This window comes from Gymnoscopelus braueri (genome assembly GCF_963280865.1).
Source record: "Gymnoscopelus braueri genome assembly, chromosome: 13".
NCBI lineage: Eukaryota > Metazoa > Chordata > Actinopteri > Myctophiformes > Myctophidae > Gymnoscopelus > Gymnoscopelus braueri.
This window is the reverse complement of record NC_137615.1, coordinates 12,297,238-12,369,326: the sequence shown is the minus strand read 5'-3', so window position 1 is coordinate 12,369,326 and position 72,089 is coordinate 12,297,238. Positions and strand designations below refer to the sequence as shown.

The window sequence follows — 72,089 nt, the reverse complement described above, 5'->3', positions numbered from 1 at the left end:
TAATAATAATCCTACACTTTGCAGATATAAATTATTACATGAACCTTGAGACATATTTTATAGGCTATAAAAAAAAGTAGCCGATGTACAAGCTTACAATAGGAGCTTAGATGTGCTATTTTCAAATATTATATTACTTTTATGTTTGAAACTTTAAGTAGGCCTATATTTTACAATGAGTGACACCCGGAGGAGCGGGGGAGGGGGGCTCGCGGATAGCCTCGGGAGCTGGGGGGGTGGTGGTTGGATGGACACACGGCCGACGCGGTCCGTGCGTACACACACACACACACACACACACACACACACACACACACACACACACACACACACACACACACACACACACACACACACACACACACACACACACACACACACACACACACACACACACACACACACACACAGGGGGGTCCTCAGAGTTACTACAGCGGTCTGCCAAATCTTTGTGTGATATGATTGTTTTTTACTTTATAACCACTTGAACATTAGCATCCCTTTTGTGAGGAGAAGTTTAGCCTAAAGTAGCCGATCTAAAAGCTCACAACTTAGATCGGCTATTTTACATAGATAGATAGATAGATAGATAGATAGATAGATAGATAGATTCGGGGGTTTTAATACAATGTATTATTCATTTAATTATTGTGTGTGTGTGTGTGTGTGTGTGTGTGTGTGTGTGTGTGTGTGTGTGTGTGTGTGTGTGTGTGTGTGTGTGTGTGTTACGGCCGCTGCGCGGACTTTTGACAGACAGACAGACATTAATGAAGGATTAATGCACGCAGGTGCTTCGATGTTGGTTGGGGTAATTAATAGCAACTATAGCAACATGTCACCCCGACCCTATACAAGACACTTCACCAAGTTCATTCATTCAGGAAATGTTAGTATATTAATATTTATAGAATACATATTTGTATTGACATTATAATAAAATAAATATAGGCGTGTGGATTCGTCTATATTCTCATCAGGACTCAGGGACCAAATAATAATAAATAATACATAATACATAATAAATATTACATATTGAATAATAATAATAATAATAATAATAATAATAATATATTAATATTCGATGAGCTTGTAGATCTGCTGTAATAATAATAATAATAATAATAATAATAATAATAATAATAATAAAATATTAATATTTGATGAGGTTGTAGATCTGCTGTAATAATAATAATAATAATAATAATAATAATAAAATATTAATATTCGATGAGCTTGTAGATCTGCTGTAGAGCAGCTGTAGAGCTTGTCAATCTGAGCATCACAGCTGCATATTACGCACGATTTTACGCATGAGTTTATATGCAGAGACTTGAAAAATCACTTTCGGAGTGGGGGGGTGAAATATCCATTTCGGGTCGGACTAGCGATGTGTCGGACCCCCGGTGGGTCGGACCCCAGGTGCGTCGAAGTGGGGGTGCGTCGATGTGGAGGTGTTTCGAAGTGGAAGGGTGTTCCCCCGTTAGAGCACACTCACTCACACCAAAAATAGCCGATCTACAAGGTCACTCGCAGCGAGGCGTTGTGAGCTTGTAGATAGGCTATTTTTGGCAAGGAGCTTGACAGATATAGACAGACAGACAGACAGACAGACAGACAGACAGACAGACCCAGGCCGTTGGAGCACACTCACTTTGATTTCGTTTTGATATAATTTCAACGGGGCATCATTCGAGAAGGCTTTCTGTCCGTCAGACATTCACTGTTTGTCATTATAATAATAATATGAATAATAATAACCATCTTATTTACTATATGCGCGGAGTGTGAGCTTGGAGATCGGCTATTTTTGGCAAAGAGTTATCGGTGTAGAGGGGGGGGGGAGAGCAGACCACGTGCGTAATTACGCACGGAAAACTCCGGCTTGATATCGTTTTACATTATAATAAATTATAAAAAAAATATATAATCATTTCATGACTGATAGACCGGAAAATATAAACTTGACAGATCATATAAACATAAAAATTATAAGAATTCAAGTAAAATTGAGAAAGATCTGGCCGAATGAAATCTCAACTGCTCCTCTGTCTCAATGCGCAAAATATGCCACGGTCATGGCGGAGGAGTGGCTGTCAGTGGCGGACCGCCACTGAGAGTGGCGGACCGCCACTGAGAGTGGCGGGTCGGGGCGGAAAGTGGCGGTCAGTGGCGGAAAGTGACGGTTCGTGGCGGCAGGCTTGGCGTTCGTGGCGGGAGGCGGCGCTCGTGGCGGGAGGCGGCACTCGTGGCGGGAGGCGGCGCTTGTGGCGGGCGGCGGTCAGTGGCGGTTGTGGCTGTCAGTGGCGCTCAGTGACGGGTTGTGGCGGGTCCGTGGCGGTCAGTGGCTGTCAGTGGCAGGTTCCGCCGTGACGGTGGCGTCTCCGCCGCGGCGGGTGCGGCGGAGAACTGACGGTCTGTGGCGGAGAGGCAGAGGCTCGGCGCTTGTGGCTGAGGCTCGGCGCTCGTGCCAGACGCGCGGCGGTCGTGCCAGATGCGCGGCGGAGGCGTGGCGGCCGCCAACGCCGTTTTGGGATCTCGCTGTCTCTCTATTTTTGCCCCGAAAGAGAATTGGTGTAGAAAGATGTAACTCTGGTCCGTTTGTACTCTAAGAACAGAGGGTGAAAGTGGTTAATCAGCGCTCTGGCGGCGTGTCAACCAGCCCATTACGGTGCAGATAGATGATAGATGTTTATGGACAGACGTGCAAAGCAGACGATGACAGCCCCGCCGCGCTTACAATGATGGATAAGGCGCCGCTGGGATTTGAACCTGGGATCTTGTGCTCATGAGTGTGGAGTGAGGACTATAGCAGCGATGCTGTGGTTGGACCGGCACTGCTGGCTGACTGGATGGTGCCTTGGGCTCTTTTCATGTCTCTGTCTCTCTCTCTCTCTCTCTCTCTCTCTCTCCCCCTTCCATCTGTTTCTGTCCCCCCTCTGCTCTCTCTCGCTCTCTCTCTTTCTCTCTTTCTCTCTCTCTCTCTCTCTCTCTGCTTCCCAAGCCGTTCTCCACTCTCTCACCCCCATCTCTTACCCCCCCCCTCTCTCTCTCTCTCTCTCTCTCTCTCTCTCTCTCTCTCTCTCTCTCTCTCTCTCTCTCTCTCTCTCTCTCTTTTTGATTGATTGAATATTTTATTAGGCAAAAGAAATGTAAAACAGCACAGTTACATTTAACATACTTTGTCTAACAGGTCCGTTCATAAAAGTCCTTGCGGACTCTCTCTCTCTCTCTTTCTCTCTCTCTCCATATGGGTTAGTGCTCCTCCTGACCACACCTTACTTTTTAACCACTTAAATGCTTAACTATATGGTTAAGCGGAGTCCCTCAGGGCTTTATACTAGTGTGTGTGTTCTGTTATTGTGGGGGAAAGCTTTGGCTGAAAATAGCATTCTCACTCCCTAGACGGCAAACTATGAGACTTCTGGGGACGGACGTCCCCACGTCCCCAGAAGTCACACGTTTGCCTGGAAGGGGGGGGGCTAAAGAGGCACATGTTGACTAGGGGGGGATATGGGTTACGATTCTGTTAACTCGACATTAACTCGAACGCCGCTGAGTCGGCTGAAGCGGACATTTCGCAACGCTCGGCACGGAGACTCGCTCGCCTGACGGCTCGCTCAGCTGGCTTCTCGTGACTCAAGTCCACTTTAGACGGAGCGCCTCTAGTTTTAACTGTTTTTTAAAATTGTATTAAAACCCATTAAGACCTGAGGCGATTCTTTAAAAAAATCTAAATCCTAACAGTTTTTTGAAAAAAAATCTAAAAAAAAAAAATTCAAGATTTTTCAAAAATAGCAGATCTACAAGCTCGTAGCGCGGCACTCGGTGCCGCGCTATGAGCTTGTATATCTGCTATTTTTGAATAGCCAAAGACATCTAAAGTGACACAGATGCGTTCCAGGTATCAATGGGTTAAGCTTGTAGATTTTTTTTCTCTCGAAAGAATGTGAAGAATTCTGAATTTTTTAAAAAACATTTTAAAAATGCCAATCTTCTCTTTATGCGGGTCCTTGGCACAAAATATTTTCAGATGGGGGTCTGTGGCCAAATACATATTAAGATACATTTCTTGTTAAAATATAAGTGTTAAATAGCTCTATTGTGATAGTACTCATTGCTATAGAGCAGTGGTTCTCAACCTTTTTACACCAAGTACCACCTGAGAAAATATCTGTCTCTCCAAGTACCACCATAATAACTGATGTTATAATACAGGTGTGTAGACCTACTGTACCCCATCCTATTCAGATGTGCACAGTTAACACAGGAGGCTAATTTATTCCTAATAAGGATGTCTTTTTCACAGCTGTGTAGCCTATGGTAGCAAGGCAACTGACTCTTAAACTCTTTCAGTTGTCACACAATGCCACAGACAGACAGACAGACAATGCCACAGACAGACAGACAGACAGACAGACAGACAGACAGACAGACAGACAGACAGACAGACAGACAGACAGACAGACAGACAATGCCACAGACAGACAGAGAGACAGACAGACAGACAGAGGCATGCCGCTTTAACGATATGTGTTTTAATTAGCCGCAGGTGATAGAGGTTTTAATCATGGACTGATTTAGTTTGTCTCGTTAAGAAATCAAGTGTTTTGTCTTTCAGGCAGCACTGTGTTTGATTGTTAGATTGTTATCTCTGTTATTATCTTGAAACACACTGGGTCTGACAGACATAACTAGTCCCTGTTTACTCACATGTCTGTGTGACAGAGTCAGACAACTTTCCCAAACTGAATAAATAACCACACAGAGAAACAAGATTTAACTGGCCGCTCAATCTCATTGTAACTAGAATATTCGGTAGAAATTCATAATGTTTTAAAGACAGATTTAGCTACAGTACTACGTCTGTGAACTTCCTGTGCAAACTGCAGGATGCAGGATAAACAAGTGAAATTGGAAGTGATGATGACACAAATGAATGAGCAGACAAAATTGGAACTGAAACGCTATAAAAAATGAAGCTGATAAATGGGTACTCTCTGCTGATTGGCTGAAATGTGTCGCATCACGACTCCTTGTGAGCTTGTAGATCTGCTCTTTTCAAATAAGTATAGTACTTTTGCTTCGGTATACTCTGTATATTTTGAATGCTAAAGTAAAGTCTTGAATACAGCACGTTTGCTTGTAACACAGCATTTCTGTTCTGTTCTGATACTTTTACTTAAGTACAACACCTTGAATACTTCTAACGCCTCTGTTCCGTCCCCCTCTCCCCCCTCCCCAAAAGAGCGACACGTTTGCTCTTTTCTCTTTTGTTATGCTTCCCATCGCTCTCATGTTTTGTGTGTGTGTGTGTGTGTGTGTGTGTGTGTGTGTGTGTGTGTGTGTGTGTGTGTGTGTGTGTGTGTGTGTGTGTGTGTGTGTGTGTGTGTGTGTGTGTGTGTGTGTGGCTCTCTCTCTCCCTCTCTCTCTCTGTGTTCCTGACAGAGGTACACAGGTCTGTGAAAGGTTACCTTTCCCTCAGAGTCAGCGTCACCAGAGGGGACACCGCACGCACACACACACACACACGAGCAAATCCACACATAACATTACATGAAAGACAAAGACATTTGCATGCACACACACACACACACACACACACACACACACACACACACACACACACACACACACACACACACTCAAACACTCATCCTCTCACACAGCCCACCAGAGACATTTTAGCATGTCCTTTACGCACCACCATACATCTCATAATGTAAAGGGGACGCTGTAGGTCCCATGCAGGCAGCAGGACACCAAGTGTCCCTCCTGTTGTCCTCTGGCTGTAAACATGGCTATGGTCATATGGTCACATGGTCAAAGCTACACAATGTATGAGTGTTATGTATCGTTGCTGTCGGAGGGAAACCTTGTATGTCCAAAAATCTTTCCTTTTTTTAATTATTAAAACAGAAACATTGACAAGCTCACAACGCCTCACATCGCTATTTTCACTGCTTTTGTTTTTATTGAAGATATGAGGTTTCTGCCTGACAGCGACGATAATGTGTTTTATATCTGACTCTGTTATGCTTGAACAGAGACTTTGTCATTGGTTCTCAAAGTGGGGTCCGGGGACCCCCAGGGGTCCTTGAGGGAGTTCCAGGGGGTCCCCAGCTAAATGATGGATAGATAGGAACCAGATGGACCCTTATGGGTCTGTAACTCTGAGAGTGTACAAATGGAACCAAATGGACCCTAACGGGTCCATTTGGTTCCATTTATACACTGTCAGAGTAACATTGATTTTACAATATAAATTGGGGTCCCAGAGATAGAAATGTCATTAAGTGGGGGTCCGTAGCCTAATGCATGTCAAACTGGGGGTCCTTGAAATTAAAATGGTTGAGAATCACTGCTAGAGCTGTAAAAATCATCTTTTATGGGGGGTCCCTGCATGAGGCATATCTTTTCAAATGGGGGTCTGCGTGATATTATGTGTCAATTTGGGGGTCCTCGACATGAACAAGTTTGAGAGCCACTGCTTTACGTTATATGGCACCGCCGATCCCACTGATATGCCCATATATGGAGATCTCGTTATCTCTCAGTCCGTATGCCCATATTTGTAGATCTCTGATGTCATCAGTATATGCCCTTATATGGCCATTCCCCCTTTTGTGCCCATATATGGAGCTGACTGATTTGTTTGCGCCTGATGCCATGACGACACACTGGGGTTAGACAGCACACTCCATATTTGGGCGTATAGCTGCATTGGGAACTCCTTATAGAGCGTCGCAGTTCCCGCCCACTTCCTGTTTTTTTTGGTGCCGGAAGAAAAAACTCAATGCATTTTTCCATTGACATTTCCAAAAATATTTATATCTATTAATTTAAGCCTCGAATCAAGCCATCATGACATGAATCATGACCATAAAACGTTTGATTCTGTGATATTTTTTTTTTGAAAACGGCAAAACAAAGGGTATTTATTAAATATAGTATATCATATAATTAAATATAAAATTTTAAAAAATCACAGAAAAAAACGTTTTATGGTCATGATTCATGTCATGTCATGATGGCTTGATTCGAGGCTTAAATTAATAGATATAAATATTTTTGGAAATGTCAATGGAAAAATGCATTGAGTTTTTTCTTCCGGCACCAAAAAAAACAGGAAGTGGGCGGGAACTGCGACGCTCTATATGGTTATGGCTGAGTCATGATGACACGGGTGTGACAACGTAGTGACGTGAGCGTAAAGTCAGAGGTCCGCCTGCTGGCCGGCCCGTCAATCATTACTCTGTATCTTTACTTTAATATGTATTTGTCCGCAGGATTTCTTTTTTAGAAAATAGCAGATCTACAAGCTCACAAGGCATCGCGATGCGACGCATTGTGAGCTTGTAGATTTTGGCCTTGTTTTCACGGACCTGGTAGCTTATTTCTCTGGCAAAATCTGGCAACGCTGGTCGGTATATATACCCGCCTCGGTTCAGCCCACCACCTCCACCACCATGTCCTTAAACATCCTCCCACATCATCCTAACACACAGTGACATTACAGTGTACGTATGTACGGCACATTTGTTATGCATTGAAAGTTTGCTATGCAAATAGCAATCACTTCCTCACCTTACACTGTGTGTGTGTGTGTGTTTGTGGAGAAAGCTGCAGCCTCGGGGCCTCTGGCAGTGTCAATATCCTCACTGTCGGGTGGAAGGAAACCTTGTATGTCCACAGAAAACCTTCCTTTTTTGTTATTATTATATTAAAATATTTATTTAAATCCATTTTAACCCATTAAGACCGGGAACGCATCTGTGTCGTTTTTTTAAATTTCTGTGCTTGCTATGAGCTTGTAGATCTGCAATTTTTTTGAAAAATCTTTAAAATGTGTGCAAATCTTTGAATATATTGGCCGCGGACCCGCATCTCAAAATATTTTGTTCCAGGGACCCCCAGAAGCAAAGGTTTGAGTTAAAAACGGTCGCTTTAAAAAAATATATATATATATACATATTCAAAGATTTGCACAAATGTTCACGATTTTTCAAAAATAGCCCAAAGAAATCTAAAAATGCCACAGATGCGTTCCCGGTCTTAATGGGTTAAAGTACCAGTAATGAAAATAGATGCGACGCGTGTGTGAGCTTGTAGATCGGCTATATTCGCTATACTTTTGTGCGACGCTCTTGTATGATAACGTAGGCCGTTAATTCACACAAAATAAAATAAAACGTAAAAAGTTAAAACATGGGAGATACACGTTTTTTGCGCCCCGACAGCAGACGGTATCATGCATGCTAGACAACACCTTATTCTAGGTCAAGGAAAAGAAAATATGCATCAGCATGATTTATGCCCCTGGCTGTTCCGTCGGGTTCAGGCACTGCATGCGGAACACACTGGAGATTTGGCAGGTTAGATTTAACCCGTTTAAACCGGGAACGCATCTGTCATTTTTAAGATGTCTTTGGGGCTATTCAAAAAAATTGCAGATATACAAGCTCATAGCGCGTCACTGAGTGCCGCGCTATGAGCTTGTATATCTGCTATTTTTTGGGGGGAAATCGTGGGTCTTTGAATATATGTATATATATTTTGTTACTCAAATCTTAGCTTCTCGGGATTCTAAAAATGTATTCTTAAATCCTAACTAATGTTGCTATAATATCAGTGGTTTCTCAAAAAAAATATGTATTTGGCCGTGGACCCCCCCCATCTCAAAATATTGTTCCAGGGACCCCCCAAGAAGTTGTTACAGAGTTAAACATGTTCGCTTAAAAAAATACATATATTCAAAGATTTTCACGAATTTTCATTTTTTTCAAAAATAGCCGATCTACAAGCTCATAGCGCGCGGCACCGAGTGCCGCGCGCTATGAGCTTGTAGATCGGCTATTTTTGAATAGCCCAAAGAAATCTTAAAATGACACACAGTATGCGTTCCCGGTCTTATTGGGTTAAGAGTTAGTGGCAGGTCGGTCTGAAACTCTCTTGGGCTATGTGCGGGGCGGGGAGTAGAACCCTCACACCTGGGTACAATGTTAGTACAGTACCTATTGCTCCAACCCCACTGAACTTATACAGGGGGGGGGGGGCAAAAAAAAAAAGAACGGCGGTGTATTTTCAAGGATATTAAAGGAGTCAAGTTGACAGAAAGTGTATAGCATTGTCTGGCGAGGCAGGCAGCCTGTTATATAAGTCCTTGAATGGTTGTTCAAGCTGCATACTGTAGCAGCTGGTCGAGAAACGGTGCTGACACGGTGACAAACCCCGTATACCGCACGAACTGCAGTCGTGTTCCTTTTTTAGGAAGGGTTGGGAGAACAAAGGGGCCGTCCCCATGTCTCTCTCTCTCTCTCTCTCTCTCTCTCTCTCTCTCTCTCTCTCTCTCTCTCTCTCTCTCTCTGAACCGGAGCTAAAACCACCCTCCCAACAAAGCATGCCACACAAACTCGCTTAAGCCTTGACTAATGGTTATTAAAAGAGAAAAACGTAAAAGCCACGTTCATACTTTCTACTTGCTGTGTGTGTGTTTGTGAAGACCTGGGTCACTTTTAGATTTGAGCTAAAAAGCATTATTTTACACTTTGGCTATTCAAAAATATCAGATATACAAGCTCATAGCGTGGCACAGAGTGCCGCGCTACGAGCTTGTAGATCTGATATTTTTGAAAAATCGTGAAAATTTGTAAAAATTGAATATTTATATTATTTTAAAGCGAAAATGTTTAACTCAAATCTTCGCTTCTGGGGGTCCCTGGAACAAAACATTTTGAGATGATGGTCGGCGGCCAAATACATATCATTTTGGGGGTCCTTGACATGAAAAGCTTTGAGAACCACTGATTATGGTTTTTCAGAAAACTGTTAGGATTTAGAAGACATTTGTAAGAATCGGCCTCAGGTCTTAATGGGTTAAGATGACAGCAAAGTCCTGAGAAAATCCTGAGTCTTCATTGAACTCTTGGGAGTGTACAAATGGAACCAAATGGACCTGCAGATTATTGCACCATTTTGCAAATACTGCTGATAAGCACTGATTTACCAGTGACACTTTTTGATGGTTAATTAACGTTAATTAGACACTTGTTTGTCTGCCTACCGAGCTTTATACAGACCCGGGTTGACAATCTAGCTGTCAGCTGCATCAAATTAAATCTCTAACCGGTGTTTATATCCCACTATTTAGACTTGCTCTTGAGTTAAAACATTTTTTTTGGTGAAGTTGCCTGAAATAGATAGATAGACAGACAGACAGACATAATAGAACTTTTTTGAATATTCAGTGTCCAGAGGCAGCACGGCAGTTAACTCTTTGACTGCAGTCGACGCGTTATCGAGTCAATTGCTAGTTTGTCCAGTTGGCCGTCGACGCATTAGACGCGCGTTTAGCTTTTTCATAGTTTAATCTGTGATTGCGCTGCTCTGTTTATTTTTCTCCATCAGATTCTCTTTCTGTTCACTTCACACTCACCCGGATCCGGATTCATGACGCAGATTCCGTTTCCGGTTCTCTAGAACCTTGAACGTGTCATTTTAGGCCAGAATAGGGAAAAACGGAGAGCTCCAACTCCACTCTCTCTAGTCTGGATGACGAACAGCCATCGTCGTCGTGTATTCCAACTATCCATTCCGTGTATTCCAACGATCTGAAACGTCACATCCGGTTATGACGCTTGGACTGTTTGAGCCTGTTTGGGGGGGGTCGAGCGAGTGATCAAGGTGTCGATCTGCTGCTCTCTGCTGGTTGATCTGTCGTGTGTGTTTAAAACCGCAGCCAGAGAAACGATTTGAATGAAAAATTACAAAATAACAACAAACAAAAAAACACGAAAATCGCTGGCACTGGGGGAGTACTTTATGAAAATACTCTGGCAGTCAAAGAGTTCATCTGGGGGTTCTTCCAATGAAAATGTTTAAACAACATTAGGAAACAAGCCCAAATAAGCAACTACACTTTTAGAAACAAGCCCAAAAAAGGAAAACGCAACCCACAACTACCAATATTTGCAAGCAACTTAACGGAAAAACAAGCCCAAAGTCGCTTATACTAAGCGGACATGGCAACACTGAGTACCAACCGCCACCATCTCCACGCACCATCACAGGACACTGTGCAGGAATTGATGAATGACTCTCCTGAGAAATTGCTTTAACATGAGCTAATGTATTCTGTAAAAATCACAAAAGGCTCACTTGTGAACCTGCTTATCGCTTTGTTGTTATTATTGGCAGGCGCTTGGCATTCGGCGCACGCCAGCCACTCTACTCATCACACACACACACACACACACACACACACACACACACACACACACACACACACACACACACACACACACACACACACACACACACATGCGCGAGCATGCACGCACACACACAGGTAATATTTTACTATATTTTTTTCATATTTACATATTGTTTTTCGCTTTGGCAAGGACAGTATAAAACGTTAAAGGTTATATCACACCCACTTTGGTTTTGATCAGAATACAGATCAAACACACGCATATACGCATATATATACGGACGGTTGCCAGTCCCTGCAGTGACAATGCCGTAATTGTCACTGCCGTAATGCCATTCAATGGTTCTTCAAACCATTGAATATATATATATAATCTACAAAATCCAACTACATGGACCTGCAGGGGTTTATACAAAAATCAACAAAATGCAACTAAATGGACCCATGCACGTTTGTAAAAATGGAAACTGGCTTCCATCCTTGCACTTTCTATGTTGATTGAACTACTATTTAACCCATTAAGACCGGAAACGCATCCGTGTCATTTTTTGATTTATCTGGCTATTAAAAAATAGCAGATAATACAAGCTCATAGCGCGGCAGGCCATGAGCTTGTAGATCTGCTATTTTTGAAAAATCATGAACATTTTGGCAAAAGCGAACATTTGTAACTCAAATATTTGCTTCTGGGTATTCCACAAAAGTCTTCTAAATCCTAAGGGCGCGCTCCCACCAAGAGTTGGCTGGCCGCTGTTAAACGCAGGTTGTGCGCGGCCACAGTTTTTTGCAGCCAGCGGATTCGAAAAAAACGGGAGTGTCGCGCCTGTCACTCACTTTCACGACCCTCCCCGTAGCCCGCATCGCCTGCTGCCTTGAGCCTTGAGCACCATGGTGTTTCCTGAGTGTTGAGATGGTCCGCCTTCGACTCACCCGATTGGACAGAGTGGGAAAATCAGCGCCTGCCTCCAGCAGTTTTATGCTTAGTCGCGGAGAGCAGATAAACGCAAGGTCTGCGCGACAAGCGGAAAAATCTGCTCTTGCGTGAATCCACGCATTTACATTGACAATGCATTGGCAGATTCTGCAAACAGCGGCCAGCCAACTCTTGGTGGGAGCGCGCCCTAACAGTTTTTTTTTGGAAAAAACTTATGTTGCTATAATCAGTGGTTCGCAAACTTTTTCATGTCAAGGACCCCCAAAATTAAAGTGTCAGACAAAAGTATTTGTCCGCGGACCCCTATCTCAAAATATTTTTGTTTCAGGGACCCCCCCAGAAGCAAAGATTTGAGTTACAAATGTTCACTTTAAAAAAAATATATATATATATTCAAATAAATTAAAAAAATTGCAGATCTACAAGCTCATAGCGCGGCACTCGGTGCCGTGCTATGAGCTTGTAGATCTGCTATTTTTGAATAGCCAAAGAAATCTAAAAATGACACGGATGCGTTCCCGGTCTGAATGGGTTAACTACCATTTGGTTCCGTTTGGTAAACTCTGAGTTCCTGTAGATTTAAACACAGAGGATGTTATCTCTGTGCTTTCAAGTTGTGCAACACGCCTGCAAGGGAGGGTTAGATATATTTGTGTTTACACATGTCTGTGTGCAACTTTGAGCGTGTTACTGTGATGTCTGCATCTGTGTTTGTGTGTGTGTGTGTGTGTGTGTGTGTGTGTGTGTGTGTGTGTGTGTGTGTGTGTGTGTGTGTGTGTGTGTGTGGCGGGGGTCTACCTGCTGTGTGTGTGAGTGCACAAACATGGCCGCCTGGTGGGCAACTGAAACGAAGCCAGCGTCGCTCTTTCTTTTTTGTCTCCGCACGTTTTATCTAGCCAGCTACATGTACACAGCTACTAGCTCCTGGAGGCTTCTCTCACACACACACACACACACACACACACACACACACACACACACACACACACACACACACACACACACACACACACACACACACACACACACGCACACACACGGCGTGAGTGAAAGAGAGAAGATAGAGAGAGAGAGATAGAGGAGAAATGAAAAGAGAGAGAAAGTCTTTCATCTTTGCACTTCTCTATAGCCTTCAGCTAATTTATGTATTTGTTTGTGTGTGTGTTCGCGCGCACGCGTGTGTGTGTGTGTGTGTGGGGTCCACCCCCCTCTTCAGGCTTGTGCCATCTGTGCTGACAGTGTCAGGCTGGGGACACGCGTGCATGTACGCACGCACGTACATGCATCTAGACACACACACACACACACACACACACACACACACACACACCTGCACGCCCCCTTCCAAGCAGTGACATCACTTTACCATATTTTTCTCCTGCTGTTTACATATAGTCTACTGTACATCCTCTCTGTGTGTGTGTGTGTGTGTGTGTGTGTGTGTGTGTGTGTGTGTGTGTGTGTGTGTGTGTGTGTGTGTGTGTGTGTGTGTGTGTGTGTGTGTGTGTGTGTGTGTGTGTGTGTGTGTGTGTCAGTGCACATAATGTCCTTTGCGTATAATATGAGAACCGTTTGTCCGACAGATCGACCTCAAACTCAGAGGATTCCCCCCCCCCTCCACCGTGCAGGAGTTTGGTGCCTATAGCTGGTATGATGTGGGTCTAATAGGTGGCTGTCCAGAACCAGCCGATCCCACTCATATGCCCATATTAGGGTTTCTGCAATAGGCAATTCGGGCCGACCACCTTGACCGACAGGATTATTATTTTTCCGGCCAAAGAATAAATTAATCGGCCGGATTATAATTAACCTCACCTGTATGTTTGCAGATACATGCACCCACATGATCATTACACCTGGTTACATTAGGCGCTGTGCTTCTTAACACTTTACCACAGATGCAATCTATTCCTGCTTTTATAGTTACCTAAATAACATCTACTCCATCATGCAGAGTGTCGCCTGCCAAACAAAGAACTGAAAGTCAGGAGGGCGTGCGTGAACTGCAGTATAAACAAACTAATATATGCCGTACAGCATTGCTTCTCAAAGTGGGGTCCGGGGACCCCCAGGGGTACTTGAGGCGGTTCCAGGGGGTCCCCAGCTAAATGATGGATAGGAACCAAATGGACCCTTATAGGTCCATTTGGTTCCATTTGTGCACTCTCAGAGTTAAATTAACATTGATTTTACAATATAAATTGGGGTCTCAGAGACATAAATGCCATTAAATGGGGGTCCGTAGCCTATAATGCAGGTCAAACTGGGGGTCCTTGAAATTAAAATGGTTGAGAATCACTGCTAGAGAGCCGTAAAAAATCTTCTCTTATGGGGGTCCCTGGCTTATCTTTTCAAATGGGGTCCGCGGGCTAATAAGTGTCAATTTGGGGGTCCTTGGCACGAGAAAGTTTGAGAAGCACTGCCGTACAGTACGGGTATATGCTGATGCCATCGGGTATACAACGGGTGTTGCATAACCGGGTAGAACATGCGTTCCCATCTTGCATCATTCCCGACTTGATTGGGTTCCGAGTAGGCCGGTGTCCAAAGGCAGTGTCTCACCTATAGAACCATTAAACAGAGGACTGCGTGCTTTTTGTTGGGAATCAATCAGTGTACAAAAGTGTTAGTGTAGCGTTTAGATCTGTCACCTTCCCTTAACTAGCTTTATACACACACTCCATTTGTTACATCCTGATCCCCTGAAGGTAGAGACAGCAGTACATAGACCCTATGTGTGTGTCTCTGTCTCTGTCTCTGTGTCTCTGTCTCTCTGTCTCTCTGTCTCTCTCTCTCTGTCTCTCTGTCTCTCTGTCTCTCTCTCTCTGTGTCTCTCTCTGTCTCTCTCTCTCTCTCTCTCTCTCTCTCTCTCTCTCTCTCTCTTTCTCTCTCTCTGCTTCCCCTTCTCACGCCCTTGTACATTTTCAATTTTTCTGTTTGCCACTTTACCCCCCCCCCCTCTCTCTCTCTCTCTCTCTCTCTCTCTCTCTCTCTCTCTCTCTCTCTCTCTCTCTCTCTCTCTCTCTCTCTCTCTCTCTCTCTCTCCTCTATCTTTATTGTCAGTGGGCTGGCGAGGCAGAGGACTGTTCCTGATAAACTCTGCTGGCTGTTGTTCCTTGGTGCTGCGATTAGAGGAGAGAGAGAGAGGGGGGGGGGGGGGGCGGACGGACGGGGGACAGAGACAGACAGACACAGAGAGAGAGGGGGGGGGGGGCGGACGGGGGGGGGGACAGAGACAGACAGAGAGAGATAGAGACAGAGAGGGAGATGAGAAAGAGTTAAGTAGAGAGAACTGTTCCAGGCGAGCTAGTTGAAGAGTGAGTTGGACACGAACGGAGAAATGAGAGAGAGAGAGAGAGAGAGGGAGAGGGGGGGGAGAGGGAGAGGGGGACGGACGGACGACAGTCCTCCATGACTACAAAGTGATTCATTGTGCCACCAGAGGTCAGGCAGGTCAATGCGTTTCTCATTCAGTCCTTTTACACATTTTCTTCCAAATAATAAAAACTACAAAAAACCCCACTATACTCCATGTGAAAATAAATAATGAAAAGCAAAACGCTCAGACAGAATGGGAACACTCTGTTTAGCACTAATTACACCGTGCGTTCCCACCAGAGCTGGACTGGAAAGGGAACAACCCACCCCTCACTAAACTAACTGATTGAAATAAAGTTCACTGCCATGTGGGACGGAATCAAGATGTTAATCCACTAAGACCAGGAACGCATCTGTGTCATTTTAGATTCTAACCACTTTAACCATTATCTTATACTTTGGCTATTCAAAAATAGCAGATATTCAAGCACCGAGTGCCGTGCTATGAGCTTGTAGATCTCCTTTTTTATTTGTATTTTTGGGTGGTGAAACCGCCCCTATATGTGAGGATTGGACATCGACCCCCATTGCACCCCCCCAACCCTGCGCTGTGATTGGCCACCAGTGTACCCCCCTAACCCTGCACCATTGATTGGCCAATCACAGTATATTCAGGACTGTGATTGGCTAGTGAAACATGACACATGTGCATAGCCCTATAAATAGGACTATGCACTTAAAAAAAACACATTTATGGGGTTTTTTAAGTTAGGGGTGTACAATGATGGTTGGACCACAATATTATTATTATTATTATTATTATTTTATTTTTTATCCCGCGATTTTTGTAACCCATTTTTTTCACCCGGTGCCAATTTCCTAAGTGATCCTGGGCGCTACACCAGCCCTACACCAGCACTACACCAGTCCCCCACAGTAGGGAGGCCAGGGCCGAGCTCATGCTTCCTTCAATGCATGAGAGCCAACTGACCTTCTTGTCACCTGACAGGGGGGAGTTTCCCTGGTTGGACGTAGCGCGTGGAAGGAACACGTTATTCCAACCAGTTCCCTTCCCCTCCATCAGGCGCCCCGGCTGTCATGGGGGAGGCGGTATAGCGACCAGGATTACTACATGTTTTTGTGAGGGTATTAACTACCCTAGGAGACACGGGGAGAACATGCAAACTCCACACAGAGTAGGCCCTTTCGCCAACCCCACCTAGGGTATGGGCGCTGATGACGCGGAGGAGAAGACACGCCCCCAGCGCCCCCAGCGCCCACAGCGTCCCCGGCGGGAATCGAACCCAGGACCTTCTAGCTGTGAGGCGACAGCGCTGCCGACTGCGCCACCGTGCCTCTCAATATTACTTTTCTTTAAGTGAACTTCCATCACTGTGATGACCACTGTGACCACACCGCCCACTGAACACTGGGTGTGATTTTTTTTTTACTTTTTTTGATCCCACGATTTTGTAACCCCATTTTTTACACCCAGTGCCAATTGTCTATGTAATCCTGGGCGCTACACTCCCTCTGCCAACCTAGGGAGGCCAGGGCCGAGCTCATGCCTCCTTCAACTGACCTTCTTGTCACCTGACAGGGGAGAGTTTCCCTGGTTGGACGTAGCGCGTGGAAGGAACACGTTATTCCAACCAGTTCCTTTCCCCTCCATCAGGCGCCCCGGCTGGCCAGGGGGAGGCATTATAGTGACCAGGATTACTGCATGTTTTTGTGAGGGTACCTACCCTAGGGCATGGGTTCCCAAAATGTTCAGCCTGCGACCCCAAAATAAGGCGGCCATTGACTCGCGACCCCACCTAAACCTGGAGGTAATTTATGCACATAAACTTGCACATTCGGTGCGCATTTGAAATGTATTAAAATGGTAAAATGTACTATTTGTAATAATTTTAGGTTGTATTTCATCCATTCTGTTGAAAAAAAAAAAAAAAAAAAAAAAAACCCTGCCCTAGGGAACACGGGGAGAACATGCAAACTCCACACAGAAAGGCCCTTTCGCCAACCCCTCCTTGGGTATGGGCACTGATGACGTGGAGGAGAGAACACGCCCCCAGCGCCCACAGCGTCCCCTGCGGGAATCGAACCCAGGACCAGTATATATATATATTTTTTTAAAGTGAATATTTGTCCCTCAAATCTTTGCTTCTGGGGATTCTACAAAATGTCTTCTAAATCCTAACAGTAAAGAATAATAAAAAAACAAACGTATGTTGCTATAATCAGTGGTTCTCAAACTGTTTCATGTCAAGGGCCCCCAAGATGATATGTATAATATAACATTAATATAAACCAAATAAATGTAAAGCATTTTTTTATAGGCCTAGTATTTTTTTAACCCATTAAGACCTGGAACTGTGTCATTTTTAGATTTGAGCTAAAAAGCATTATTTAACACTTTGGGCTATTCAAAAATAGCAGATCTACAAGCTCATAGCGCGGCACCGAGTGCCGCGCTATGAGCTTGTAGATCTGCTATTTTTGAAAAATCGTGAAAATGTGTTCAAATCTTTGAATATATATATTTTAAAGCGATTTTTTTTAACTCAAATCGTTGCTTCTGGGGGTCCCTATTTTGATGGGGGTCCGTGGCCAAATACATATAATGTTGGGGGTCCTTGACATGAAAAATATTGAGCACCACTGATATAGAAACATAAGTTTTTCAGAATACTGTTGAGATTTAGGAGACATGTAGAATCAGCTTCAGGTCTCAATAAATAAACATCTGAAAATGCACACGGCCCACCCGTCTGACCACTTAACTTAAATGGCCAGATGGGTGGTGAACGCTTTCCAGATTTTCAAGCGGGCCCTGAAAAGGTTAGGAGCCTCTTGTGTAGAGAATGTAAAAAACTTGACAGCTAATTCAGGTTCCAGAGTTTATCACAAAACCAAGAGGAGTGCCTGCTATCGTCCTAAATGCCAAATGCTCTCCCCTGAAACTAAATATTTTGTCCTTGACATGAACAAAGTTTGAGAACCACTGATATTATAGCAACATACGTTTAAAAAAAAATCGCTTGAAAAAACATTATTCAAAGATGTGAACAAAATGTTCACGATAAAAAAAAAGAATTGCAGGTCTACAAGCTCTACAGAGTGCTGCGCTACAAGCTTGTATATCTGCTATTTTTGGATAAGCCAAAGTGTAAATGTTTATGGCTAAAATATCTAAAATTACACAGTACGTGTTCCCGGATTGAATAGGTAAATTTAACTCTTTCCCTGCCCGAGTATATGCAAGGGATAATGCATGGGGAGGTTGTCATTATTGAAATTTAAAGCCCGACACGGCTACTTAATAAATAAATTAATAAATTTACCCAAAAGTAACAACAAAACGAAGTATTTCCTTGCTTACGGCAATGAAAGTATTCCATAAGTATTGGGCTGGGCGGACAAGTTCGCCTCGGAAAACAAATGACAAAATGAAAAAAAAAAATCGCCCCAAAACACACTCGCCCCCCATTCTATATACTGCCGATTTGCCTGTAATACCGCCGGATTTGCCCCGGGGCGACTGTGTTTTGGGGCGAGCGTTTTGAGCCACGATAAACAAGGAAGTGCGGTGGATCAAATAGAATCACTTTTCGGTTATTGCATCGTCTATTTCTCACTTCAAATGTTTTCAAACACATTCTTGAGAGCAACGCTTAGTTGTAAATGACATTGGTTGTTTGTTTACATGGCTGTCATGTTGGATAAAGCATAAAACCAAGCAGCGCAGGTTGATATGAGCAGGTGTTCTGAGTCTCTGATTACACAGTTTCCTCGTCGGTCTCACCGGTCATTATCATCGGTCATTATCCAGAAATAATGACCGATGACTGACCAATCAGAATCGAGCATTCAACCAGGCCGTGTAATAAACATTAATAAACTCACCCACTGCCAGAGATGTTGCTGTTTTATAACCTTTTCAACTGGTCACAGAATGTTATGATCCATAATGATCCATCGTGTGTGGACACAAACAAGATCTGTGTCCGATCCCGAGAGGGAAAAAAAATCACCCGTGATGTAACTTTCCTTGCCGCAGGCACGCTGAAAATAGCATCTTTTGTCAAAAATGCACGTCTATCACACCTCCCCAACTGGCCACAGAACATTTATATACATTATGATTGCTTATCAGACGGTGTTGGTAAACACTGTTTGTCGTTCAGAGAAAAAAACAGAATAAACCGAAACTGTCGCTCCCTTTGCTAGAGCCCGTTGAAACCACTGTGTCTCGCCGTATCCAGGGCAAAACAAATGAACTCGAGTTACATGCATTTGCAGGAAACCAATAGACAGGAAGTGGACCGAGGTGGAAATCTTCGGATGGCGTTATTTCCGTATCCGTGTGAGTTACAGTCAAAGTGGTCACTCTGGATTATAGATCACAGCGCCATCTTTTATAAAACAAATACAAAACTATTTGACGCGTTAACGCGTCCATGGCAGGCTGTGCTTTGGCAGAATTTGACGCATTAACGTGCCAAATTCGAATTCGTGCCCAGGCAAAGAAAAAAACACAAAACGTTAAAATATGGAGATAAGAGGTTTCTGCTCGACGGTAACGATATAAACGCGTCCATTTTGCCATTCACACACTGATGGCAGAGGAAACCATGCAAGGCACCAAGCTGCTCATCAGGAGCAGTTCAGAGTTCAGTGTCTTGCTCAAGGACACTTTAACACAAAGCGGGGTCACCTTCTGGTTCCCAGACGACCTCTGTACCGCCTGAACCTCTGCCACCCACTGTTTGGCCCCTGTGTGTGTGTGTGTGTGTGTGTGTGTGTGTGTGTGTGTGTGTGTGTGTGTGTGTGTGTGTGTGTGTGTGTGTGTGTGTGTGTGTGTGTGTGTGTGTGTGTGTGTGTGTGTGTGTGTGTGTGTGTGTGTGTGTGTGTGTGTGCGTGCCATGTGTGCGTGAACCATGTCTTGCACTACATCATACGTTTCTGCTAACCTTGAATATTGGTATGTTAGTGTTGTGTGTACCAGGTACGTTGTGTGTTTGTGAAAGAGTGAGACCAGCGTGCGTGCGTGCGTGTGTGCGTGCATGACCATGTTGACTGTTTTTTTGGATACATCTTGTTGTGTCAGAGCAATGGTTCTATTTCCTATTTGTCTCATCCGTTTAAGAAAGTAGGTACAGTAGCTGATATATTGCACTTTTACCTTAGCGCTAGGTATTCTCTTAGTTGCTTGTTTTAGAAGAGAATGCACTTAAGACTTCTGGTGATTAGTAGTTTTCTTGCCTACCTATGTCGCACTTATTGTAAGTCGGATAAAAGCGTGTGCTAAATGACTGTAATGTAATGGTTCTCAACCAGTGGTCCGGGGACCACCAGTGGTCCTTGAAGGGATTCCAGGTGGTCCCCAGCTAATTGATGGAGAGTTGGTAACCAAATGGACCCTTACTTGGTTGATCCTTAATTCTTAAGAGCGTAAAAAGGAACCAAATGGATTTTACGCTCTCAAGAGTTCAATTATTGTTAAAACAACTGCATTACTTAATTAAGGTATTGTTATTTTGATCAACGTTTGCCTGTTATCTCTCCTATGGTACCAACATCAAAAACTCATCAAACGAGTGTTGGGTCTGAGAGTCTAAACCTCATCAAACGGTGGTTCCGCGGCTCAAATTCCAAATAAATGATGGACCTTGATAATGAAAAGGGTTGAAAAGCACTGTGTCAGAGGACCTGGTCAAACAACGGTACAATAATGAAAAATGAGTCCCTGTCTAGTGTCTATCAGCAAACACCACCGCTTTGTACTCATTAAGTAGCCTACTCATTATTGGTGGAAAGTAACTACTGTAAGTACATGTACTCAAGTACTGTACTTAAGTACAATTTTGAGGTATTTGTACTTAACTTGAGTATTTCCAATTTCCAATACTTTTACTTCTACTCCACTACAAATCAGAGGCAAATATTGCACTTTTACTCCACTGCAATTATTTGCAAACTTTAGTTACTAGTTACTTTGTAGATTTTGATTATTATCACAAAACATACATTAACCACTTCAGCCACATTTCGGCCATGCGTCGCGAGATTGTGAGCTTGTAGATCTTTTTCTAAAGATTTGTATACATTTGAAAACTTGTAATGGGATATTCTGCATAATGAGTACTTTTACTTTTGGTACTTTAAGTACAATTTGCTGACAATACTTATTATACTTTTACTCAAGTACATTTTGAATTCCTGACTTTTACTTGTAACAGAGTTACATTCTACAGTACATTGCAGTATTGATACTTTTACTTAAGTAAAACATTTGAGTACTTTCCCCCCCACTGGACACCTCTCTATCCTGCGTCGTCCTCAGTCTGTTTATCACGCCTGTCTTTGTCTCTTCCCGATCTGTCTGTCTGTCTGTCTCTCTGTCCGTCTACATTATAAACCCTGTCTTTCTGTTTACCTGTCTGCCTGTCAACCTGCTCTGCTCTGTACCAATGCTATGTGACGCTGTTCCTGTGTTTATACTGCCATCTGCTGGCTCATTTGTAGAGGCAGAGAGCGAGAGATGGGGGGAGAAAGAAAGGGAGAGAGTGGCAAACTGAGAAATGGAGAGAAAATGTACAAGGGGCGAGAGAAGGGGCAGGAGAGAGAGATAAAGAAATACAAGAGGAAGAGAGTCAGTCAGATAAAATAGAGAGAGAGAGAGAGAGAGAGAGAGAGAGAGAGAGAGAGAGAGAGAGAGAGATTTTTTGGCAGGAATGTGAACCTTTGCAGAGAGAGAAAGGTTGTCTTGTTTGCCATTTTGTTGAGTCTAGATTGAGACGTATTGCGGATGCGTCTTGTTTTGACAATGTAGGAATCTAATTATATCGCCTTGAAAAAGCTCCTGGAATTGACTGGAAATTCACAAAACATGGAGAGGAAGGGTGTAAGCAATTTGTGCCTGCGTGTGTGCGTGCGCGCGTGTGTGTGTGTGTGTGTGTGTAATTGCACTACTATACTTGCGAGGCCAAATATCCCTAAAATATAGTAGAAATTTACAAGATAATTTTTTTATTTAATATACTTAAACAGTTGTGGTCTAGCGGTTGTGATCACTGATCAGACATTATCCCATTAAGACCTGAGGCCGATTCTATAAATGTCTTCTAAATTTGTTGAACAGTTTTCTGAAACACTTATGTTGCTCTAATATCAGTGATTCTCAAACTTTTTCATGTCAAGGACCCCCAAAATTATGTATTTGGCCGCGGACCCCTATCTCTAAATGTTTTGTTCCAGGGACCCCCCAGAAGCAAAGATTTGACTTACAAATGTTCGCTTTAAAATATATATTAAAAAAAAATCAAAAATGTTCACGATTTTTCAAAAATAGCAGATGTACAAGCTCATAGCTATGAGCTTGTACATCTGCTATTTTTGAATAGCCAAAGAAATCTAAAAATGACACAGATGCGTTCTCGGTGTCAATGAGTGGATTAGGTTATGGGTGATTGATTTATGCATAATGCCACTGTAATGCACACACCAAAAAGTGTGATCTACAAGCTCACAACGTTGTGAACTTGTAGATCTATATATATTCGGCTTCAGGGTGAGGGTTAAAAAAAATGGCAAAAACCTTTATAAGTGGCATTCATACAATTGTCATCCTCAAATGCTGAAGTCCTCACAAGTACAGCATAGTAGAGCAAGTGTGTGTGTGTGTGTGTGTGTGTGTGTGTGTGTGTGTGTGTGTGTGTGTGTGTGTGTGTGTGTGTGTGTGTGTGTGTGTGTGTGTGTGTGTGTGTGTGTGTGTGTGTGTGTGTGTGTGTGTGTGTGTGTGTGTGTGTGTGTGTGTGTGTGTATTAAGCAGAGCACTCACACCTGCGCTTCCAAAATTTACTTTACTCCCATCCAACTTCATGCTTCTGCCAAGACACTCTCTCTCTCTGTGTGTGTGTGTGTGTGTGTGTGTGTGAGTTCACACTAGGGGGCGGGGGAGGGGGGTGGGGGTCCCTTCAGGTGACAAAGTCTCACTCTCATCTCTCTTCTGCTCCAGCACACTCAATTTGTGTTTGTCTCTCACTCACTTCTTCATTTTGTCTTTTGCCGCACGCACACACACCAAACACACCTTTTTAACCCATTAAGACCAGGAAAGCATCTGTTCATTTTTAGATTTGAACCACTTTCTTTTTTTTATCCTAATCTTAAAGCCTTAAATAGCTGAATGAATCTACAAGCTCACAACGGGTGATCCTGTGGATGCATTGTGCATGCATCATATATTTATATATGCATCATATATTTATCTATGCATCATATATTCGGCCATTTGAAAATAGCAGATCTACAAGCTCACAATGCGTCACGATGAGACTCATTGTGAGCTTGTAGATCTGCTATTTTCGAAAGATATTTGTATCCATTTTGAACCTGTGTAATGGGACATTCTGCACAATTTCTACTTTTATTACTTTAAAGGGATACTTCACTTTCAAATAAAATAAACATTAAAAAAAATTATTAAAAAAAAATGAAAGAAGTTATGGCAAAATAAAGGCCCCCTCACACATTAGTAGGACACTCTAATGTGTGAGGGGGCCTTTATTTTGCCATAACTTCTTTCATTTTTTTTTAATAATTTTTTTAAATGTTTATTTTATTTGAAAGTGAAGTATCCCTTTAAGTACATTTTGATGCCAATACCTCTGTACTTTTACTCGAGTAACATTTTGAACACAGGCCTTTTACTAGTAACAGAGCAATTTTATATTGTGGTATAGTTACTTTTACTTAAGTAAAATATTGGAGTACTTCTTCCACTACTGCTCGTTGGGACATTTGGCCCCAACAAGTATATTAAAACACGAACGCACGCACGCACGCACGCACGCACGCACGCACGCACGCACAGTTGTTGTTATAATGCGGCAATCCAAGTGTTTCTTCTTGTTTAGTTTTTTTTCTTTGCGCATTGCGATAACTTGTGAATTGGTAGATGGTGTTGATTATTTGTTCTCCTCTCTGCCAAAGGAACACGACTACATCAAAGCCGTCTCAATCGCTCTCCAAAATCTCTCTCTCTCCCTGTAGCTGTTCTCCAATGTGTTTTCATGTCAATTAGCGTCGCCCGTCGGCAGTGGTGTAAAGTAACTAAGTACATTTACTTAAGCACTGTACTTAAGTAAAACATTTAGGTATTTGTACTTTACTTGAGTATTTCCAATTTCCAATACTTTTACTTCTACTCCACTACATCTCGGATCCAAATATTGTACTTTTACTCCACTTCATTTATTTGAAAAATGTAGTTACTGGTTACTTTTCAGATATAACTTATGATATTATGAAACATACATTAACCACTTTAGCCCTATTTTAACAGTTTCACAGTTTGTTCCAGATATGTGGTGCATAAAAACAACAAACAATAAATGCTGCTTCTTCGCCACGTTTATTTGTGGTTGTAAGGGACAGAAAGAAGACCTTTATTTATCCCAGATGACCTGAGAGGTCTGGATGGTTCATGATATCACACAAGATCAGATTGTGTTTCGGCCTTAAACCATTCAAAGCTTTATAGACCAACGGCCAAGGACACCCAGTCTGTTGTATATAAGGCAGTGAGTGACCCCCAGTGAGTGACCCCCTAAATGATCTAATAGCCAAATTGTATGGTTAAAGTGGTTAAAATGACGCTATATTAACTAATTTTGCTGCGGACCCCCTGGTACCCCCCCCCACAGACCCCTGGGGGTCCCCGGACCCCACTTTGAGAACCAATGGTATAAGGCCACAGACCCCCATAACTCTGACAGTGTACACACGGAACCACATTTGGTTCCTTTTGTACACCGTCAGAGTTACAGCCGCCTAAGGGGTTCCATTTGGTTCCTATAACAATCACGTCATTTTGCCTGGGACCCCCTGGAACCCCACTCAAGGACCCCCTCAGGATCCCCGTACCGCACTTTGAGAAACCGCTGATGTCATAGCACACATTTACATGTCTTTTTGTTTTGTTTTTTATAACCCCAAGAAGTCGTGTGAAAAATGCATTGTCAATGTGTTTTCATTTGAGACACAATGTGTATAATTCTTTACTAATTTAAAATGCATAAAAGGGACTAATTGAATGCTGGAAAATAATTACGCTACTTTTCTTTTTTTTTTGTTATCTCTCAGATGAGCCGATTAATAATCAACAGATTAACCCATTAAGACCTGAGGACAATTCTACAAATGTCTTCTAAATCCTAACAGTTTTATGAAAAACATATGTTGCTATAATAACAGTGGTTCTCAAACTTTTTCATGTCAAGGACCCCCAAACTTCTATGTATTTGGCCACGGCGGACCCCCATCTCAAAATATTTTTTTCCAGGGACCCCCACAGAAGCAAAGATTTTAGTTAAAAATGTTTGCTTTCAAAAATATATTAAATTCAAAGATTTGCAAAATGTTATTCTTTAAAATACAATTGCAGATCTATGAGCTTGTAGATCTGCTATTTAAAAAAAAAGAAGAAATCTAAAATGACACAGATGCATTCCCGGTCTTTATGGATTAATTCATCATGAAAATAGTTCCAATTCAATGTGCTTATAGGCATGAAAAATGAACCGGGCCGAGTGGAAGTAATTACTGTTTGTATGCAAACAACAGAGTGATGGAACGGCTCTCTCTCTCTCGCTCTGTTTCTCTCAGTCTCCTCCGTCAATTTAATTCAATATCGTCGCTGTCGGGCGTAAACCTTGTATGTCAGTTACATTTTTTGAGAAATGGTAAAAAAGAACCTGTAGTGGTGTAAAGTAACTAAGTGCATGTACTCAAGTACTGTACTTTTTTTTTTACAATTACAATTTTGAGGTACAACAGCAGTGTCAACACACAAACGTGTGTGGGGGAGGAATCAATTGGCATAACGACGAAATTGGGGATAAAAAGGGATTTAAAAAAAAGAACCTGTGTTCCAATTGATCCAACGTAGTTATTATTTAGTCACAAGGTCTGAATAAATATTTATAAAACTGACGCACAGACGTAATCACTTTTTTCGACGCGTTGTGAACTTGTAACTTGAGATATTTTTATTTTATTTTATCAAGCAATCAAATAAATCTCTCTCTCTCTCTGTCTCTCTCTCTCTCTTTCTCTCAGGGTTCCGGTGAAGACATCAACAGTGGTGGTTGCCTAAATAAGGACAGCATCACGGTAGGCACAACACATGAAAAGTCATTTTATACTGTTTACCACCACCCCCATCTATCTATCTATCCATCTATGACGGCACTTATTTTACTTTAATAACGTGTGATGAATGTCACTTATAGGTTTATGAGTGCATACATAGTAGGCAACATGTTTGTATAGGAAATGACTAGTTTTTACCTCGCAGACGTCACCTCTGTAATTTAGTTCATGAATCCATCAGCCACTGTCATCCAAACGTTCTCTTTGGACTGCTTCAGAACATGTGACAGTGCCTACACCTACAGTACTTAGCAGCTCACACAATGGACCATTAATATGCATCCAGCCTGGGTCATTCCTATGTTAATTCACACTGTTGACCCTCGGCAGCTTTCGTAAGCTTTGGTAAGAGGTGTGAATGGTTGTTTTTTGACCCGTGACTCACTCTCACGGGTACGCACCGTGCACCTGCTCAAAAGACTGGCAGGGACGCCGTGGCACAGCGCGTAATGAGCACTGCACCACTGGTAGCAGCACTACAGCGCTGCACTGCCAGAGACGGCATGTACCCGGTGTTGCCAGATTCTGTGAGAGAAACAAGCAACCAGGTCTAGGAAAACCAGCCCGAAAGAAGAGACTGCGGACTGCTGATGAGTACTTTAACATGTACACCAGCTATTTGAAAATAGCAGATCTACAAGATCACAACGCGTCGCGATGCGACGCGTTGTGATCTTGTAGATCGGCTATTTTCAAATAAAACCTTGTGGGGAAATTATAATAAGCAGATCTGGCAACCCTGCATGTACCATGGACTGCTCTAGAGACTCTAGAGACTGAAAATAGCCGATCTTGTAGATCGGCTATTTTCAAATAAAACCTTGTGGGGAAATTATAATAAGCAGATCTGGCAACCCTGCATGCTCCATGGACAGCTCTGCTCTACAGGCTCTATCTATGGTGCTGAATGCTCTAGTGCTGCCAGAGACAGCATGTACCATGGACAGCTCCCCTCTACATGCTCTGTCCATGGTGCTGAGTGCTGCCAGAGACAGCATGTACCATGGACAGCTCCCCCTCCACAGGCTATGGTGCTGAATGAGGCATGTAACGATTCACTGAACTCACCATACAATTCGAATCACGATATTAGGTTCACGATACGATTTTTCACGATTTTTTTTAACTAAAATCATTTTCCAGACAAATGACCGTTTTTTTTTTGTTGTATTTCTCTTACACTAATCTCTCAAGAACAGATTCTGCTCTGCGTTGGAATCTGTCGTGAAGGTTCGTCATAACGTGTACACACTGGGCTACAAGTGGGCGTGCCTTCAGATCAGGAAGCAGGCCGCGCTTTACCCAATCAAATGTAGTGGGCGGGATTTACGTGTCCGCCGATCACTCCCCACTCGAAACCAACCCAAACTAATTTAACAATAGCGTCCGCGGAGCAGACAAAACCACGAAAAGATATTCACATTTTAACTTGCTCTTTTATCATAGAAACAAGTGGGCTTATAACCAAAACGATCCATGTTCTCTGGGAGAAGTGGTGTTAGTGTTCCGTGTAGACATATTGTTAGTGGGAATGAAAACGTAGTCGCACCACCGGAAGTGAAACGCTGAAGGCAGACCAAAACCCCGGTTTCCTTGCGCACGGGTGCTACGTCGTCATTGTCCCAGAGCCAAGTGAGATAGTACAAACAGCAGAGGGCGCTGTTTTTCCTTCTCATTTGGTTCTGGGTTCCCAGATTGCTCTTACACAAATCCAGTATTTTCTTCTCTTTTTTTTTTTTTTTTTTTTTTTTACAATACTATGGTTTTCTCTTATTCTCTTTTCAATACAGTAGCAAATGACTGAAAACTCTCTATCAATTCTCTTACAAAGATCCTGTATTTTCTTGTCTTTTCCCATGTCAGTGACATCACTGGCGAATCCTTGGTATCTTGATCCTAGCCTTTCAACGTGTGTTTACCAGCGGCGTCACTACAAGCTGTATTTAGATTTTTTTCACGTGTGCGCTAATGAAACATTAAACAGGAGTATTATTTCAAGTATCAGAAGATGTAAACCAGGTAAAGTAATGCGTCACTCTGCAAGTTTAACGAAAGTTTTCGCCTGTCCAAATGTTTCTTCTGGCTATTTTTCACATTGCGATTATTTTTTTATTAAATCGATTTAAATCGTTACCCATTTGAATCGATTTAAATCGATTTACGATAAAGTGTTACATGCCTAGTGCTGAATGCTCTAGTGCTGCCAGAGACAGCATGTACCATGGACAGCTCTCCTCCATAGGCTCTGCCCATGTAATGGAGCTGAAAGGCCTACAAAGACTGTAGTAACATTCTACCGCCAGCAGATGGAGCCACAGTGCCATGTGGCTGTGTACTACTACTACTACTACTACTACTACTACTACTGCAGACATACAATACAAAACAAGTGTGCAGGGGTTAGGGGGCTGGGGGTGGGGTTGGCTTGGAGTTGTGGAATAATGTGTGAATGAATGCACATTACGCATCATTGCTGTCAGGTAGAAACCTTGTATCTCCGTATTTCAACTCTTCTTTTAATGACTGAATGTTCTACTTTATCATGCAACGGTGTCACACAAAAGTAGTGAAAATAGCTGATCTACAATTTGACAATGTGTTGCGTTCTGAGCTTGTAGATCGGAAATATTTGGCTATTTTTGAAAAAACATTACAGTGGTTTTATTGTGTCTGTAGGTTTTTTATAAATATTTAACCTATGAAAATTATTAACAATGTTTAACTAGATAATAACTGCCTTTGATCCATTGGAAAACAGGCACTTTTAAAATGTCCTGCAAAGTAACGCTTTTTGACTTACAAGGTTTCCACCCGACGGCATATTACGTTATGCAAGGAGCAAATGACTTGTCAGTGGAGTGCTTATGATTGGAACTGTGACGTTGTATTGGGGTGCATTAGGGAGGTAGTACTCCTCCCTAATTGTCTAGGACTGTGAGACAGAGCACCTGGTACCTGATTGCTCTCATCATAGGGACGTGTCTCATCAGAACCCTGTTTTCTTTTTAGCTCTGTGTGATTGGTTGAATTTGTAAATGACTATCTCAGGCACCATATTTATGTGTGACTTGTAATGTGCTCCGTATTCCCTGAAGACGACAGTTAGCTGCCGAAACGTTGGTTTTTCATTACTCTGCGACCAGAATAAAACATAGGCACTTAGGCTACCTGTGTGTGCGGCCAACCTTATTGTCTCTCGAAGACTATCTTTTGGATCTTTCTGCCGCACGCATGCAGGAAGGACTTTGGTGTGCGTAGCATACCTATGCACAGTGGTGGACTGCACTACAAGTACAAAAGTACAATTTTGAGGTATTTGTACTTGAGTAATTCCAACTTCCAATACTTTTTCTTCTACTCCACTACATCTCAGATCCAAATATTGTACTTTCACTCCACTACATTTATTTGAAAAAATAGTTACTAGTTACTTTGTAGATTTTGATTATTATTAGAACACGTACATTAACCACTTCAACCCTATACCATTTAAAAATAGCCGATCTACAAGCTCACAATGCGTCGCGATGCGACGCATTGTGAGCTTGTAGATCTGCTATTTTCAAAAGCTTTTTATACATTTGAAAACTTGAAACGGGACATTCTGCATAATGAGTACTTTTACTTTCGGTACTTTAAGTACATTTTGATGCCAATACTTTTGTACTTTTACTTTCGGTACTTTAAGTACATTTTGATGCCAATACTTTTGTACTTTTACTCAAGTACATTTTGAATTCCGGCCTTTTACTTAAAGGGATATTTCACTTTAAAAAAAAGTTTTGGTCATTTTATCGTCTACTCACGCTTTTGTGAGCCCCCCAGACAGTTTTTAAGTTGCTTGACTCAGTATTTAGATTTTTTTTTTTTTTTTTTTTTATCCCACAATTTTGTAACCCCATTTTTTACACCCAGTGCCAATCTCTATGTAATCCTGGGCACTACACTCCCTCTGCCAACCTAGGGAGGCCAGGGCCGAGCTCATGCCTCCTTCAATGCATGAGAGCCAACTGACCTTATCACCTGACAGGGGAGAGTTTCCCTGGTTGGACGTAGCGCATGGAAGGAACACGTTATTCCAACCAGTTCCTTTCCCCTCCATCAGGCGCCCCGGCTGGCCAGGGGGAGGCAGTATAGTGACCAGGATTACTGCATGTTTTTGTGAGGGTACCTACCCTAGGAGACACAGGGAGAACATGCAAACTCCACACAGAAAGGCCCTAGTATTTAGATATTTGATATTCATTTTATCAGACACGCCCCCTTCCTATACAAACCCATTATAACTTGTTGGTTAGATTCATCAAAAACACCCGTCCTTGGTTCTGGTGACTCACCCTGCCCTCCTAATACGTGAGGGGGCCGTGTTTTTTCGATTGCTTTATTCATTTTTTTTCATTTTTTTTCTTATTGTATTTAATTGTTTTAATTTTCCAAAAAATATATTAAAAATAAATGAAAAAAGTAATCGAAAAAACGGACGGATGTTTTTGATGAATCTAACATGTTAAAAATGGAGTTTGAAGTTATAATGAGTTTGTATAGGAAGGGGGCGTGTCTGATAAAATGAATATCAAATATCTAAATACTGAATCGAGCAACTTAAAAACTGTCTGGGGGCTCACAAAGGCCTGAGTAGACGATAAAATGACCAAAAGTTTTTTTGAAAGTGAAATATCCCTTTAAGTAACAGATTATTTCTAGAATGCGGTATTGATACTTTTACTTAAAGGGATACTTCACTTTCACATAAAATAAACATTAAAAAAATATATTAAAAAAAAATGAAAGAAGTTATGGCAAAATAAAGGCCCCCTCACACATTAGTAGGACACTCTAATGCGTGAGGGGGCCATGAATTTTCCATTACTTTTTTCATTTATTTTTAATATATTTTTTAAATGTTTCCCCGTCCCGAAAGTGAAGTATCCCTTTAAGTAATTAATGGAAGTTATTTTTCCACCACTGCCTATGCATAGCATTGTGAACTGCTGTCATTGTGCGTGCGATCAGGGCAGCAGTGTTAATGAATGAGTTGATGAGTTGGGAGTAGTGTGTTGTCTCATGATTCAGGGGTTGCAGACACTGTCACTGTTGATGTACTACACCAATGGTTCACAAACTGGGCGTCCCCACATGATTTTTTGGGGGTCCCCAGATGACAGCAAAGTGGCAATTTAAGGACTTTTAAGATCTTTTTAATACCAAAAAACTATGAAAAAAGGCCATGCAATCAAACGTAATAAACAAACCATACTATAAAAACTGGTCAAAAAAATGCCAAATTGTCAAATAATTTAAGAAAGAGGCAAAAACTTTTAAAATGGCTGATCTACAAGCTTGATTCTGAATGATTTTTCTTTGGGGGGGGGGGGGGGGGTTATGAAGTGTGTGTGTGTGTGTGTGTGTGTGTGTGTGTGTGTGTGTGTGTGTGTGTGTGTGTGTGTGTGTGTGTGTGTGTGTGTGTGTGTGTGTGTGTGTGTGTGTGTGTGTGTGTGTGTGTGTGTGTGTGTGTTTAGCCACAAGAGGGCGCTACCTATCAAGGAGATGGTGGCCAAGATCTTTGGCCAAGAGATGTTAAGCCATCTTCGACTGGTTTGGGTTGTGCTGACTTCAGTGACACACGAGTGGAAGTGACTGAGCACCGATGATGCCACTAGAATGTAATGTTAGGAGTGTCCTTACTCTGCACAGTATTACGCACAGACCTATTTACAGTACAGATGTCTGGGTGGGTGTACAGGAGAGTGTGTTGCATGCGCGTCGGCCAGCGTGCGGTGGTGTGCTCCAACACACGCATCACATCATAAACCTAAATATGCTGGACAACCTCGTAGGCAGTTCTTTACCACTTTCACATTTTTCAAAACTAGCGAAAATAGATGATCTACAAGCTTATAGATCGGCAATTTTCACTGCTTTTGCAAGACAACTCTTGCAGGACGACGTAGGGCATTAATTTACGAAAAAAACTGAAATATGGAGATACAAGGTTTCTGCCCGACAGAAACCGTGTAAATCCATATTTCGTCTTTTGATGTTTTTAGTTTTTTTTGTAAATGAATGCATTATTTCATCACATAAGACTGTTGCACAAAATTTGCTAAAATAGCAAATCTACGTGCTATTATTTTTAAAAAAAATAATGTTTTTTAGATTTTTTACAGAAATAACAGTTATGGACGAGGATATTATTCAGCTCTTCACTCATTCTCACTGCTGTGTTGAGACGGTTGTGTTTTTCAGTTTTATCCCGAGCTGCCTTTTGCTTGCTTCTCCCCTTCGCTGTTTACCATTCGCCCACGTCACGTACAAATGAACTCTGACACACACACACACACACACACACACACACACACACACACACACACACACGCAACACAGTTCTCACTCACACGTGCACATGACACCCACACGTGCACGCATGTGCGCACAAACATTGGCAAAACATATTCATATTTGCATCAGATGTAAGCAAACAAGCACACAAGCACGCACATACACGCACAGTAATATGCTTGGTCTTCGCCCACACACACACACACACACACACACACACACACACACACACACACACACACACACACACACACACACACACACACGCCTCAGCTGCCAATACTGTAATTTATTTATGATGCTGGGAGGCAGAGAGACAGACAGACAGAGAGAGAAATGGAGAGATAACTGTGGCATGGCGAGTTTTTAAACAATCATTTATTCACATGAAAATGATCCTGCATTTACTCTTTCTCTGGGACAAAGACAATCAACAGACTAACACAGCTGAAAATAAAATTAAGTTAGCCGGGGAGAAAAAAAAGTACGCCTTCATAATCCCACACATTTCTGAAATGCAAATCCTCCACTTTGACACGCAGTAATACTTCTATTCTAACAATATGCGTGCTCCTACCTAGACTGGGGGAAATTACAAAACAATCACACCTCTGCCCTCCATTGCTTTTTTGCCTTTCCTTCTTAAATAAATTGCCAAGTTTTATTTGACAAAAGGGGAAATTCAGCAGTCAACTTATTTTATTCCTGTTTTTTCTCCTCCCCCGCTTAATGAGAACCAAACATAAACATCCGCTCAGTGAAATGTTCTCCTACATAAACATCTGTAAAGTAAAACACGCTCTAATTAAATGCATTAATCTGTAGAACATCATACTTGTACTCTAGAGGTATATTGCCTGATTAAACACATTTAATATTATGAACAAAACAATTAACCACTTAAGCGTTATAGAGGTTGGGGTTATAGAGGCAGAGGTGGAAAGAGTACTCAAATGTTTTACTTAAGTACAAGTATCAATAATGCAATCTAGAAATACTCTGTTACAAGTAAAAGTCCGGTAATCAAAATTTACTTGAGTAAAAAAGTACAAAAGTATGTGCATCAAAATGTACTTGAAGTACCAAAAGTAAAAGTACTTATTATGCTGAATGTCCCGTTAAACAAATAGTCTTTTCAAATAGCCAAAGTTTAAATAGGGGCTGAAGTTGTTAATGTATGTTTTGTAATAATAATCAAAATCTACAAAGTAACTAGTAACTAAAGTTTTCAAATAATTGTAGTGGAGTAAAAATACAATGTTTGTCTCTGAGATGTAGTGGAGTAGAAGTAAAAGTACTGGAAATTTAAAATACTCCGGTAAAGCAAAAATTCCTCAAAAGTGTACTTAAGTACAGTACTTGAGTGCATGCATTAGTTACGTTACACCACTCGTTAGAGGGGGGTTAAAAGAAAAACTATCATATCAGCTGTTATTTGCTACTTTTTTGTGACACTGTAGTGTGACGAAGAAGGGCATTCATTTATGAAACAAAAAGTAGAAATATGCAGTTACAAGGTTTCTTGCCGGACAGCAGCAACGCTAGTTATTTAGTGATGGTAGCTCTTTGTGTCCCCGTCCTGTCTTTGTTGTGGTCTGCTGCTCTGTCTCATATCGCTCAGTCTGTTTGAACGGTGGTTCGTTTTGTTCAATCGTCTTTGTGTTCTCAAACTTGTTAACCCATCAAGACCGGGTCTGTGTCATTTTAAGATTTCTTTGGCTAATTCAAAAATAGCAGATCTAAAAGCACCGAGTGCCGCGCTATGAGCTTGTAGATCTGCTATTTTTGAAAAATAAATGTGTGCAAATCTTTGAATATATAATTGTCAAAGCGAACAAAAATATGTTGTTCCAGGGAAGCAAAGATTTTGAGTTACAAATGTTCACTTTAAAAAAATATATATATATATTCAAAGATTTGCAAACATGATCACAATTCTTCAAAAATAGCAGATCTACAAGCTCGTAGCGCGGCACTCGGTGCCGCGCTATGAGCTTGTAGATATGCTATTTTTGAATAGCCAAAGTATAAAATAATGGTTGAAGTGGTTACACAGATGCAGCGTTCCCGGTTTTAATGGGTTAAAGCACTTTTGTGACTATTACCGTGTGTGAAAGGTGCTCTATGAATAAAACGTGCTTAATGACTACACTTCCAGTGTTAGACAAAGAGAGACATGGAGAAGACGTGACAGAGTTACAGTTTTATGTTATTATCAGTAGTAAATAAGTATTATTCAGTATTAAAACGTATACAAATATATTATTTATGAATTAACCACCGTCACTCTGACATAACCATAAACAAGCCACAGCCACGTCACTATGACGACATAACCAGCGGTGTTAAAGTACATTTACTCAAGTACTGTACTGAAGTACACTTTTGAGGTATTTTTTTACTTTACTGGAGCATTTCCAATGTCCAGTACTTTTACTTCTACTCCACTACATCTGGAAAAATATTATACTTTTACTCCACTACAATTATTTGAAAACTTTAGTTACTAGTTCATTTGTAGATTTTGATTATTATTACAAAACATATATTAACCACTTCAGCCCTATACACAGTATATTTCGGCTATTTGAAAATAGCCGATCTGTGAGCTTGTCGATCGTCTATTTTCAGAGAAAGCTTTCCCCACAATACGGATAGTGGGGTTTAAGTGGTTAATATTCCATATTTACAATCACCCTTTCCCCCTCTGTTTCTACAGTATATCGTCGTCAAAGCCCCCTGCCTTACACCCCCCACCCCCCCATTCCCCACCCCCCCATCCAATCAATCCACATGTCCCTTTTAAAACCGCCTTTGCATGAATATTACAAATATTAGGCGGAAGCACTACTGTATTTGGCGGTTCCCCCTGAGCTACCAGATTTGGGCCTCCTGAAGCAGCAGAGAAGGCCTCCAGCCAGAATTATTAGAGCTCCACCAGCCCAACCTATAAAGATGCAGGCTCCCACTTCCCTCTTCTGGGCGCCCACCGTTAATGGACTGTTGAAGTTACGGATGATTGTGTGGGCGGTCCAGTTGACGGGGATGATAATCAGGAGGCCGGCCAGTATCATGCCTATCCCCGCTACCAGGCTGATCTTGGCCTTGGCGTCTTCGTTTGCCACACAGGAACTGTCTCTGACAAAGAGAATGAGGAGCGTGAGGCCGGTGATCGTTATGCTGATGATGACCATGGCCCGAGCAGCCTGCAGGTCAGATGGGAGCGCCAGCAGGGGGTCGTAGGTCTTACACTGCTGCTGGCCAGTACTCTGACTCACACAGTTCATCCAGAGGCCCTCTTGAACGCTCTGTGGAGTAAGAGAGAATAAGAGAGACAAGAGAGATTTAGCTTAATCTGACGATATTTTATAAGCGGGCTTGGAGTTTTTATTATTTTTAAAGTGACTAAAGAACGTCTCGTATTTGGTGTGTCGGATGGAGCCAAAATTGTATAAATACTGCTGTATATCTCTGTTCTGGGGGGGCTTTGGTAGAGAAGCTTGTGCGAGGTGTCACTTGTTTGTCCCTTTTGCCGGGCGACGGACATAGCCTTGTGCGGAGCTTCTCCCGTTTTAGCTCTCTCTGATTAGTTCCTTTTTGGGTGGCCAGACTGCAACGAGGTTGCGGGGAGCAATAGTGGATTCTGCTGTATTCGACTGGGCCCTTGGCATTGCCCATAATCTGGTTGAATAAACAGAGCATTTTGTCAGCTCCTAGCATTACCGATTGCTGGGTCATTTTATCTCAGGTAGCCTTATTGCATGGGAATGATAGATATTTTCCAGATCCGACTCTGGTGATATGTTGTCAATGACCGGGTAGTTCGCAAGAATTGAGGAATATTATCCACATTTAACATCAGTGTTGGGTAACGTGCGTTAGTAACGTAACGCCGTTACGTAATATATTACCGAATTGCGGTAACGGGTAATATAACGCATTACTACAAGGAGAAGCTGTAAAATATTATTAAAATGACACTACGTTACTACGTTACTTTGTGCGTGTTTTTTTTATCCACCCTCAAAGCCGCAGCTTCTAGCCTAGTAATGGTATTAAATTAAATTGATTGTCAGTGGCTGGCATGTGCACATCTAATCGCAAAAACCCGACGCTTATTTTGTCTTGATCAACAGCAATATTTGACTAAATGCAGCGAAATCCCCAAATTCTTAATATCCAGTACAGTAAGCAATAGCAATTAACTGCAAACAAATTAAAAGTTATATGCTATCAATATCACACAAAAGTAGAAAGAAGCTGTGATCTCACCTCACAAACAAATGGACAAGAAATAATCCCTTCGCAAACAACATCCATGTTCTGTTCATTTGTCAACAATGATCTAAATGGAAAGTTTATTTCAGCAGCTAGAATGTGACAGTTTGACATAGTTTGAGCCGTTTTTGCTGCGCAGGCCAGTCCTCGTTTAAGTTCATTGCATTCACCTGTTGTTCTACATGTGCACAACAGGGCATATCTCCGCCAGGCCAGGTTTACCTACCCAGGCCATGAAATTCAAAGGCAGTCATATTAGCCAATTAGAATGAAATCTGCTAAAACTGACTCATATACTGATACAGAACCATATATAGGCTATATATTGTCGCTGTTGGATGGAAACCTTGTATTATTTTTTTTATTATTATTTTAAAACTAATTAAAATGGTGAAAATAGCCAATCTACAAGCTATAATTATTAATAATTAAGAAATATTATATTTTAAATAGTGAAAAATCAACTAAAGTCATTATTAGTGCAAGTTCAATCACATTTCATTTTAATGAAAATAACTTGTGGGGAAAATACATAAAATTTCTAATCTGTGAATCTAATGTGATTCATGTGACCCCTATACTTCAGTCAGTGAAGGCTGAAAGTGACATATATTGAGACCAGTATAACTTTGTACAAATATTGGTCATTTGCCAACACATTATTTTGAAATAAGTTATATTTCACAGATAGTTATTCTTGTACTATCCTTAACCTTCAAGTTCAATTCTTTCCGTGGACTTTTTTTTTATGGCCTTCCTGCCCTGGCATACATTACATTAACCACTTCAGCCGTACATTTCAGCCATTTGAAAAGAGCAGATCTATAAGCACTTTCATTTGCATTCTATGCTGCTCATGCAGTCCTTGTTCTGTGGACTTTAATTAAAAAAAGGTATAGAAAGAGGCTTGTGTCTTGTCATATCATTATAGGCTACATTATGGAAGGTGTATGTCTATTTATGAATTGATTAATTTAAGTAAATACATTGATTCATTAATGTAATTTATAATCCTATCTTATAATTTAAATGTTTGCCCATCTGCCATCTCTGTGTCCCAAAAATAATGTGTGGGCTAATAATAATAATAATAATAATAATAATACAAAAGTAACTAAAAAGTAATATGTAATATTAACATATTACTGTTGCTCGGACAGTAATATGTAACGAAATGTATTACTTTAAAAGGAAGGTAATAAGTAATAGTAATATATTACTAAAATAAAGTAACTTGCCCAACACTGTTTAACATTCAATCAATAATTCTAGGCAAGCCTGTATCTTGGTTGAATTAAGTGAATCTGGGGACATTTTTCTGTCTCTGCCGGGCACCTTAGATTGAGGACACGGAGATAGAGCTTGGGGGTCTGTTGTCTGTGCCTTTTCATATATATATTTTGTATTATTGCTAAAAGCCTGTATTAGTTTGAGTGTTAAATAAAAACCCTTTTCAACGAGAGAAGTCTTAAGGGGATTTGTTCATCTCTTCATACGAGCTTTTGGGTCTGATCTTATCGGCGGACACTCACTTCCTGCTTGGATACCATCACAGCGGGTCTTGAGTCCGGTTTAAACAACCAGCCGACTATTTGGTGTTTCATAGTGACGGTTATGATGGTACATTGACCATATTCACGTGCACCCCCGAGTATGACATGAGAACACAATGGCCACTGTGTGCATATGGTCAATTGTCCTGTTTTTATTACCTGTGCAGTGACAATGCTGGATCCTACAAATGAGGAAACTTTCCATCTTGGAACCGCACAGCACACAATGCCCAAAATTAGACCAATGACCCCAAGGGCCACACAGACGATTTGTACAGCAGCAGATCCCATTCTAAGAAGAACAGAGAGAAAAGAAACGGTTAGAGACACCAGATAACCAGGTAAAATAATTACTTAAAATAAATTACCATTAATTCAAGACTAAAGGAATGGAAATCATGGCAAAAGTTCACCACAACGTCCATCATACATAATAGGCTTTGTTTTGCCTACTTTTAATTGTTCACTAATACATTTGGCTCTTTGGAGCATATTTATTTTATTTTGTCTCAGTAGAGAACCACACCGGAAGGGAACGCCGTTAGCGAAAGTTAGACAAAATGGCTAATAGTAATTAAACATTTGCCACTTACTATGTCTTTGCAGTCACTCGTGGTAATGTCCGTATTCCATATACTTAGCCACCCCAGTCACGATCATAAGTCGGGGGAACAATGTAACACCTCATACGCACACCAGGCTCCTCTACCAACCAACCCCCAGAACAGTTTCTACAGCAGTATCTATACAATGTTGGCTACATCCGACACACCTAATATGGTGTTGCCTTCCTAAAGGTTAAAACATTTCAGCTGATGATTTCAGCAATTTGCTGATTTCAGCAATTTGGTCAAAAAAAAGGTTAGTCTGCTAGCAAGACATTGAGTAAGAGGAAGTTGTGGTGGCCGACAGCATCAGGTAGCATCAGATAGTGTCAGCAGCAGGCTGTTGACTTCCTTTCCAACAAAACCACAAAAACCTTGAGCTCAGCTAAATGTAAACAAATGGACTTGTAATGTGCCATAGTATCTATGCCAGTGTGCTACACATTTTAAAAGTAGACCAGTACGTCTGCATAAACACTAGTGGGGGTCATCCCTATGTTCCCCGGGTTCTATGTTCCCCCACTAAGGTTAGGGTTAGGTTTAGGTTAGGTCCTATATTCCCCGCTCTCCCTAGGAAAGCGGGGAACATAGGACCCGGGGAACATAGACACGGTCCCCAATAGTGCCACAAATACTGAGCCACTAGTCTCTCCTGTGGTCACCAAACTATTCCTGGTCGTCACAAAGTCTATTCCTATGAGCCACTATAAATAGAAGAACTAATAAAGAAAAACATCACATGGATGCAACTGGGACGTATCATCAGTGTTGTAGCCTGGGGTCATCGGGTGTTTCGGGTCTCGCAACATACAACATACGCCCTCGCCCAGGTGACCCAGCCAGGGTTGATCAAGCCCCGACTTACGTCCCAGTTGCTGCCCACGGTCAGTCCTATAGGGCGAGACAGGGCCACTCAGTCCGCTTCTCCGGCACGTGGAGGGACTAGGCTCTGTGGGTTGTCTCCTGGCCGGGCCCCTCCTCCGTCTCACCAGGTCCAGGACCTGAGCGCTGCGCCAGATCAGATGCACCGCCCCGATCCAAACATTTCCTACTGGCGTGATGGTTCCTTGGGCCGTGTATATATATATTCGGGGAAAAGAAAAACAATCTACAAGCTCACAACAAAAACACATTTGTGACGTGAGTGCTAATTCAAGAAGGTTAGAACAGAAGGGCCCCTCTGTGCCCCAACAGTTTCATTGTGGGCATGAGATCTATTTAGCCACTGCCTTTTCATCTTATTATAGACCCCTAATTCAAATAATGCAAAGACAATAAGTCAATAGTTTAATATGTCTAAATAAAAAAGTGCAATGCACATCAAACAATAATAAAAACATTTTTTATCATTAACATACTGATTATTGCACTTGACTTGATATTTTTATATGGCAATGGTTGAAATTTCAGTTCCTTAGTTTATTTATTTTCCTCAGTTCTCTGTCTGCTGGAAATGTCTAGTCAAATGACTTGTGGTTTGTCAGAAAGTGTCTTTCCAAGTTCCCTTTTTTAACTTTTTTGAATTTCAAGGACCCCCCAGTTTGGTAAGGACCCCCCCCCCCCCCCCACATAACTCTGAGACTGTACAAATGGAACCAAATTCTTACTGTACTTTTTGCTCACATGACCAAATTGTTATGGCAACAGCTGAAATGTTTCAACTGGTAGAAAGAATATGTGACCAAAAAAAAGGATAGTCTGCTAGCAAGACATTGAGTAAGAGGAAGTTGTGGTGGCCGACAGCATCAGGTAGCATCAGATAGTGTCAGCAGCAGGCTGTTGACTTCCTTTCCAACAAAACCACAAAAACCTTGAGCTCAGCTAAATGTAAACAAATGGACTTGTAATGTGCCATAGTATCTATGCCAGTGTGCTACACATTTTAAAAGTAGACTAGTACGTCTGCATAAACACTAGTGCCACAAATACTGAGCCACTATATATATATATATATATATATAATATATATATATATATATATATATATATATATATATATATATATATATATTCGGGGAAAAGAAAAACAATCTACAAGCTCACAACAAAAACACATTTGTGACGTGAGTGCTAATTCAAGAAGGTTAGAACAGAAGGGCCCCTCTGTGCCCCAACAGTTTCATTGTGGGCATGAGATCTACTTAGCCACTGCCTTTTCATCTTATTATAGACCCCTAATTCAAATAATGCAAAGACAATAAGTCAATAGTTTAATATGTCTAAATAAAAAAGTCCAATGCACATCAAACAATAATAAAAACCTTATTTATGATTAACATACTGATGATTGCACTTGACTTGATATTTTTATTTGGCAATGGTTGAAATTTCAGTTCCTTAGTTTATTTATTTTTTCTCAGTTCTCTGTCTGCTGGAAATGTCTAGTCAAATGACTTGTGGTTTGTCAGAAAGTGTCTTTCCAAGTTCCCTTTTTTCCCTTTTTTGAATTTCAAGGACCCCCCAGTTTGGTATACACAAGGCCAAGGTCAAGGCCCCCCCCCCCCCCCACATAACTCTGAGACTGTACAAATGGAACCAAATTCTTACACTCTCAGAGTTACAGACCTGTACGGGTTGATGAAGTGAAATTATGCAAGGGGTAATTGTCGGGTAGCCGGTCATTATTGATAAATCAAATCCCGACAGGGTGATCAGGCAACCACACGTAGCGGAATCTACAAGCCGATCTACAAGCTCACGTGATGCGACGCATTGTGAGCTTGTAGATCTGCTATTTTCAAAAGATTTGTACAATTTTTTTGGCATTTGAAAGCTACCATCACTAAAGTTATTTAGTGATGGTAGCTCTTTGTGTCCCCGTCCTGTCTTTGTTGTGGTCTGCTGCTCTGTCTCATATCGCTCAGTCTGTTTGAACGGTGATTCGTTTTGTTCAATCGTCTAATCGTGATTAAATCGTCAAACTTGTTAACCCATCAAGACCGGGTCTGTGTCATTTTAAGATTTCTTTGGCTAATTCAAAAATAGCAGATCTACAGTACAAGCTCATAGCGCGGCACTCGGTGCCGCGCTATGAGCTTGTAGATCTGCTATTTTTGAAAAATCTTGAAAATTTGTGCAAATCTTTGAATATATACTTTTCAAAGCGAACACTTGTAAAATATGTTGTTCCAGGGAAGCAAAGATTTTGAGTTACAAATGTTCGCTTTAAAATATATATATACCGGTATATTCAAAGATTTGCAAACATGATCACAATTTTTTAATAGCCAAAGTATAAAATAATGGTTGAAGTGGTTACACAGATGGTGTTCCCGGTTTTAATGGGTTAAAGCACTTTTGTGACTATTACCGTGTGTGAAAGGTGCTCTGAATAAAACGTGCTTCACTTCCAGTGTTAGACAAAGAGTGACATGGAGAAGATGAGACAGAGTCACAGTCTGAGGACGGGATTTACCGCTATTTGTTTTTATGTTATTATCAGTAGTAAATCAGTATTATTCAGTATTAGTATTTTTCTTTTTTGCAAACTGATGACTTTCTCCGCTCCATGTACATGGACTCTTGGGACCGAATATAAATATATTATTTATGAATTAACCACCGTCACTCTGACATAACTATAAACAGCCATGTCACTATGACAACATAAGTGGTGTAAAGTAACTAAGTACATTTACTGAAGTACTGTACTTAAGTAGAATTTTGTGATATTTTTACTTTACTGGAGCATTTCCAATTTTCAGTACTTTTATTTCTATTCCACTTCATCTCAGAGGCAAAATATTATACTTTTACTCCATTACAATTATTTGAAAAGTAGTAGTAGTTAATTTGTAGATTTTGATTATTATTACAAAACATATATTAACCACTTCAGCCCTATATATATTTCGGCCATTTTAAAATAGCCGATCTGTGAGCTTGTCGATCGTCTATTGTCAGCTAAAGCTTTCCCCACAATATGGATAGTGGGGTTTAAGTGGTTAATATTCCATATTTACAATCACCCTTTCCCCCTCTGTTTCTATATCGTCAACAAAGCCCCCTGCCTTACACCCCCCCCCCCCCCCCAAACCAATCAATCCACATGTCCCTTTTAAAACCGCCTTTGCATGAATATTACACATATTAGGCGGAAGCACTATTGTATTTGGCGGTTCCCCCTGAGCTACCAGATTTGGGCCTCCTGAAGCAGCAGAGAAGGCCTCCAGCCAGAATTAGCAGAGCTCCACCAGCCCAGCCTATAAAGATGCAGGCTCCCACTTCCCTCTTCTGGGAGAATGGCAATAATGGACTGTTGAAGTCACGGATGATATTGTGGGCGGACCAGCTGACGGGGATGATAATCAGGAGGCCGGCCAGTATCATGCCTATCCCCGCTACCAGGCTGATCTTGGCCTTGGTGTCTTCGTTTTCCACACAGGAACTGTCTCTGACAAAGAGAAAGAGGAGCGTGAGGCCGGTGATCGTTATGCTGATGATGACCATGGCCCGAGCAGCCTGCAGGTCAGCTGAGAGCACCAGCAGGGAGTCGTAGGTCTTACACTGCTTATGGCCAGTACCCCACGTCACACAGTTCATCCAGAGGCCCTCTTGAGTGATCTGTGGAGTGAGAGAGAATAAGAGAGACAAGAGAGTTTTAGCTTAATCTGAGGATATTTTATAAGCGGGCTTGGAATTCTGATGTTTTTCTTTTTCTTATAGTGACTGTAAAGAACGTCTCGTTTTTGTGTTCGCTGGCTCCAGTGTTGCCAAATCATGTGCGTGAAACAAGCGTCGGTGTTGCCACATCCGTGAAACAAGCGGACCATGACGCGCGCGTTGGGTGCTCGTATCCCCCGACGGGTATGGTCTAGTCGAGATAATTGACATACCCATATCTGACATCAGACACCCCCTCCTGAGCCCCATATATGGAGCTAACTGAAACACCCAAGACTGACATCATAGACCCTATCAGTGTGCATACAAAGTTTTACACAGATCCAGTTATCCAGTGTAAAAACACGAATAGCTCCAGCATGAGGCTGATTTGAAAGATTTCAAGTGGCATTTCTTCCTCGACCTAGTGGCAATGTGCGTGCAAAATTCCATGGAGTTAATGACTTGAGGCATTTTGTTCAAAACGGAGCACTCCTGCAAACTTTGGAAGCCAATTTTAGCCAATCAGGATGGAATATGAAAAATCAGAAAGACCGGTTTCGTTTCCGGTCCCACTAATTCTCTCCCTAGTCTCGCGTGGCCAGACTGTTGCCTCCCACAATTTTCAAATGTTTCCGGTCATACAGTCTGGGACTCGGAAGCTGTGATCATGATTAGAATATAAACCGGATGTGAAGCCCCCTCCCCACTGACATGGTTAGGCTGAGATATGGCCTAGTCATTCCCCAGCCTTTGTTGACCCCGCAGCAGCGGGGTGACCTTGCCGAGCAACGCTCTCTGCTGAAAAGGAGGAACAAGCGCGGCGGACGACAACGTAGACGCTGGAAGGCAAATCAACCCTCTGCTGCTGTTGACACCTCTGCTCCTTGATGCTATCAGCCACACAGCCACAACTTCCTCGGTAGCACTTGCTATGCATCCCATGTGTATAACGCATTATACACATACTTATAAGGCATTGTAATCTGATCATAATTCTTTATAATCATATTTATAAGAGCTTATAAATAATCATAATGCTTTATAACCATAACCATAACACATTATAAAGCTTGTTATAATGACTTATAAGTTCAAGTATAAATGTATTGTATTATGCTTATAACACGTGATGATTCCAGTTATAAATACTCATAACAACGTATAATGCAATCATAACACATTATACAGCATGTTATAATGACTTATAATGTCAAGTATTATAATACTTCATAATTGCTACCCACTTCGTAACACTTGCTATGCAACCCAAAATGTATTCTCATATTTATAATCCATTATAATCAATCCTTTATTATCACTGCTATAATGCATTATAATCACAGTTATAATGCACTATAAGTGATGATAAGGCATTATAACAGTGATTAAAATGCGTTATAACAGTGAGTATAAGGAATTTTATACGTTATAATACAGCATTATTAAATGATCATAAAGTAACAAATGGCCACTTATAATAAATTATGATCATAGTGTAATGCATATAACAGTATATAACTATAATGCATTGTAACAGTGATTTAAAGGCGATAAAATGTAATAATAACACCTTATAAAATTATCATAATGTCACAAATGTTCACTTTACAATAACTTATAATCACAGTATAACGCCTTATAAGTGATAATAAGGCATTATAAACGTGATAATAAAGCCTTATAAAATGATCATAAAGTAAGAAATGACCACTTATAATAACTTATAATCGTAGTATAATCCATTATAATAATCCATTATAATGGTTATGACACATTATAACAGTGATAAGAAAGTATTATCAATTGATTATAACTATGAGAATGGGATGTATAGAAACTGTTACCAATTTGGCAGCAATTATGAAGTATTATAACACTTGATACTTATAAGTCATTATAAAAGGCCTTATAATGTGTTATGGTTATAAAGCATTATGAGCATTTATAAGCTCTATAATGCCTTATAAGTATGTTCATGATGCGTTATACACATAGGATGCACAGCAAGTGCTACCGAAATGGTATAACTGGTAGAAAGAAAGCACCATATTAGGTTTGGCTACTGAAAATAATCTAACCAGCACCATATAAGGTTTATCTGCTGAAATGATCTAACCAGAGGCGATCCCATATTTGGTGTGTCGGATGGAGCCAAGATTGTATAAATACTGCTGTATATCTCTGTTCTGGGGGGTTTGGTAGAGAAGCTTGTGTGAGGTGTCACTTGTTTGTCCCTTTTGCCGGGCGACGGACATAGCCTTGTGCGGAGCTTCTCCCGTTTTAGCTCTCTCTGATTAGTTCCTTTTTGGGTGACCAGACTGCAACGAGGTTGCGGGGAGCGATAGTGGATTCTGCTGTATTCGACTGGGCCCTTGGCATTGCCCATAATCTGGTTGAATAAACAGAGAATTTTGTCAGCTCCTAGCATTACCGATTGCTGGGTCATTTTATCTCAGGTAGCCTTATTGCATGGGAATGATAGATATTTTCCAGATCTGACTCTGGTGATATGTTGTCAATGACCGGGTAGTTCGCAAGAATTGAGGAATATTATCCAGATTTAACATTCAATCAAGAATTCTAGGCAAGCCCATATCTTGGTTGAATTAAGTGAATCTGGGGACATTTTTCTGTCTCTGCCGGGCACCTTAGATTGAGGACACGGAGATAGAGCTTGGGGGTCTGTTGTCTGTCTTATCGGAACATCTGCCTTTTCATATATATATTTTGTATTATTGCTAAAAGCCTGTATTAGCTTGAGTGTTAAATAAAAACCCTTTTCTACGAGAAAAGTCTTGAGGGGATTTGTTCATCTCGTCATACGAGCTTTTGGGTCTGATCTTATCGCCGGACACTCACTTCCTGCTTGGATACCATCACAGCGGGTCTCGAGTCCGGTTTAAACAACCAGCCGACTATTTGGTGTTTTATAGTGACGGTTATGATGGTACATTGACCATATTCACGTGCACCCCAGAGTATGACATGAGAACAAAATGGCCACTGTGTGCATATAGTCAATTGTCCTGTTTTGATTACCTCTGCAGTGACAAATGTTGCGAAAAAAAAGGAAACTTTCCATCTTGGAACCGCACAGCACACAATGCCCAAAATGAGACCAATGACCCCAAGGGACACACAGGCTTTTTGCACAGCAGCAGATCCCATTCTAGGAAGAACAGAGAGAAAAGAAACGGTTAGAGACACCAGATAATTAAAAATTACTTAAAATAAATTACCATTAATTCAAGACTAAAGGAATGGAAATCATGGCAAAAGTTCACCACAACGTCCATCATACATATAGGCATTGTTTTGTCTACTTTTAATTGTTCACTATACATTTGGCTCTTTGGAGCATATTTATTTTATTTCGTCTCAGTAGCGAACCACACCGGAAGCGAGATTTAGACAAAATGGCTAATAGTAATTAAACATTTGCCACTTACTATGTTTTTGCAGTCACTCGCGGTAATGTCCGTATTCCATATACTTACAGCTTTTCTGGACAAGAGACTGAAGTGAACTCAGAGTGGATATTTATACTCAGTGTGTGTGTACATGCACCCTGTTTTCTAAGCTTGTGCACGAGGTGTGTGTGCGAAGATCCAGATGTCTAACAGTGTGTGTCCTATATGTGTGTGTGTGGGCATGCAAGGATGTACTTCAGTGTGCACGTATTGTGTGTGCGTTACAAGTACACCAGGCTCCTCTACCAACCAACCCCCTGGACCGAATTATACAGCAGTATGTATACAATGTTGGTTACATCCGACACACCTAATATGGGATTGCTTCCCTAATGGCTAAAACATTTCAGCTGACAAAACTAATATGGTGTTGCCCTTCTTCTTACTCAAGACATTGAGTAAGAGGAAGTTGTGGTGGCCGACAGCATCAGAGGGCAGTGTCAGCAGCAGGCTGTTGACTTCCTTTCCAACAAAACCACAAAAACCTTGAGCTCAGGTCAGGTCCACAACACATGCTGTCGCGCACCTCCGAACTACAAACTATCAGTGGTCAGAGGCGGATGAAGTACTCGACCCCAGTACTTGAGTAAGAGTAGAGATACCCAGTGGTGGCTTGTGGAGTTTTTCCCCAGGTAGTGCTACACCAACAATTAAGCGCTACACTGGTAACCTCATAGCACCTGAGGAAGCGGAAGCGAAACACGTTGTGCAACAAATAAAAAAGCAAAATCAGTCCTGAGGAGTGTGCGGTCCCTTCTTTAGAAGGTTTTCTTCTTTTAGCTTCATATATATATATATATATATATATATATATATATATATATATATATATATATATATATTCGGGGAAAAGAAAAACAATCTACAAGCTCACAACAAAACACATTTGTGACGTGAGTGCTAATTCAAGAAGGTTAGAACAGAAGGGCCCCTCTGTGCCCCAACAGTTTCATTGTGGGCATGAGATCTATTTAGCCACTGCCTTTTCATCTTATTATAGACGCCTAATTCAAATAATGCAAAGACAATAAGTCAATAGTTTAATATGTCTAAATAAAAAAGTGCAATGCACATCAAACAATAATAAAAACATTTTCTATGATTAACATACTGATGATTGCACTTGACTTGATATTTTTATATGGCAATGGTTGAAATTTCAGTTCCTTAGTTTAGTTATTTTTCTCAGTTCTCTGTCTGCTGGAAATGTCTAGTCAAATGACTTGTGGTTTGTCAGAAAGTGTCTTTCCAAGTTCCCTTTTTTCACTGCACGATGCGGTGCGGGTCACATGCGCGCTATTTTTATTAATAATTAACTAAACTACTATAAAACAACAGTAACAACACACTCTACCAGCCTCCAGTGGTGGAAAATAGCAGATCTACAAGCTCACAATGCGTTGCGCTTTTAGATCTGCTATTTTCAAATGGCTGATATAGGGCTTAAGTGGTTACTGTATGTTTTGTAATAATAATCGAAATCTACAAAGTAACTAGTAACTCAAGTTTTCAAATAATTGTAGTGGAGTAAAAGTACAATATTTGCCACTGAGATGTTGATTGAAAAAATTGCTTTTCAATGTTCTCAGGTCAAATATTGATTATGCGATTAAAATGCGATTAATTACGATTAATTAATTACAAAGCCTCTAATTAATTAGATAAATTTTTTTAATCGAGTCCCAGCCCTAGAAATTATGCAAGGGGTAATTGACGGGTAGCCGGTCATTATTGATAAATCAAATCCCGACAGGGTGATCAGGCAACCACACGTAGCGGAATCTACAAGCCGATCTACAAGCTCACAATGCGTCGTGATGCGACGCATTGTGAGCTTGTAGATTGGCTCTTTTCAAATAGCCTGGGTATAAAATAGGGCTAAAGTGGTTAATGTATGCTTTATAATGTAGTCATTTATATCTGCAAAGTAAGTAACTAAAGTATTCAAATAATTGTGGTGGAGTAAAAGTACAATATTTGCCTCAGTGATGTAGTGGAGTAGAAGTAAAAGTAAAGAAAATTGGAAATACTCTAGATGGACTGAAAAGTAAAAAGTAGCTCAAAATTGTCGTTAAATACAGTACTTGAGTAAATGTACTTAGTTACTCTACACCACTGATTTTAGTACAACTATATACGTGCGTGTGTGTGTGTGTGTGTGTGTGTGTGTGTGTGTGTGTGTGTGTGTGTGTGTGTGTGTGTGTGTGTGTGTGTGTGTGTGTGTGTGTGTGTGTGTGTGTGTGTGTGTGTGTGTGTGTGTGTGTGCGTGCGTGCGTGCGTGCGTGCGTGCGTGCGCGTGCGCGCCGGTGACAGGCAGATTTAATTAAGAAGCAATTCTCATCACCTGCTCTCACCATGTCACTCCCAATATTTACACACACACACACACAGGTACACGGGTACACGCGTGTACATACACTTGTGTGCATTTGCGTTTCCACACACTGAACAAAGCACCCGACAAAGCGTGACTACTGCGACTACTGTCAAAACGCAATGCCCTGCAGCGAGCACACACACACACACACACACATACACACACATGTACGTACGCGCCCACACTCACACACCCCATGTGCTGTCAGTGGTGTGGAGTGAAAGGTTTTGTGATGGGCTAATTCCATTACAGAGGGAGGATGTAATCGATTGGCCATAGGCCTCCAATTTCATTACACCGCCGCGGCCACGCTGGAATGGAAGGTTCCTCCATGAACACAATCCTTTTAGCGTCCGCGCTCTGCTACAGGCCCAACGCTGACGGGGTCACAGGTCAGCCCTAAGACCCCCCCCCCCCCCTCCCACCCCGCACCAGCCCATGAAAAGGAACCAAGTACATTTTTGTTGCCGTCGGGCAGAAACCTCTCAACTCTGTATTTTAACTTTTTTCCGTTTTTGTTGTTGTAAATGAACGCCCTACTTGATCGTACTACAACGTCACACACAAAGCATCGAAAGTAGCAGATCTGCAAGCTCAAAACGCGGTGCTGCGTGACGCGTTATGAGCTTGTGGATCTGCTACTTTTGCTGTTTTTTTTTCACAGTTTTGGACATATGAGGTTTCCACCCGACAGACGTTTTAGTAAGCCGTGGAAAGTAACTAAAGTACTCCAGTTAAGTATACCTTGACTTGAGTACTGTACTTTATATGTAATATATGTAATTTTAGGAGTTGTCTTTGCAAGCTGATGACTTTCACTACATAGAAATATTGTACTTTGGACTCTGGGTTCTATTCCGGGCAGCACACCAACTGAGCGTATGAGTAGCGCAGCTTGGGTAAAACTTAGTCTTTCGGTATTTAAGTCCTGGGAGGAGCTGATGGTAGGTGAGGCGCTCCACCTCAGCAATCCACCGCCCAAGGGTCTAGAGCATTGGAATTCAAACTTTGTCATGTCAAGGACCCCCAAAATGATACGTATTTGGCTGCGGACCACCGATTTTTCAGAAATAGTAGATCTACAAGCTTGTATGCTATTTTTTAATAGTCAAAGTATAAAATATGGTTAAAGTGATTGTGACGCTGTACTTGACAGTACTTGCGTACTTTTAGTAAAACATTTAATACAGGACATTTATTTGTCAGAGTATTTCTTCCTACATTGTGGTATTAATACTTTTAATGTAATTAATTCTTCCAGCCCTGGCTATGAACACAATCCTTTTAAGCGTCTGCAACCTGCTAGCTTCCCAACACTGACAGGGGTCAGAGGTCGCAGGCAGAGACAGCCATCCCTGACATCACTTAAGTCCCATTTCCAAAGTAGCAAAAAATAACTCATTGTGTGTTTTCTTTAAAATCATTTTTGGGGGGTCCTTGATATGTATTTGGCCGTGGACCCCCATCTCAAAATATTTTGTTCCAGGGACCCCCAGAAGCAAAGATTTGAGTCGCAAATGTTCGCTTTAAAAAATAAATATGGGTTAATGTATATAGTGATCAAAGCCGAAACACAATCGATTGATTTACCATTTATACCACAATCGGTGGATGCTCTGAAAATGCATGCGGCCAACACCAAGATGAGTGGTCGCGTCGCCATGCCACAAGCTGTGAGCTTGTAGATAGGCTATTTTCGACCGAACCGTCGTCGTACGATGGAATTCATAACGCTTAGCCGGTTAAATAGGTTTTGCCCTCCACATTACACCAAATAGTACAGAGAGATTAGTGTTGAAGAAAAGATGCTCGCCCAGTTAATCTGCCACATTATTCTGAGGAGAGAGAGAGAGAGAAAAGAAAACTTCAAACGTGGAACCTTTCGTCGGAAATGTCCCGTATTACCGGCACGCCCCGGGGGGCCTGCCAGGGAAAAAAAGAGAGAAAGAAAGAAAGAAAGAGAGAAAAAAAATGAACATGGTCTCTCCCGCTCACCGCCTCCTTTCTCGCTTTCTTGATTATCAACGGCGCCCGGGGATATTGCTGAACTTCAGATAATTGCCGTCATGCCGCCGCTGGCTTTGATGCCCTATAAACAAACTCACCTCGCTGCTATGGCATCCTCCTCTCTCGCCCAGAGAGAGAGAGAGAGAGAGAGAGAGAGAGAGAGAGAGAGAGAGAGAGAGAGAGAGAGAGAGAGAGAGAGAGAGAGAGAGAGAGAGAGAGAGAGAGAGAGAGAGAGAGAGAGAGAGAGAGAGAGAGAGAGAGAGAGAGAGAGAGAGAGAGAGAGAGAGAGAGAGAGAGAGACCTCTGTTGGATTTTCCTGTTTGTTTGTTGTTGTTGTTTTTTTAAACGCAGCTTCGTAGTCTTTGTTTAATGGTAATATCTATGTACTGCTGAAACCTTGTGTCTCCATGCTTCATCTGTTTAGGGTTTTTACTTAAAGGGATAGTTCACCCCCAAAATTATTATTTTTCCCTATCTATTACACACCTTATGAAACCTTTAATTCATGGAGATTTTTTTTTGTCTTTGTCTCATTCCTAAGCCAATAATTTGATGACCGGCGGCAGCTCAAGTATAAGAGACACAAAGTGTCAACTTTGAGTCTCCTACCGGAGACGTTAGCGTCTTTCCACCGCTCATCAAATTATTAGCTCAGGAATGTTTCAAGTGTTACTTGAGGACAGAAGGAGATCAAGTTCTACCAGCTAAACCATTTGGTTTGGCAAGGTACGGTAGCTAGTGGATTCCATTAACCCATTAAGACCTGGAACGCATCTGTGTGTGAAAATGTCAAAACATCCGTTCAATCCTTTGTGGGATACTAGTATTTATCATTTTTTTAAGACAATGGATTAATGGAGTGTATGAGGTGAGTCAGACAATGAAACGATTTGACAAAAGGTCAACAGTAATGTGAGTGACCACAGTGAAAAATGGTGCGGGAAAAGAGCAAAGAGCAAAAACAGAAGGCATGTCATCTGTTGAGAAGGAGCACAGTGGCAAAGGAGGGCAGAACTGGAGTAAAGTAAAGTTCATTTATGTCAGCTGAGAGAAAGCGTTTCAAAGTGTTCAATAATGCTAATAATAACCATAGTAACACTCCACAATCATAATCCATGGAAAACCCTTGATCCACAGCCTCACCATCAGACCTCCTTCACCTCTGATCAAAGTTAGGCACTTTTGCATCAAACCTATTAGTGACACTGCATTCCTTTCAATCCTAACCATGACCTTCATTGAAGTCATTTTCCATAGTTCGATTCGGCATACTTTAGAGCAGGGGTCTTCAACAGGGGGTCCGGGACCCCTAGGGGGTCCTCAGAGGTACTACAGGGGGTCCGTCGAATCTTTCTGTGATTTGTACATTAACCACTTCAACCAAGCATCCCTATTCTGAAGGCGAACTTTAGCCGAAAATAGCAGATCTACAAGCGCACAACGCCTCGCGCTGCGAGGCGGTGTGCGCTTGTAGATCTGCTATTTTTGGCAAAGTGGTTTGGTATAGGGGGGAAAAGAGCGGATTAAGTACAGAGTTAAAGGTCAGTTTGCTAAGCATTGTTTAAGTGCATGGTTAAATGTCTGGAAATACACATCAACATGAATCCAACATGATAGTGCTGTGAAACAATGAAAGCTGCCTATGAAATCTATGGGGAAACAAAATGATGATAACAATATATAATGGGGGTCCTGATTTATTTCTCATCTCCCCGCCAAGGGGTCCTTGGCCCTGCAAACGACACACAAAAAAACTAGTTTAGCTGGTAGACTTAATCTCTTCCTGTCCTCAAGTATGGCTCCTGCGATCTAATGAAAGCACTGTCTGTACTGATAAGACCCCAATTATTGAAATCCCAAACATGGCATATACTTGGACCATGTCACATTTAATGCCTGTCTCAGGACTGCCACCTGCCAGAATACAGTGGGGATAACTTCCCAGTCTCCAGGTTTTCGAAAGTATACATTAGCTACCACTTTAAACCCTGACCTCCCCAATTTTGGGCATTATAGGCTAAAAAAGATAAGAACATACTGATCTACAAGCTCACAACATGCTGTGATGTGTTGTGAGCTTGTAGATCGGCTCTCCCCCCCCAAATATTATTTGATTTGATTTGAAGTGGCTTGTTTAAAAATGTGTTGACATCACTGCATCAGGTGAAAAGTGAGACTAAAACTGACTGATGGCAGCCAGCTCATTTATATTATAATTATAAATAATAATTATGATAGTGAAATTATAATTATTTGTCAAATGTTCGTCTTGATAAGGGCCACGGGTGTTGGGCAGGCCACACAAAAATAAAAATACATTTCTAAATGGGTCTTTTTGGGAAAAGGGCAATTGGAGGCCAAAAGCCGCCCCCCCTCCCCCCCCCCCCCCCCCTCTGCACGTGCCTGTTTCTGCCCGACAGCGACGATATGGCACATAGGCACGCACACACACACACACACACACACACACACACACACACACACACACACACACACACACACACACACACACACACACACACACACACACACACACACACACACACACGCACACACACACACACACTGTACTTAACAGGAGTGACGCTAACACCTGACTCATATATCACTGAGGTTCAGAGGTCGATGGATGGATGGATGGATGGATGGATGGATGGATGGATGGATGGTCAGACACCTGTTCTATTTGTTGGACGAAGGCCTTGCTCACAGATGGGGAGAGAATTGGTGGTGGGGGGGGGGCTATTCAAGGTGGTCCCTGACAAACTATCAAGGGAGTGTGACACACGCTCACACACTCACACACACACACACACACACACACACACACAGACACACACACACACACACGCACACAGCAAGGTGAGAGAGCGAGGCCATCTGTCTTTGGTGAGATGATAACAGATTGAATGAGGGGGGTGATACGGGGGGGAGGGGGGGGCACAGGGCCCGTACACAGACAGCTGTCTGGGGGCCCTAAAATTGGTCCGAGGGCCTGTTTGTGGGAAAGTGGATTGCGAGGGTGCGGCGGGCGTCACTCAGGCAATACTGGTCCAATCGATAAGGGCCACCACGGCCGGGGAATTGGCTCCCAGCTGGACCCAGGCCACAGAGACGGCACGGTGCGCTTCTTCATGTTGGCAATTATCAGACAACTGCTCTCTCTGTGTGAATGTGTCCATGGGAGAAGTGTGTGTGTGTGTGTGTGTGTGTGTGTGTGTGTGTGTGTAGTGTGTGTGTGTGTGTGTGTGTGTGTGTGTGTGTGTGTGTGTGTGTGTGTGTGTGTGTGTGTGTGTGTGTGTGTGTGTGTGTGTGTGTTTGTGTGTGCGTTCATTGGTGGAAAGTTACTAAGTACATTTACTCAAGTACCGTACTTAAGTACAATTTTCAGTATTTGTAATTTTCAGTACTTTTACTTCTACTCCACTGTATACCTCTCAGAGGCAAATATTGTACTTTTGCTCCCATGGATTAAAGTTCTCAGTCGCCAAGACTGATTTCGGTCAATTTGATTCCATGGAAGCCAGCATGTCTTCTATGGAAGCATGTTGGGCAGCAAAAATAGCCGATCTACAAGCTCTCAATGAGTCTGCGACGCATTGAGAGCTTGTAGAAAGGCTATTTTTGATTTTAAGATTAGAGCATTTGAAGTGGTCAAACTAGCAATATGTTCAGAAGCATCTTCCATAAAATCTTAATCATCTCGGATATTTCATATAAAAGCAAAGGTTAAAGTCTGAATCTGTGATTTCTTCACCTGGTTGGCAGTATGTAGAACAGCAGGACCAATATTACTAAAGCATCCTGATTTTACATATTGTATTAATTGTTTAGGAATCGGCGCTAGTGTGTGTGTGTGGGGGATCCTTTCACACGGTTTCACAAATTGCGCATTAGGACATTTTCAGTCGTGACATTTAAACTAGCTTTAATCCATGTGCTCCACTACAATTATATGAAAACTTGATTATCCATACAAAACATACATTGACCACTTCAGCCCCTATATACACACCATCCACACCAGTGGAGGGATGACCTTGTTGACCTTTGTCTGTCTCTGCATCACTGACCTGCTGTCAACCACAAGCGCCTACAGTATGTATACAGTAAGAACAATATGACTGCCTGCAGTCAGAGATAAGGGAAGAAGACTAGAGAAGTGTCTGTCTGTCTGTCTGTCTGTCTGTCTGAGAGTGTCCGGTGCTGCTAGCGAAAGCAATGCTAATTCTTCTCTCTGCGACGACGCGTGCCTCTGCATTCTGTCTGTGGATCTCGCATGCTGCCACTAAAATTCACCGTGAAAGGCATGCACCTCTGTGCGTGTGTGTGTGTGTGTGTGTGTTAATAGCAAACCAGGGTTCACAGGGTTTTCCGTAGCCTTCTGCTCTAAAAGCACCTCACTCATTTTCATCTCTGAAAAACTAAGAATCACTAATGAGATTTCTGTCTTTCTTTCTGGATTATCTTTCGTTCTCTCTTGCAGTCTTTCTATCTTGCATTCTTTCGTTCTTTCTTGCATTCTTTCGTTCTTTCTTGCAGTCTTTCTTTCTTGCATTCTTTCTATCTTGCATTAGTTTGTTCTTTCTTGCATTCTTTCTTTCTTGCATTCTTTCTTTCTATCTTGCATTCTTTGATTGATTGATGTATATATACTGTACATCTGTAACACACATCTGACCCATCATAATCAACAGGATAACACAATAAAGCTTGTTTCCATTGCGGTCTTTCTCTCTTGCATTCTTTCTTTGTCTTTCTTTCGTTCTTCTCGATTGTTTGATTCATCGTAAAGAATAATCATAGAATAATCATTATAAAGTAAATAATCAATGCTGTAGTTACACATGTGTGCATGTAATGCATGTGTTTTTGTGTGTTACCAGCAGGGGGCAGGATGTTTCCAGTCTGCTTGTGTGTGTGTGTGTGTGTGTGTGTGTGTGTGTGTGTGTGTGTGTGTGTGTGTGTGTGTGTGTGTGTGTGTGTGTGTGTGTGTGTGTGTGTGTGTGTGTGTGTGTGTGTTCAGCCCACATCGGGACTTCATCACTTAATTAGTTTTTCCTCCTTATTTTTACTCGTAGTTTGCACACTAGGGATTGCCTCTCCTGTCTTCATCACACGACAGTGTCGTGCGCCCGGAAAAATTTGATCTCCAAGCTCGTAATGCATCGTGGACACTGCAATGAGCTTGAAGATCTGTAAAAAGAAAATTGCACCCTTCATACGACAAAGCATACATCTTTCTCTCTCTCTCTCTCTCTTTATCTGAGTATCTCCTTCTGCCTCTCTACCACCCCTTCTCTCTCTTTCTCTCTCTCACTCTGAGTATCTCCTTCTGCCTCTCTACCTCCTCTGCTCTCTCTCTCTCTCTCTCTCTCTCTCTCTCTGAGTATCTCCTTCTGCCACTCTACCTCCCCTGCTCTCTCTCTCTTTCTCTAACTCCCTCTCCTTTTCTCTCAGTATCTGCTTCTCTCTCTCTCTCTCTCTCTCTCTCTCTCTCTCTCTCTCTCTCTCTCTCTCTCTCTCTCTCTCTCTCTCTCTCTCTCTCTCTCTCGCTCTCCCCATCACTGTATTGTCTGTATCAGCAAATTATACTGCAGAGACATTTTTGGTGTGTGTGGGGATCTCTCTCTCTCTCTCTCTCTCTCTCTCTCATCTCTCTCTCTCTCTCTCTCTCTCTCTCTCTCTCTCTCTCTCTCTCTCTCTCTCGCCCCCCCCCCCCCCTCCCTCCCTCCCTCCTCCCTCTCATCTCCTCATGTATTATTTTTACCCTCCGTAAGCCTATTCCCCCTTGAAGTGAGCCGGTTATGGATGCTCCAGCACTAGTAGGGCTGAGACACAGGGATTATTACCAGGCTACGTGATTAAAAGCAAAAAAAAAACAGCCAGTCTCAGCTCCCCCCGTTTCCTCCAGCGCGCACACACACACACACACACACACACACACACACACACACACACACACACACACACACACACACACACACACACACAGAGCCATCGCCCGCTAGGCACAGTTAAAAGACAAGAAAGGAAGAAGACCAAAAAAAAAAACCTGTTTCAACCTCGAGTGTATTGCTGCGATTATACCACTTTCATTATCAATATTTATGATTGGAATGGCCAGACAAGGGGAAGACACAAGCTTATAACCACTTGAACCCCACCCAGCAATGCCTGTTCCTGGGGGCGGAACATTGACATTCGGCAAAAAAACAGCAGATCTGCAAACTCACAATGTGAGCTTGTAGATCTTTTTTTTTTTGTGGAAGAGATTTGCCGTATATACGGGAGAAAGTGATCCAAGTACAGTTGTTACTCAAGGTTCTCTAAGACTAGAGGGGTGTAACCACTTAAACTCTATATGGGGCTCTATATACAGGGCTCTATACTAGAGTATTTTCAGTTTTCTATTATTGTGGGGAAAGCATTCCCCACACTACAGATACTGGGGTTTAAGTACTGTAGTTATTATGAAAAAAAGTTGTTAATTCATTTTCCCCTGTAACTAGCGCTTCAGAGTAAACAGCCATTCACGCCATAGCACCACAACTACAACGCTAACAAAAAATACACAGTTATAGAAATCGAGTCAACACCACCACCACGACAACAAAGACAACGGTGAATGATATACATTGTAGTTATAAATATCGTTATTGTTTTATTGTTTGGGTGTGAATGGCCCTTTCTGCCTTATTTATTCTCCATTGTACTGTACATATGAGAGTGTCGTGCACTGAAGAAGAAAAAAGAGGCTCACACCACGTCAGATCCGCGACGCGTTGTGAACTTGTATATATTCATAAAAACAGTAATCAAAAAGTGTTATAATTTTTATAGAGATATGTGGTCTGAGTGGCGTTATTAGGAGATGTCACGAGCAAAGTAAAATCACAGATCTTCAAGCGCGTGACACGTTGCGTCCACAATGCATTACGAGCTTGGAAGATCCGGTTTTCCACCACCCAACACGTCGTGCGATTCAGTATAAACGGGCCCGGACAGAAGGTGCACGCCACCGACACGCAACTAAGTTGAACCACTTAACCCCAGCATCCGTGTTGTGGGGAAAGCTCTCGCAGGAAAAATAGCCGATCGACAAGCTCACATTCGCGTTGTGAGCTTGTCGGTTCGGCTATGTTCGGCAAAAGCTTTCCCCACGACAACAGCAAACAGAAAAGTACACTAGAATAGAGCCCTGAGGGACTCCGCTCAACCATATGGGGTTTAAGTGGATAAATCAGCCTTAGCTGGTACATAGAATGATGATCGCTTGAGGGGAAAGTATGGGTGAGTTTTTTGTGGAAGACCAAAGCTGCGGTGTTGTTGTTGCTTTCTTTCTCCCGCAGCCTGTCTTATGAAGTGATGTTACGTAACGTAAGCACATGGAGTTCTCTGTCTCTCCCAGAAAATGGGTCACTCCATGTTTTAGATGAGAGACGTTCTAGTGCATGATGAGAAAAAAGAGACTCATCCTGTTTAATACAGTAAGACCTGGAACGCATCTGTGTCATTTTTAGATTTGAGCTAAAAAAGCATTATTTTACACTTTGGCTATTCAAAAACAGCAGATATACAAGCTCATAGCGCGGCACAGAGTGCCGCGCTATGAGCTTGTAGATCTGCTATTTTTTTTTAAATCTTGAAAATGTGTGCAAATCTTTGAATATATATGTATTTTTAAAGGGAATTTTTTTTACTCAAATCTTTGCTTCTGGTGGGTCCCTGGAACAAAATATTTTGAGATGAGGGTCTGCATCATATAATTTTGGGGGTCCTTGACATGAACAAGTTTGAGAACCACTTATATAGAAACACATTTTTTTTTTGAAAACTGTTGGGATTTAGTAGACATTTGTAGAATCGGCTTCAGGTCTTAATGGGTTAATACCAATGAATAATTGCACTAACTCGAAAAGTGCGCAAATCCCCGCCCGGCGGGATTGCCCACACAGGGACAACGCAACATCTGGAACACACAGTCATAACTATGGATGGAGCTCGTTAATTTGTATTGATAATGAGCACCTTATCGATCCTGCCTATCGAAGCTTTTGAGCGTTTCACTCGTAACGCCATTGTTCCACCGCACATGTAAACACAGCAACGACGCAACCACACGGCCCCCTTAAAAAGGCGATGTATCCAATAGTGAGCCAATTAAATTCTTCTTCTTTTTTGTCCCCCGGGCAGTGCTGGTTGGCAGGTATCGATACACTTCTAGACCGACATGTTTGTGCCAGCGTGGGTGATTAGATTTATTTCTTGATCGCCTCTTGGCGTGATCGTTTAGACCTGGCGTCATGGGCCGCTATACCCGATAACGGGCTCGACAAGCCCAAAGCTTATTGATACCCGGGTCTCGATAAACTCAGAAACCGGGGTTGTAATGGGCTCGGGTTTCGAGCTCCATCCCTAGTCATAACCAATTGGGAATTGTAATTTAGCTAAATCTGACCGATGCATCTTGATCACGTGACTCCAGAGATGATATGTACCGACTGGTGTGAGTTTCGGACCAAATTTGTAGGACTAGTAGCAAAAAGTGTGTTTTGAAGAAAACGTAAAAGGAGAAAAAGATCTTGTCAGGGAGAAATTGCCGGGGCCTACTTATGTGGAGACTTTTTACTATGTTTAAAGGTTCAAGAGTCAAAGGCCAAAACGTGAATTGGCCTGTTATAGCGCCACCGCGAGGCGGTGTACTGGGAGTGTGCGTGCAACGTTTCACAGCCAGAGAATAGCTATTCACAGACATACGGACAGGCGAACGGACGGACTCACAGGAGCAAAAATATAATACCTCGCCTTCGGCCGTTCCGGCCTCCTGGCGGGCATAATAATAGCAATAATCCTACAGTATACTATAAATGAGTGAAATCTCTGTCCATATGTCTGTCTGTCTGTCTGTCTGTACGTAGTTCACATATCTCGAGAACCGTCTGACTGACCGACTTCAAACGCACCAAGGGAGTGCCGTGCCCGGCGTAAAGTCGGTCGAATATAGGCGGTTGTCCAGAACCACCGATCCAGCCCACATAATGGTCATTCGCATATATGGAACCCGGCAACTTCAAACCCCAACACCCAACATGCATTGTTTTAACTTGCATTGTTTCCGAGAAGGCCGTTCTAGTAGTAATAATAATAATATTCCCATTAAATAATGTCACCATGGGTGTTGAAGGTTTTATCTACTGACTGAAATAAGTAAACAAACAAATGAGAGAAACAAAAAGATGGTTTCCTCATTTGATCCCTGCTTACCACAAGAGTTGGCATAGCAACCGCTGAAGCATAATATGTCAGCCGTGGTCAACGGGAGCGAGAAACAGAATGCAGTTTGTATCCCATCACTTGTCTGAGGTTGTGAAACATGGATCTTTGTGTTTTTTTTGATCGATTGAATACTTTATTAGTCAGAAGTGTAAAACAGCACGTGGTGCAGTCCGACATTATAGGCTAAAAGGATAACACAACAAAGTCCTGGGGGGACTTGTTTCCATTGTGGTCCTATGTATTAAATTCATCGCATAACAAATTAACACGATAATACATGTCATCAACGGCCACACCTCCTTTTGATGGGAATTTACCTCCCCTTGTGGCCTCCTGATAGATGCTTTTTCAGGCCAATTTTGAAAGAAAACAGTGATTAAAGGATATAATGCTAAGCTGGCTATCACTAGACCCCATGCTGTGTGTGTTTAACTAGAATATTCCACCCCTCCTCCTCCTCCTCCTGTTATAGCTATATGGCTGCTGACATCATCTACATATTCCTCCTTTTTGTGGTCTCAGGGTGGCGTCCAGTATAGCAATTAGAATAGCAGAAAATATTAAAAACGTATTGATTTTTTGTCGTTTATTAAAAATGCTGAAGTGATGCATTGATCGCTGGCTGTGTTGGAGGCAGCCTGAGGGGAGTGGGTTTGGGTTTCTGTGCGGTGCCGTGCCCTGACTTGGACGTCAGTCACTCACAGTTAGGAAATGTATTTTTTTATGATGGAGGGGGTGTATTGAATCAACCGGACTGTATAATATTATCGCTGTCGGGCGGAAATCTTGTATGTCTAAAACGCAGTGGTGTAAAGTAACTAAGTACATTTACTCCACTACAATTATTTGAAAACTTTGGTTGCTAGTTACTTTTCTGATTTAAATGATGATATTATGAAACATACATTAACCACTTCAGCCCTAAAGTAAATTTTGAATTCTGGACTTTTACTTGTAACAGAGTAGCCTATTTCTATATTGCAGTATTGGTACTTTTACTTAAGTAAAGAATTTGAGTAGCCTACTTTTTCCACCACTGCGAAAACGGTTACTTTTTTTTAATCATTTTAAGGACATTTTTTAAATAGTGAACATTTTCCCTACTTTGATGCGACGCTCTTATATCGCCTCTGTCGGGTGGAAAGCGCTATATAAATGAACCACACTTTTACCATTTAAACGCACCATTATTGGAGGTAAAGACATAAGATCTGGCAACGCGTGGCCATAGAGTATACAGGTGTATAGCGCAATGAGTAGACGGTTAGAATGAGACGTGTGGTTTCTCTCAGCTCGAAAAACAACTTCTAATTAACCTGACAGGAGGAGGGGTCAACCTCTGGTGTATAAGATTCTGACGTTTGCCGTCCAAATATAGCATATTGTGTCTTTAGCCTTACATAATAGTGTCAGTTACATTCAGGTTCACTTGCAGTTCTTTCTCACGCGCACGCACGCACACACGCACGCACGCACACACACACACACACACACACACACACACACACACACACACACACACACACACACACACACACACACACACACACACACACACACACACACACACACACACACACACACACACACACACACACACAGAGTGGTGGAAAAAGTACTCAAATATTGTACTTAAGTAAAAGTATCAATACTGCAATGTAGAAGTACTCTGTTACAAGTAAAAGCCGGAATTCAAAATGTACTTGAGTAAAAGTACAAAAGTATTGGTATCAAAATGTACTTTAAGTATCAAAAGTAAAAGTACTAAAATGTTTGAAAAAAGCAGATCTACATGCTTGCTCACGACGCATCGCAATTCGACGCGTTGTGAGCTTGTAGATCGGCTATTTTCAAATAGCATAGGTATAAAATAGGGCTAATTAACTCTATAAACGCCATTGACTCGAAAACGCGTCAATAACTACTTAATCCACCCACGCCATTGACGCGTTTGACGCGTTGGATTTGCGTTCATTGTTTAATCTCTGATCGCGCTATGCTGCTTAAAATTCAATGTTATTCTCGAGTTCCACTTACTTCACCCATATCTGCATCCGGTTTCATGTCCTGGGTTCCGTTTCCGGTTTTTGATTATTTTCCCCCGGTCATTTCGTCCAAAATAGGTAAACAAACGGTTTTTCACACGGTATGACGGACAAACGGACATATTCTCTTCTATAATCTATGGTCTGGGTGACGATCAGTCATCGCCGTCGTGTATCACAACGTAATTTTGACGATCAAAACAATCTGGGAGGACGTCACATCCGTTTTCATGGTTTTCCCTGTCTAATCGCTCAAGAAGGTAAACAGTGACACCAGGAGCTGATCAAGCTATCATGTGCTGCTCTCTGGTGGCGGATTTGTGCGGCGTCTTTAAAAAACAGTCTGATCAATTATTTTCATGAACATTTTCAAAATATAAAAATAAAAAAAACATGAAAATTGCTGGCAATGGGGGAGTACTTTATGAAAATACTCTGGCAGTCAAAGAGTTAATTAAAGTGGTTAATGTATGTTTTATTGTACTTAAGTACAGTACTTGAGTAAATGTACTTAGTTAATTTACACCAATACACACACGCGCACGCACGCGCACACACACGCATGCACACACACACACACTGGAGACAGACAGGAGACAGGCATGTACGTATATATTGTGACAGTCCAGCTATAGAAAGGTTGGGGCGGGCTGGGTTTTCTATTTCCAGAGTGACTCTGGGTGAAGAGACGGGATAAGAGGCTCCTCCTCCTCTGAGGAGGAGCTCTGTCTCTCTGCAAGGTATATCTTCTGTCTGGAACTATCAGCATGGAGTTTGGACCAATTATTACACCAACACAACACACTTCAGGCCTTTCTGGAGATGTTTTGGGAAAAGGCTGCATGACGCCGCCTTCGTTTTTCTGTTTTCTACACCAGTGGTGTTCTCAAAGGACCCCCAATTAATATGTATTTGGCCGCAGACCCCCACCTGAAAAAGGTTTTGTGCCAGGAACTCCCAGAAGAGAATATTTTCAAAAAGATTTCACAATTATTCAAATGTTTCTAATATGTTTCAATAATCTACAAGCTCTGTTGAGCTTGTAGATCTTTTTTTAATAGCCAACGTATAAATGGATAAAGTGGTTGAGATGATTGTGATGCTATACGTTAATTACTTTTTGCTGGGTCCAAACATTACTGCATCAAACTGTCAATGCTGGATGACCCTGCCTTCTCTTTACGACACTGGTTCTCAAAGTGTGGGGTCCTTGGAGGGGTTCCCCAGCAACATGTGTTACCATGGCTATTTAAAATGGCAGATCTACAAGCTTGTGCATTTGCTTTTTCTGAAAAATCATTTTCAGAAAAATCTTTTTTTTTTTACACAAAATCTTCTCTTCTGTGGGGGTCCCTGGCACAAAACATTTTCAGATGGGGGTCCACGGGCAAATATAAATATATATATATATACATCTTGGGGGTCCTTGGCACAGAAAAGTTTGAGAGCTACTGCTTTTACGATCCTCTGCTCCCAGTCGCTTCAATCAAATTGCCTGCAATGAACGGGCAGTTCCGCCGGCAGTTTTTCAGCTAGGCGAAACAAAAGATGCTGAACACTGCACTTTTTAGGGACATAAGGAAAGGGAGGGAGAGCGAGAGAGAGAGAGAGAGAGAGAGAGAGAGTGTGAGTGAGTGAGCGTGCGGGGGTGTAAATCTAGGCAATGGTGACTTTCAATAAGGGAGGGTTTCTTTTTTTTCTTTTGTCTGTGCCTCTGCAGTAGCCTTGTTGAATTGAAATAAGAAGAGACGTTTTAGGGGCGGTAATGGCCTCCAAGGGCTGAATGTGAGCTTTTTTCTAGCCCCCTCTTGGTGTGTGTGTGTGTGTGTGTGTGTGTGTGTGTGTGTGTGTGTGTGTGTGTGTGTAAAGAGGGAGAGAGAGAGGCAATTTGACAGTGACTCTGGACTTTTTTTTTTTAAAGAGCCAAATATAATGTACAGTAAAAAGGGACTTGGCGATGTCATTGAAAAAGTGGTGTCAGCATGTTTTTTTTGGTATGCCCTCAGGAGTGTGTGTGTGTGTGTGTGTGTGTGTGTGTGTGTGTGTGTGTGTGTGCTGCACATGAACACTGAATGATAAGTGTATAGCCGTGCTACCTCCGAAAAAGTGCACTTTTTCTTCTATGACCAGGAGGAGGAATATGGTACAACTGCATTGTGACTGTGTTTGTGCTAACTTGTGGGGATGTCTGTGCTACTATATTATGCACCGTTCCCTGCAAAAAAAAAAAAAAGGAAACACACTATTGACGGCTGCAGTCCCTGAATTGTGAGAGGTCTGTAATTATTATACATTTTAGTAAGTAAAAGTCCCCTTTCCCTGAACCGCTGCGGAGACATTCTGGTGCTGAATCCCTCATAGAAGTTTCCATCATGCTCTTTTTCTTTCCTCCATCGTATTCAAACTGGTTTAAAAAAAAAAACTCACATTCTCCCTGTCCTATTCACATTTTTTTTAAAAATGCAAATAAGAACTGTGGACGGGTAGAAACCTCATATGTCCAAAACTGTTACTTTTCGCGATTCAAATTCAAAAGTAGCAAAAGTAACAGATATACAAGCTCGAAACGCGTGGCTTCGCGCCGCGTTTCGAGCTTGTAGATCTGCTACTTTTGATGTTTTTGCGTGACGCTGTAGTATGATCAAGTAGGGCGTTAATTTACGGGAAAAATAAACGCAAAAAATATGGAGATAAGAGGTTTCTCCCCGACAGCAACGAAATGCTTTTAGCTCATGAGAATACATACTTTACAGCCACTGCAAGATTCAGCCGAAAAAAATAAACCATGCGGTTTCTTTATCGGTATCCGCAGCCCTACTGCACTGAATGAGAAATGTATTGATTATTGCTTGATATTTTTGTAACCGCGCCGCCACACTTTCTCTGGCTTTCTCATGTATTTGAACACGTGCACAGAAAACAGCTGAGAAGCCTTTGTAGTCAGCAGGGCTCTATTATCTGAACTGTGTACAGTGGTGGCAAGTTTGGCCCCTTTTATTGTCTCTTAGATTGACTTTACAAGGTTATGTATGTGTTTGGCTGGTTATGTAGTATGCACATTTTTTTTAAGAATTAGATTTGATTTTCCACTCTGTCCATCTGAAACGCAGCTGTTTTTGAAAGTAAAGTTTTGCATGCAGCCTCGAAGGGTTTTGATTGTATTGAAGTGCAACACGTGACTTTCGGTCATTCATTTGTATGGCCGGTGGGGATATGTTGTATCCCTGTTTCTGGTCAGACCGAATTAAATACATGCGTTTCTACATGAGTGTGGGGGGGGGGGAATTAATTGGCATAAAAAACATGCATGCATTTATTTTGGGGAAATGTAGACATGTCTGACATGTTTGATGTTTATGTTTGATAATATCACAATTTAATAAAACACCAAAGTATGTTAACCACATTAACCTTGGTGTCCCTATTTTGGGGAAATTTGTCAAAAATTGTCAAAAAAATTACTCGACAAATACTCACAATACTGTTCTTGGTTTTCCTGGTGGGTTTTTATGTCTTGTACATTCTGTGATTTTACAAACAGAAAAGCCACTGTACATAATCATACCAGCTCATTGAGTCATTGTGCATATTTGCATATCTATGCCTGTTGTGTATATATTTAGAGATAATGTGCTGCATTTGAACGTGTACATCGCTCTCTCACTCCCTGTAGACCTGTGTACAGTATTTGCTGATTCACTCGCCTCATATCTTGTGGATGCTTATTCTGTGCATACAGTATGCGGTGCTGAATACACTATGCACACACCGTATCACTCATACAGTATCTAGAGACACTGCACCGTTTACAATGTGAGTTAATCACTGAGATATCATTTATGAGAGATTATTGTGTTGAAGAATGCCTTGTCCCTTCCCTAGATTTGCTGTGGAACGAGTACTCTAAAACCTTCATTGTTCATTGAACTCTTCAGCGAGTCCAAATGTAACAAAATGGACCCTCCGCCTGGGATTTGAACCTCAGGTTTCATTATTAGTGTTGTTGCACCGCAGCATCCCTATGACTTTCACCAAAAATCGACAAGCTCACCAAACTCTGATTAAAAATCTGCTACCGTATCTTTGGCAAAGAAATGTGGTGTCGAGGGGCAAAAAGCGGTCCCAGTTCTGTTGCATCTCAGGTCTGTTTTACTAAGAATAGAGGGGTTTAGGTGGTTAAAGCGTATAGTTTGCATTTTCATTGCAGTTAACTAAAGACAATGCAGTGCAGCAACACACATCAACCCACCACCAGTAAGCCTGGGATTGTTTTGTGTCCCCCGCCCCACACACATCTATTGTTCTATCTATATATAGTTGGGCTATACTGAAACGACCCAGTATTGTGTACAATGCGTGCACACAGACACACAGACAGACAGACAGACAGACAGACAGACAGACAGGTGCCTTGCAAAGCAGGACGCGCTACAATGTAAAATCCTCAGTGTTAATTTGAGAGAGTGTACAAATGGAACAAATGGAACTTTTTAATGATCTCTTGCATGTTATTGTATGTCTTCATACATTGAATACATAGGACCACACCCTCTATTTGTATAATGTGTGGCACCAATGAATCAATCACCCACAGTAATCAGACCCATTACCTCTCACGTGATTTGGAAATGTTCATATTGACTTAAAGTCACTTCATACAGTAGTTTCCAACATGTTACATATCAGCCAAATACAATAACAATGCACAGGTCAAGCAGAATCATATAATGTGCATTTGTCACACTGTTTCAATCAGTCAATCCATCAATCAAAACCAAACTGACCCGTAAGGGTCCATTTGTACACTTCAGTGTTAGAAGTGAGTCAGGGAAATAAGGGACCAAATGGTCCATCCTACTGAGAGTGAACACATGTTGTACACTCTCAGTAGTCAGGGAAATAAGGAGCAAATTGATAAGGGTCCATTTGGTTCCATTTGTAAACTCTTAAGGAGTTACAGAAGGATAAGTGAACACTATGGATTTTTCTATGTAGTGGGGCTCGCTTCCTCATTTTGTTCTTCATTTCCGCGTTAATCCGCCAGATGTGATTCCTGTGTGTGGATTAGGAGGCTATAGTGCAGCGGCTAAAAGCAATATTTTGGGAGAATCGTTCACTTGGTGATACAAGCGTGAAACTTGGTACAGATCATCTTTAGAGGTCATTTATCGATTTTTTTAATCGAGCCACTTGAAAATCAAAGATGGCGGCCATTTTTCAAGATGGCCGACATCTTAGTGGGCAGTTAAGTGATATGATGGTTTATTTGGTGATACAAGCATGAAAATTGGCATGAGCAGTCTCTGTGGGTCACTTGACAATAGGCCACCCACAGCTACTTGAAATTTCAAGATGGCGGCCATTTTTCAAGATGGCCAACACTTTAGTGGAGCAATTAAGTTATATAATGGTTTATTTGGTGATACAAGCATTAAATTTGGCATGAGCAGTCTCTAAGGGTTGCTTGACAAGAAAACACTCCCAGCCACTTTACATTTCTATTTTCAAGATGGCCGCCCCCTGGATCCTCAAAAGATAAATTTTCTCATAGAAATTTATGTTTTTTTTTCATTAAGGACGATTATACGATTATTATTATTATGCTAAAGAACAACTTTTAACACATCACAATATAGTTGTGTTGATTTGTTGATCATAGATAGATTAGATAAGAGTGAATATCTGCACTACCAGGGCACACTGGTGATATATCACTGCTGTTAAACTCAGAGTGGGGTTCAATGTCAGCTAATTGAAAGTTGGTATCCCAAATGCTGTCTAATTTACCCCAAAACAGTTAGATAGCCGCACCTGAATTGACAGGTTGTGCCAGCACGGGAGAGCCGAGCCAAGGTTAATGGGGTTTTAGTTAACCGGATGGTGTACAGATCGCTCAGGATTTAAATGGCATTGGATGAACGATCGAACTAAGTGTAGGGTTAAGGCACGAACTTAGTTGTATCCCATACATCAAAGTGCTTGGTAAAAGGTGGTAAAAGGATAAACCCTCGGCCTCTGCCTATGCTGCAGACATGGCAGAAGCCATCATAACAGTTGTGAAAACTAACTGGGACAGATGTTTAATTTGTCAGCAGGTCACCAAGGAAAAACTCATTCAGCCGAGTTTATTCAACAGAGAGCACGATCGTACTGGTTATGATACCATTGCAAGAAATGTTCCATTATTTCATAAGATCAATGCTCTGCCTATCTTACTTAGTCCAACCCGACTAGATGAAGGTGATGGCATAGAAAGCACATCGACAAGAAACAGAGCAAAATATAATTCAAGCTGTAAACTTAGGTTCAACAACACAGAGCTGGAAAGGGCCCAAAAGAGAGCATCTACATCTGCTGAAGACACTGAAGATACCAAAGATATCCATGTCAAGAGGCCAAGAAGATCTAATGTATGACCGGTCCAGCGATGTCACAACTGTGAACGAGGCCAGGCTTGATCTCTTTGCCAGAAAGCAAAGACAATATGACTTGATCCCACCAACTCAAGCAGCACTCAAAGAGCATGCCAAACATGCTTCTTATGAGGCTGGATACGTGTGGGGACAGGCATTGAAGCGACATCCACAAATGCCGAGCCCATCTGACTGGGGATGGGTGGAACAGGACGAGAAGTGGAAAGTCTTCTGGACTCCACTTCCACCTATTGCGGAGAGTTGTTGGGAGTTGACCAAATGTGGGTGCTCCAAGGCATGTACTGGAAGGTGTAACTGCTTCAGATATGGACTCAGTTTCACATGCCTATGTAGTTGCCCCTGCTAGAACCTATTTGCATGTTTATTTTGCCAGAGTTATTCCCTGTTGTCCTCTGTGTTTTCAAGTGGAGGCCTATGGCTCGGCTTCCCCTCGTCACATCGACGCATCATGTTTTACTTTTTATCTAGTCTATTACTGTGTAATTTTCAGTTGTTACTTTGTAACATTGCTTCCACTGCCTTCCACTGCCATATCTAACAGTGAAGCACATTTTCAGTTTAGTTCCTTAGTATCGTTTGTCATGGTTCCGTGGCTATTGCCATTCAGTATTAGCCATTACTCATAATTTTGGAGCACTGTCCGTTCAGCACCACAACTGTGCTTATCAGCACCACAACTGTGCTAATTTATTCATCTTATTTTTTGTTTCCCCACCCCTTAGTATTTATTTGACACATGTAATGGCTGTTAGTTTAAAAAAAACAATATATATATATATATATATATATATATATATATATATATATATATATATATATATATATATATATATATATATATATATATATATATATATATCCTCCCTTGTGACTGTTACCTTGTCGTGGTAAGGGAGCTTGTTTAGGCCTACCTCAGTGAACCCTGAGAGCTATGCCGGTGGGAGGCAACTCCTGACAGGTCTTACCAAACTGGACAGGTCGTGGGCGAGGAGTCAGACAAAACACAGTCAAACAACCTCTCTTGACAGAGCTTTTTGAGGAACCCAATACATTTCTATGAGAAAAGGTATCATTTAAAGATTGACATCTTGAAATTTCAAGTGGCTGTGGGCGGTTTCTTGTCAAATGACCTTTTGAGACGGCTCATGGCAATTTTCATGCTTGTATCACCAACTAAATGATTTCTTAAGCTTAACTAGTCCACTAAGGTGGTGGCCATCTTGAAAAATGGCCGCCATCTTGACATTTCAAGTAGCTGTGGGTGGCTTATTGTCAAGTGACCCACAGAGACTGCTCATGCCAATTTTCATGCTTGTATCACCAAATGAACCATTATATAACTTAAATGCTCCACTAAAGTGTTGGCCATCTTGAAAAATGGCCGCCATCTTGAAATTTCAAGTAGCTGTGGGTGGCCTATTGTCAAGTGACCCACAGAGACTGCTCATGCCAATTTTCATGCTTGTATCACCAAATAAACCATCATATCACTTAACTGCCCACTAAGGTATCGGCCATCTTGAAAAATGGCCGCCATCTTGGATTTTTGAGTGGCTCGATTAAAAAAGTCAAAGAGTTGACCTAAAGGAATGTTCATGCCAATTTTCACGCTTGTATCACAAAGTGAACGATTGTTCCTACTATCTGCTCTACTACTAATACTGCTGTCAATGCAGCAAATATTAATGCTAAAAATAATAATGATGATAATATGAAAAACTCCCCCACCATTCCTCCCTCCTTCCCTTTCATTCTTTGCGTGCGTGCGTGCGTGCGTGCGTGCGTGCGTGCGTGCGTGCGTGCGTGCGTGCGTGCGTGCGTGCGTGCGTGCGTGCGTGCGTGCGTGCGTGCGTGCGTGCGTGCGTGCGTGCGTGCGTGCGTGCGTGTGTGTGCGCAGTAGAAGAAATAGACATTTTCCTGATCTCATAAGAGAAATGTTTTTTTTTATTAAGAATGAATAGACCTCAAATTAGTTGAAGATTCAGGTTGGAGTTAGGTTCATGATTAGACATTTAGACGTTAGATTTAGGGGTTTGGTTTGGAATTTAAGCCTGATTTATACTTAGTTGTGCGATGAAAATAGCCATTTTACAAGCTCACAACGTGTCGCAGCACGGACACGTTGTGAGCTTGTAGATCGGCTATTTTCGACTAGAGGGCTAGGGTTAAAAATGGCATTCATTTTAAAAAAAGTGGCATTCATTAAGTCGGCGTCCTAAAAGGTTGATGTGCGCACAAGTATAGCTATACAAATGTGTGTGTGTGTGTGTGTGTGTGTGTGTGTGTGTGTAGTGAGCAGTCGTGCATCAAATCCAGTGATGTTTCTCTGGGAGTTTATCACTCAACATTATGTAAATGTTGCCTGTTGAATTATTTACAAAGCCTTGTCTGATTTGCATCAGGACGGAGTGTGTTGCAG

The 72,089-nt window shown here is 41.8% G+C and overlaps 2 protein-coding genes across 2 annotated transcripts; both read right to left on the bottom strand.

The window, feature by feature from the left end:
- Nucleotides 1-35,818: 35,818 nt before the first annotated feature.
- LOC308098129 (claudin-4-like) lies at nucleotides 35,819-39,627 on the bottom strand. Its single transcript, XM_080446366.1, has 3 exons — nucleotides 39,442-39,627; nucleotides 39,008-39,140; nucleotides 35,819-36,325 (listed from the first exon to the last, which is right to left on the bottom strand). Exons 2-3 carry the CDS (start codon nucleotides 39,137-39,139, stop codon nucleotides 35,852-35,854), a joined length of 606 nt encoding a protein of 201 aa, XP_080302492.1. The 5' UTR covers nucleotide 39,140; nucleotides 39,442-39,627; the 3' UTR covers nucleotides 35,819-35,851.
- A 3,879-nt stretch (nucleotides 39,628-43,506) lies between these two features.
- LOC308098131 (claudin-4-like) lies at nucleotides 43,507-47,721 on the bottom strand. The gene is made up of 3 exons (XM_080446370.1): nucleotides 47,508-47,721; nucleotides 47,098-47,227; nucleotides 43,507-44,016 (listed from the first exon to the last, which is right to left on the bottom strand). Exons 2-3 carry the CDS (start codon nucleotides 47,224-47,226, stop codon nucleotides 43,543-43,545), a joined length of 603 nt encoding a protein of 200 aa, XP_080302496.1. The 5' UTR covers nucleotide 47,227; nucleotides 47,508-47,721; the 3' UTR covers nucleotides 43,507-43,542.
- Between the last annotated feature and the right edge of the window lie 24,368 nt (nucleotides 47,722-72,089).

Coding starts and splice junctions, on each gene's coding strand:
- LOC308098129 (XM_080446366.1), bottom strand. CDS start 39,139: ATGGGATCTGCTGCTGTACAAATCGTCTGTGTGGCCCTTGGGGTCATT. Junction 36,326..39,007: donor CCAGCATTGTCACTGCACAG/GTAATAAAAACA, acceptor CTTACTCCACAG/AGCGTTCAAGAGGGCCTCTG.
- LOC308098131 (XM_080446370.1), bottom strand. CDS start 47,226: ATGGGATCTGCTGCTGTGCAAAAAGCCTGTGTGTCCCTTGGGGTCATT. Junction 44,017..47,097: donor CAACATTTGTCACTGCAGAG/GTAATCAAAACA, acceptor CTCACTCCACAG/ATCACTCAAGAGGGCCTCTG.